The sequence below is a fragment of the Manacus vitellinus genome, unplaced genomic scaffold (genome assembly GCF_001715985.3).
Source record: "Manacus vitellinus isolate BGI_N305 unplaced genomic scaffold, ASM171598v3 scaffold_75_pilon, whole genome shotgun sequence".
Lineage (NCBI taxonomy): Eukaryota > Metazoa > Chordata > Aves > Passeriformes > Pipridae > Manacus > Manacus vitellinus.
Genome location: NW_021940789.1, coordinates 2118865 through 2190953, shown reverse-complemented (window position 1 = coordinate 2190953; position 72089 = coordinate 2118865). Strand labels below are relative to the sequence as shown.

Below are 72089 nucleotides of genomic sequence, written 5' to 3'. Positions count from 1 at the left end.
ACCACAGCAGAGAATTTCCCACATGACCAGATAAAGTCAGGTTCTGGTATGTTACCCTCAGCCAGTCACTCTGTAATAATGTTTTGCAGGCTCTGGGATGTGTAGGTCTATCTATGTGCGAGGAAGGAAAGTCCACATTGGCTCCCACAGGATGTGGTTTCATGGGAGCAGAACAGTGAGCTGGCAGTTGAAGCTGGCTTTGCGCCGGGTTTTCCTGCACCCAACACTGCCAAAACATCTCCTGGGATAGTATCTCCTTTTTGGGGGAGCCACATCCACGCCACATCCACATTGCCCCAGCTGCAGTATTTGTCTGCACAAGATCCAGAGCAATTCCCATTCCACCAGCCAGCTTAGACAGGCGGGCAACACCTGCAAAAGTTGTCTGAGAGGATGAGGAGACTGTTGGCAGTATGTCACAGGGCCTCCCCTGCCATGTGGCATCTTCTCAGGTCTCTCTGTCCATCCCTGACTGTTCCCACTTGTGTGATGGCTGGTTCCACACTGGGACAGTCCAGCCTCTCTTTCTCCTGATCACTTCATGTAGAGCAGCCTTTGCGAGCTGCATCCCTCAATTGTCCTGCTTTCCTTCAGCACCACAGCTTACTTTTGCAGGCCCAGGCAGCTTAGATGAGAGACCCCAGTACCTATAATGCTGCATCCAGCTCTGGGGCCCCCAACACAAGAAAGACATGGACCTGATGGACAAGTCCAGAGGAGACCACTAAGGTGCTCCAAGGGTTGGAGCACCTCTGCTAGGGAGATAGAATCAAAGAATCTCAGAGTCATAGAATCGGACAATAGTTTGTTTTGGAAGGAACCTTAAAGATCATATAGTTCCACTGCCCTGTCATGAGCAGGGACACCTTTCCCTAGGCCATGTTGCTCAGAGTTCTGTTCAGCCAGGCCCCTTGATGGGGCATCAACAACTTCTCTGGGCAACCTGTACCAGGGCCTCACCATTCTCACAGCAAAGAATTTCCTCCTAATATCTAATCTAAAGCTACTCTCTTTTACTTTGAATCCATTCCCACTTGCCCTGTCACTACATGCTCTTTTAAGTAGTCTCTGCCCATGTTTCTTGTAGCTTCTTCAGGTACTGAAAGGCTGCAATTAGGTCACTGCAAGCTCTCTCTTTCCCAAGCTGGACAGTCCAAATTCTCTCAGCCTTTCTTTGTGGGAGAGGTGCTCCAGCCCTCAAATCAACTTGGTGCCTCCTCTGGACTCGCTCCAACAGGTCAGTGTCCTTCCTGTGCTGAGGACCCCAGAGCTGGGCAACCCCTGTTGCCCACACTATGGGATCAGCCCAGGGCACGCGGGGTTCCTGGGTGCATTTTGTTGACATTGATCCTGGGTCTGACTGAACCAACAGTCCCTTTCTTGCAGAAAGCTCCAGTTCAGTTTTGTGTAGACTGGGTTTCTTTGTTTTCTTTGGGACAGGTCTAAGCCTTGTCCCAAGTTCACACCCAGCAAATCAACTCAGCTGTTTGAGAACTCTATGAACTACATGTGCTTGGGAGTGATGATGCAAGTGTTTTAAAAAAGCAGTGTGTTAAAGACAAAGAGAACAGGAAGATAAACAAGGTGCTCTGTAATGAGCAGCTGCCCATTTTCCAAAATATAGCTGTAGCACTGACAACTTTTTGTTGTTGCTCTTTTGATTCTGAAATTGTTTGGAGAAATAGCTGCTCCCCACATCTGCTCCCCACACTACTCATCATGGGTGACAACCTATGTGCCTGCCTGTACCGGGTATCAAGACCTTCTCACTGCTCTGACCCTGTAGTACAGAAATTCCCCGAAGTCCTTCTGGATGCTCCACAGGTGCACTCTTTAGTTTGAATTTCCCAACAGAAGAGACCACACTCAGTCTTTCCTATCTCAGGAATTATTCTCAGATAAAACCTACTCTTCTTAAGGTAGGAGAATTGCATCCCAACACAAATTAAGTGAAGGTGATCACTTACCTCAGCAGTTTCAAAAGTCCGATTTGTAATTTTATATTAGAGATTTAAAACTTTCTTACCTTAATTTTAAGAGCTATGACTCCAAATATAACAAAACAAAATGCAAGTAACTGGGTTTAAGTTCTTTTGAGTAGTCTCGTGTGACACTGGTTGTAAATTGTGAGGATCTCTGAAAGGTTTTACAAAACCAACAAAAATGATGGGGCAAAAACAGTCTAGAGAAGAACACAGCTGCCTTCCAAGGAAAGGTTAAAAAGGTTAGCATTCCAGTTTGAAGAAGGGAACACTGAGGAAGGCAGTGTGATCAAGGTTCACAAAATCCTGAAGGCAGGGGACGTGCTGAAAGCTGAGCTGCTCACCCAGTCCCACCCAGTCCCACAACAGAAAGCCCTCAGGAACTCACCAGAGATGGGTGTAAGACAACCATGGAATTATGGATGCAGCAGGTCGGGTCATGGGCTATCCTGGTCTGCCATGGGAGCTGCTGACTGCTGCAGGTCCAGAGAGGAACTGCACAAAATCATGGGAAACAAGTCCCCGACTGGCTGCTGGAGGGTGAGGAAGGGACAACCCTTCCACAGTCCCTCATCTATGGCTGCTTGAGGGGTGAGTGAGGGGTGGTGGAGGTGACCAGGCTCACACATGTCGTGCTGGTGGCATCTGCTACTGGAGACAGCACGCTGGGTTGGGTGAGATGACCAGTGGGACTTTTCCAATGAACTTACATTCGGGGCCTTCGCATCAGTTTCTTTCATTCATTTTCCACCTCTCCATAAAGGGAACATACATTCTTCTTTCGCAGGGCTCTTGGTAGAGACAGCCCTTCCCTCTCAGCCTCAGTCACAGGCTTTGCGCCTCCTGGACTCTGCAGGTCAGAAACACCTTCACTGGGCAGTGGAGGTGTCATTCCAGGAACATTGTAGTTGGCAGCAACACCAGTGCAACACTGCCTCTGCTTGGTTGCTCCACAAATCCATATAAAAAATAACCATATTCAATAACCAAAATCCAAATTAAAAAGAAATCCCTCAGCGTTGCACAACTGGACTACCCCAGCATTGCAGAAAAGGCAGTGTGGTCACGTGGGTGAATGACTGAGATGGAAAAGCTACTTAAAAATTGACCAATTGAGTGCTTATGAAATTAGGCTTTAAAAATACTATTTATTGAATATGCTTATCATTTATAATTAGGGCAATTAAATTTTATATTTTACATACTATCTCACTAATTAAATTTAATATGCAGATGAATCCTCAGGTCAGAAGACAAACAGGGAAAGTTTTTGGTGCAAAAATTTTATAAAGGAAAATATTCAACATTTGCTTAGGAAAACCAGCTTCATGTAAAAATTGACCTAGTGTCCAATGCAAGTAATTAAAGTGAAAGAGCTAAATAACCCCAGAATATAAAGCTGAACATTTCAAAGACATTTCAAAGAATCACAGAATATGCTGACTTGGAAGGCACCCACAAGGATCATAGAGTCCAGCCCTTAGCCCTGCACAGGACCATCCCCAAGAATCCCACCATGTGCCTGAAAGTATCCAAATGCTTCTTGAACTCTGTCAGCCTTAGGGCTGTGCCCACTGCCCTGGGAAGCCTGGTCAGTGCCCAACCACCCTCTGGGGGAAGAACCTTTTCCTGAGATCCAACCTGAGCCTGCCCTGACACAGCTCCAGCTCTTCCCTTGGTGCTGTCCCTGGTTCCCCCCAGAGCAGAGCTCAGTCCCCGCTCCTCTTCTGCCCCTGCCCAGGCAGCTGGAACTGCAGTGAGGTCTCCCCTCAGTCTCCTCTGCTCCAGCTGAACACACAAGTGCCCTCAGTGTCCTCCCACGGCTTCAAATCCAGGTCCTTCCCCATCTTGATTGCCCTCCTTCAGACACTCTCTAATGGCTTAATGTCTTCCTTATATTGCAGAAACCAAAGTTGCCCCAATGTTGCAGGTGAGGCTGCCCCAGGGCAGAGCAGAGCAGGATAATCCCCTCCCTGGCCCAGCCAGTGATGCTGGGCCTGATGCCCCCAGGACAGGATTGGCCCTCCTGGGTGCCAGGGCACTGTTGACTCAGGGCCAACTGGCCACTGAGCAGGACCCCCAGGGCCCTTTCCAGCATCTCATTCCCCAGTCTTCACGTACACCCAGGGTTGCCTCCTCCCAGCTGCAGCACTATGGCTTGAGAAAAATAACCCAGGTTTACTCAAAAGTTTAAAATATTCTTAAAATTTCTTCTTGACTCTCATCAGGGTTAAATTTTCAGTCAGATGCTTGGACTGACCACACAGTCAAAAAAATGTTCCTTTGTGTGATGAGATCTGGGTAATGGTGACTCATAGCGGGTGATGCAGGGTTCGATGTAGACACATTTTGGGGAATGATTGTGTTGGCTCTTCTGTCTTGTGCAATGCAGTCATTGTGGGAACTAAGACATTACCATGTGTCTAGGATGTCTGGAGAAGGGATGACTCTGTAGCACAGCCTAAATTTGTCACAGTGGGTATGTGAGCACATACAGAAAAAGCAGTTGACACACATGACACATTTAGGTTTTCTATACATGGAATGGGTGAACTTTCCTATCTGTGCACGCAAATATAGACGCAAATGCTGCATCACAGGGCTTACCTCTGCTAGAAACCTGCTCTGAAAGACTCAACTGACATGCAGGAGTTAAGCAGCAAGACTTTCAATGGCAAAAGTATCACTTGGAGCCTGGCAGGCTTCAGCAGTCCTGCAGAGCTACCAGTTGCTAAAACTTCTAGGGTAACTCTATAAGACTAGACAAGTGTTTTCTTGGTAGAATAAGGTAAAACAACTGAAGAAGACACAAGCAGAAAAGGATCGTATGAAGAGAAGAACCGGATGGAAAGGATACTTGCAGTTCTGGAGACTGTGGAATCCTGGAGCACTTTTACCTTGAACAGCTCAGGGAGCTGTTATCAGCTAACTCTGTTGGGTTTTCCTTGGACCTGGCTGAAGACTGACCTGCCATCCAAACCTGGGTGAAACTCTTTTGTGACTATTCAGGGAATGACATCTAAGCTGTCACAAAGGTCGGAATTGTTGCTCCCTTCCTATGCAAAGCACCATTCACCTGATCCACAGGGCTCTCTGAAAGCCAGCGGATGTCCTGTTTAGCCACTTACTGCCTTCATCAGCAAATTCTTATATTCCCTCCTGGCACCAGAGACACACTCCTACTCTTTGCAGGCAAATCTTCCTATTCATATCTTCATTAAGTCAATGTATTGCAGTTGATGCTCAGAAAATAGGATGGTTGGAGGACTAATGATGTCCAAGGTGGTCCTGTTCTTTTCTTTCTTGGAACTTTATAACCACACTCAGAGAAGTTCTCAAATGGCTTCCAGGGGTGATATCATGGATTTCCTAGGGAAAGATTTATCATCCAGAACATTTTAATAATAAGTCACAAATTGCTATTTAGTCTGAAGATTGTAGGGTCAAAAATCACTTATTTGTCTTAGATATGTGAAAGGTTTTCCTCTGTCATTTGAGTGAGTGGCCACATAGATGAATTAGCCTGTCAAGAGGTTCCAACTGGAAAAAGTCCCAAGCAAAGCATTACAACTGGTCCCTTCTAGCTCCTTCCATCTTGTGACTACATGATCTATTAAACAGTCCTTTACAGTTTGTGGAATAAACTGACAGACATTTTTGTTAGAATTTCAAATGTAATCCTGAATTTTCAGCAGCCATATTCTCATTATAGCCAGCTCAATGAGTGCTTTGGGTGGGTATTTGCATCAGTAAAACAGGAACACTGAAAACTCACAAGGAGAAAATAGAAAATGGCACAAAATGCAAAACACAAGTGCTCAACTGAGAATGTGCTGTTTTCATCTAAAGTAGCACTCAGAACCTGTCTTACTCAGCATTTTCCACCCAAATGAACCAGTGCCACCCAGTCAGCATTTCTGGAACTCTTCCTGCTCATTCTTGAAGCACTGTTTGAGGCATCCTGTTCCTTGGACTAAAGGTGTGATGTGATGCTTCGAGCAGGCCACCTAAACTTCATGCCACCACCAAAGATGCTACCTCTCTCTTTGCATCGACACAGGTGTCAGTCTTCTTCTGCCATGAGGCAGGGAAGGAGGCCAGCCTTTCAGTCTGCCCGCTCAGCTGCCCACCCTGACTTCCCAAGGATTGGAGAGCAGCAGTGATGGTTGGCTACTGTGGTTTAGGAATGGTATTCTCCAACTGAGTACTCTGGCTAAAACCACTGCTTCCTTTCCCCTCCCCACCCCTCCACCTGGAGGCACAAAAGGCAAAGATGACAGGTTGGGATAAGAACAATTCACTAGAAACAGCAATGAGATAAGAAAAGGAACAGTAACAGCAACCACATTAATAACAAAAGGTATAAGAAAAGAAAAGATTCACACAGAAACCCTGCAACAATAAGCAATACCGGACAGACACACATGCCCCCTCCACCACCCCGCCACATTTTCTTGACCTTCTCCCCTGAGGAGAGTCTTCCCACCCACCCCCTGGCCCCAGCAATGATCTGAGGTGGTATAAAATAACCTCTGGGTCCTGGCCATGCCCCCTCCCAGCTACTGCAGAAATTAACCCTGTCCTGGCTGGAACCGGGACACACTACTGGAGCACATCCCAGCACGGAGCGACAGGAGGTGAAAACAGCAGTTGAATTTAATTGGCTGTGGATGTAGCAGTGACAATTCTGAAGATTCACAACAGTGAGAAATTGCTTACTCACATGTAGTTTCTGGGGGCAGTTTTGTGAAAAAAGGAGCTTTGTGCTTACCTACAGTTCAAAATCAGATTATGGAACTGCGAGTAGAAAAACAGAGAACAAAAAGCAAGTGGTAACACAGGTGTCACCACCTCTTGTGTGCGCACACCTATGCTGGGTGGAGTTCTGGTACTTCTATTTCAAGTGACTACAAGGTCTCTGAAAGGAAGGACAAAAGATAAGCATGGGAATAGTTTTGTGGTGAAAGGAGAATAAACAGACCAGGAGCCACCAGGCTGGAAGGATGAATAGAAACCATGGATGCAGAGGAGATGGTAGGGAAACAATTACTTACCTTCTCACAGTTCAAAGACTAGAGGCCTTCCCCTAAAGTTACTCTGTAATGGACTTAAAACCAAAACCAGGGACACTTGGTCAATTTAATTATAAAACTTTCTGCTCCGGAAAAACAATGTTAAATTTCAAAGGAAAAAAATCCATTAGATGAAAATAAATTCTGTAGCTGAATTTGGTCCCTTGTTCAGGGTGTTCTCAAAGCATGGACTTCCAGAAGCTTCAAAAGGACATATGGGATGAAATTACCCTCTCTGTACCATGTTTCTTGTATTGTTCACTCAAATAAATGGTGCCTGCCTTGGTCAAAGAGCTTATTAGCTAGTGGTCCTTAATGCTGTTTTCATCTTCTCACATGCAGCCTCTTTCTGGTTTAGGCCTCTCTGGGCACTAAAACAACACCTGACTCCTTCCTGGTCTGGAAGAAAGGTTGGGTGGAAGCCAAACACCTGGCACCCAGTTTGTGTGCTCTTGTGCATCCCAACAAGCAGACAGGCAGCGATTCTCATATGCCAAAGCAGATGGGTTCCTTAACCTTCCCAGGGCTGCTTTCCTCCCTAAGGAGATGATGGAGATACTAACTCTCCCCCTGGCAAGGAAATACTCCTGATGTGTTCAAGAAAGTAACCCAAGTAGGCAAAAAAGGAGTGATGGGAAAACTCCTTTGCTGGTGAAGGAGTCAGAGGAAGACCCCAGTGTAAAGCCAGGTGCTTACACTCAGGGAGCTGCACAAACCTACGAGCTGATAAATCATTTGTCCACCCTGGATCACAAATTACGGTCATATTTAAATGTGATTCCAGTCCACAGTGTTCTTAGAAAATCCTGTACAAGGAGACTGTCTGGGTAGCAGGGTGAGAACCCTCCTCTCTGAAGTCTCTTAATGAAGGCTAGTGAGCAGCTCCACACTAACCACAGGTCCACAACCATGCTTGGTTTTTCCTTTGACAGTGGGCCACAAGCTGAGACAACAGGACATTTTGCTGACTTTGCTGCCAAGCGAAAATAAATTGTCACTACTTTTTTTTGGTCATGAAGTCTGTGAATCGCAGAGACCTTGAATAGAGTCAGCTCTTGGGGCTCAGTCTCTCAAGGTGGATTTCTTGAGAAATGCATGATTGATTTTCCATGTCCTGCTGTGCAGTATCAGGGTAAGAGCAAGGTATTGACTGAAGGCTGGGAAATGCTAGAAAGGTGATTATAACAAATCAGTCTTGGCAAGTCACTTCAAGAAGTTCTAAAGACAAACTAACTATCAGCTAGTCATTATGCATTATCTTCTTCCAGTCTGGCACAGAACAAGTAGTTCTGTGAATGAACTGGCAGCATCACACAGTGCATTAGGAGCAGGTTCTGGAGAGTTTTATTTCATCTGACAGCATCACTAACACAGGTTCTCACCTCTGTTTATGGAGCCAAGGCTTTCGGATGAAAGATTGGGCACTTCTGTCCTTAAAATCCATCCAGCTGGCAATCTGTAAGGAAATAGATTCAATAACTTATATATGATTCTTCCACATACAAGAATGGACTAGTCTCTTCCTCCGACAGGAAATTAAAGAGAACATTTTGAGACAGGAAGATGAAGGCCAGACCATAAGCAAGATTGAAAACGAGATGAAACCACGAATGATGCGTGTAGCAGTGCCAGAGGGAAGAACAATGACGTGCAACAGTTAGGAAACAGCAGCCACTGCTGTGTTTCTCCTGTGCTTCAAAAAAGCCCTGGGAATAATGGTGGCCCAGAAAGGGAGAGAGCAGCAATTGGATCATGTTTTCGGGTACATCAGGTGGATAAGAAGAGAAAGGCTCAGCTACCTTACCCAAAGGCAAAGATGACTCAAAACCCATGGGTTGAGGCTCATGGGTTTAAGCTCAAAACTCATGTGTTAGTAGCTCATAATTAGATTTACACTAGGAAGAAATGTGCCCTGCATGAGATCAGTGAGTGCCCAGAACTGCCTCATTGCAGGGCAGACAGGAATAAACAGCACAGCTGATTCAAGGGTTTGATGAAGAGGAGGATACTTACTGTCATCTCTGAGTTCTGGGGTTGAATGACTGATCCTGGAGATCTCTTTCAGCTTCATTTCTTCTGACGAGAAGTGTGACAGACCAGATTTGAAAACTACCCTCAAAAGAACTGTCCACCACCAGCAGTCACTGCTTTGGAAATTTCTGCTGGATCTTATTTCTTGTGTAGCATCCTTGATATCACCTCCAGGCCAGTGAACAACTCTTGTCAAAAGTAATGGATGGTCAGAATCTGTGTGTTTCCAGGACCAGAAGTGGGCAAAAGTTTTATGTGTTCAAATTGTGTTAAAAATATTTGAAAGAACTGATAGACATTTTCCAGTACCCTGACTAAAACCTGTATCTATTTTCTGTAGTTCAAGTATATTTAAGCAGTACCCTTTTCCTACACCTCTAGCTTGATGTAAATCATTTTAACTGCAGAAAAAATACTGATTTCCCTTAGCTATTCACCCAGTACGCATTGTTAAACTATGCCCAGTGATGGACAGCTTTAGCTACCTGTAGGACCCACAGATCAAAAAATTACTCAAAGTTTCTTTTCACCTTCTTGGCTCCCTGGGAAGCCAAAATCAAATGAAGTGTTATTGCAAGAACTGTAACAAAGCATATACAATAAGTGGTTTTTTTGTTTGCAAAGTTTTTTTTATTGTTGGTAAACAGGGAGCATGAACCCAAAATAATCTCTAGACTGCTGATGAGTGCAGGAGGCACCACAAACTGCCTAGTGGGAAGAAAGTTCATTCATTCATATTCAAATTACTCAGGATTTCTATTATCTCTGCAGAAAGTTCACTTAGGTGTTTAAATCTAGTTATTGTTTCAATGTAGTTTATTTAGAATATGATTTGAACAAAGCAATTTGAAAAAAAGAAGAAATTGTAATTTGCAGAAGTTTGTCTTGATACAGGCACCTATCATTTGAGCTAACAGAGTGTGGCATCTACATGAGTTTTCTGCTCCTGTTTCCAGCATCCAAGACAGGCACTTCACCAGATTTCATAGTTCTGGGCTTCCTGCTTGCTGCAGGATTTGGAGAAGATGCTGCTCCGAGGGCCAATGTGCAGAGGGTGATCCCAGCACAGGTCATGCCCTCACTGACAGGATCTTAGCACAGTGGGCAGGGTTGGCTGCTGGTAATGGGGTCCTTCGTGACAGACATGGCAAGTGGTGAACGTTGTCCAAGGTCCATCCCTGGAGTCCAGGTCACGAACAAAAGGAGATGGAGCCAGAGACAGAGCTGGTGTCCCAGGAGCTGGATGCTTCAAGCAGGGCTTGGACGAAGAAGTAGGTCACTAAGGACCCAGTCAAGTTCTGAACACCCCCCTTGATGGAGCCCGCACAGCCTCTGTAGGCTTCTGCCCTTGTGTTTAGCCACTCCAAGTAAGTCTATTTTTGGTTCTGCCTGTTCAGGTTTTGCCTTTCTGCACTTGTGCCCATTGCCTTTGGCTGCTGTTCAGTCAGAGCAGCCCGTGTGTGGAAACACTACCTAGTGAAGCAAGGAGCGGTGAGAGGCTCAAGTAGATTGGAGAGGATGAAATTTTCTCCCAGAGTCACCACTTTGCATGATACAAAACTTTTCCTGACTGAACTTCCTGGCTCTTTACCAAGATGTGGGATGCCAGAGTTCTTCCGGGAAAAGATTGGAAGAACTTACTGCAAAAAAAAATATTTTTCTGTATTGCTGGAAATTGCTGTGGAATATATTCAAGCTATAGAGACCAACTTGAAATAAACAAGATTATGCAAGGCATATGGAGCACACAATATTTTAGAAAAGGATCAGCGTGAGGATTACATGAGATATATACAGCTTTAACGTGGGATAAGAAAAATAAAGTTCCTAGTGCAGGTAACTTGAATTTTCCAATAATATCATGTTGACAGCTTAGATCTGGAAGTTGAGCTTGGAAGCTTGAGTATGGATAAGAAAAGCCCTACCCAAGTTGTTGTTCCTGGAGTTGTCTTCGTTGCTATCTTTGAGCAAAAGAATTAGGTCAACCTGTCAAACTCAGACACCCACAGTAAGCACTTAGAGTTATGACCTCATTTCTTACAGTGGAACAGACATAATTCCAGATCGTCCACAGAAAGTGAGCTTGCTCAGCCTACTAATAACTTCCTAGAAACCTGGAGGAACTATAATTCTACAAATCTATAGATTCTAGGATTCTATGAACTCGTCTGCAATTTTTATGAAATAGTCAGATCCTGAGTTGCACCACTTGCTAGAACTCTTGAATGTTCTGACAAGGGTCCTAAAACTTCCTCAGCAAAGGGTTCAAAAGAATTTGAAAACTGTTTTTCTTTCATCCTCACAGTTCATCAGATGCAGGGTGGATTTTTAGTGGTAACTTAGTGCTAAATTACTTCTAACACTTATATACCCTAAATTAGCACATGAGCCTGTAGGTTTGCATCACTCTAACCACTTACATGCCCACTGCCAGGCATACACTACCTCCCAGCCCCTGCAGTGATACACATGCAGCACCTTTTTTATGTCACAGTCTTGACAGGATTTACAAAACAGACTTCCGTCCCATCTCATCTTTGGGACATAATCTGTCAGATTTTGAATTAAAAAATAAGAACAGCAAACTCCACCATGTGTGGCTCCCATTCCCCGTTCACTCTGTCCCCCTTCCTGTGAGGCTACTGTCCCTATGAAGCCTGCCCTCTGCTCAGGGAGCCCAAAAGGTTGGATTTAGGGATAACAAACACTCTGAAATGAAAGAAGGTGAAGCCTGGCATAAGGGATTTCAGCCTTTGTTACTGCCCAGCTCAAGCATGAGGCAGAAGATGGTGGAGTAAAGCTGACAATTACACTGACAATCTCACTCGAGCTATTAAAATTTACTACTTGCTTTTGGTTGCTGAATCTGCCAAGCAGAAGAGGAGCATGTACTGGTGCAACCAGAGCAGCCATCCTATGAAGAGTCCTTGCTATTTGAGAAGCTTGTCACCAAATTCTGACGAGGTGGGCTGGGAAGGATAACCCTATGTTCTTCAGTAAGTGGTTGAGGCTTTCCATGCGTAATGGAGAGTATTTTGTATTTTACAGATTGTGTAGCAACCTGCATCTCCTGCAACATACTGATGTCATCAGTAGGCACGGAACTCTAGTGTTTCCTGACAGATGTCTGATTTATGAAGAGGGGTTACAACAATGCTTAGTTGAATAGGCCAGTATTAAAAATTCAGCCTACCTCTCCTCTGTGAGAAAGCGATTGGTTTTCTTATCTCCTTCCCCAAAGGTACTTGCTGAAATACACTCCCAGGATGCCCTGCAAGATTGTAGAGGTGCTCCTGATTGTAGAGGTTGCTGACCAATAAGGTCTGGGAGCTCAGGAAAATTTCTGTTAGCAGAAGATAAATGGAAAATTACTCTTTCAAAGAGGAATGAGAAATATGGAAATCACTTCTGCGGGTAGAGTAAGGGTACTCTGCCTTTTCTGAGATGGAAAAATATTTACATCCTCCCATGAACGAAGGGAGACCACAGCCTGTCCTGAAGGCTTGGACTATTAAGCATTTGTAGGAACACAGCTGATCACTGATTTTTAATTAGTTACAAATACTTCAAAGGCAAATGCTTTATTTCAGATCAAGTGGAATATTTTTTGAATGCTCAGAGTCCGCTTCACTATTCCATGTTTTTATCATCGTTTTACATCAACTTCTTCGGTGACTTTCTGCCACTCCAAAGCTTGCAGATTTGCCAAAGGAAATATAAACAGAGAAACATAAATCTGTTGAGCTCTAATTTCAATTTAGTGATCTAAGTTTGTATTTTTAAGTAATTTGAAACACCAAGCAGTGTTCCCATCATAGACTATGTCCCTACATCATTTCTACTGGCAACGAAGACATCTCAAGGAATATTGTCCTCTGTAAGACTTTTAGGACCTTTTTATTGCTTGCTTTTGGAGTTGCAGTGACCCTGGTTAGCTTTTTAGATTGGCACTGATGAAAAGTATATCAAAAAAGACAGGAAAAGAAAACTGGAGCCCTCAAATGGAGCCAGACAGCCTTACTGACTGTAAGACTCATTCATTAGTAACTAAAAACAGTCTTGTGAGCACAGAGAGTCCAAAATGCTTTCTCACAGGTGGGCGAATCTCATGATGTGCTGTGAAGAGAGCTAATCCCTTGTTCTCCCTGCTGAGAAAGCAGAGGCATATGGGGCCAAATCCAAAGCACACTGCAGTGCTGGTGCCAGGAGACATGTTGGATGAGTCAAGGCTCCCTTCTGGCTCCCTGAGCATTATCAGGAACATGGCCTGCCATGCCTTGTTTCTGCCCTGTGCCTTTGGCTAAGGTAACTAGGAGAGAGCACTTTCCCTTGGAAACCTTCCTAGCCAGGAAAGTCCTCTAAATATATCAGAAGACTGAGCATCTCACCCACATCTCAGTGCAAGGACCCTCCTTACTCCCTTAAGGTGCTGCTTCTTCTAAATAACCTTGTGACCTTTGTGTCAGGCTTTCCCACCCCATTATCAATAGGAGAAACCCCTGGCACAGCATCACCCCCAACATGATCCCACCCAGCACTCAGACCAAGGGGGACACAATGACACTTCCAGAGGATCACTAATGAAGAAGGAGAATGATGGGCTTGGAGGCACTGACAGAAGTCAGGGGTCTGGGTTGGAGTGGGGTTCTCAGTGTCTGCTGAGTGGTGGTATGGGGGACTAGGGGTGCAGAGGGGCTAAGGACCACACACTGCGGGGGGAGGTTTAGGCCTCAGTGCATGCAGCCAGGGTGCCCTTGGACACTGGCAGCAGTCTGATGGGTGGCACGGGCAGACACCCCATGGCAGGTGAGGGGAGACCCCATGACAGCTGGGGGCCCTGTAGGTAGACCAAACTCCTGAGCGTGGATGCAGGAGGAAGGGAAGTGGTGGTAGGAAAGAGGGGAGAGAGCTCAGGGACATCTGACCACCAAGATTTTCCAGGTATGTGAGAAGGATGAAGACAACCCCCCAGGAACCCCTTCTCCACTGCCTCTTGGCCAGGAACCTCCACTAACAAGGAAGAAGGGCAGTGGCTGTCGTTTTCCTTTGTGGTCCCTGCCCTTCTTTCCCTGCATCCTCCTGCCACCTTAGGAGACAATAATGTGTCCTGAGGTCCAGGCAGTGATGTCCCTTACTGTCTCTACCGGTGTTAAGTGGGCTTGGTGTTCAGCTGTCTCTGAAGATTGACTTGGACAAGGAGGACTGTTAAGGGAGACTGATTTTGGAAAGGCATTTCCCTCCCCTCCATTCTACCTGCCCGTGTCAGAGAAGCCTCACATGTGCTCAGGGCAGGATTGGCACTTTGCAAGGAAAAAGCAACTTGTGGAGGGCTAAAGGGTGAAATTTCACAGGGATTCACAGATGGGTTTTTGGAACTGTGTGCTGGAAATTAAAAAGGGAGAAACCACTCCTCTGGCGCTGCCACCAGTGCCAAAAGGGTTGTGGGGGCTGATGAGAGAGAACAGATAATTGCACTTGGAGGAAAGGAGAGACGAGATCGTAGGAAAAAGAACTGCATGAGAAGCTAGGGTGGTGTAATCATGGAATATCTCAGGTTGGAAGGAACCCATAAGGATCAATGTATCTCCCCTTTTAAGATGCAAACAATAAGCCTCCTCTGTAGAGAAGAGGAGAGAGAAAGTGAAGGCAAAAATGGCCAAGTAAGGTCAAGCAAGAGTGGATGGAGGGGTTCCTGCTTTTCCTTCTGTCTCTGAAGCCTTTTTGTGTGCAGTTGACTGAGAAGTCAGAGAGGTCCCAGGTGTCTTGGCAGAAAGGCGGGCTCCTCTGCTCCCCAGTGTTGACAGGGCAGCTGTGAGTGCTTGGCTACCACCATGTCCTGTCCAGTACAAGGCCTGGGAGACACTTGAGTACGTCAGCAGAAGAGACAGTGACCAAGATAACAGGGGTGGTTCCTGCAGCCACAGTCATGAAAATGATGTTGGTACACTGTGATAGGATCCGTTTCCCTCTGGACATCAGTGGTGGATGTTCCTGATGTAGCCAGTAGGCCCAGCTCCCAAGGAAGCAGGTAGAAGGCAGTGCTATCCAATCTCCTGTGCTCACCATTCATGCAGACATCCCCAGCAGCTCCATTTCATCTCTCAGTAACCTCAGGAGAAAGTCCAGAATGAGGTTTCTCTGCTCCTTCCCATACCAGCTCCCACCTGCTGCTCATCTGCTGCCATCTGAACTCAGCTGAACTTGATGCTTCCACCATTTGATTTTATGGAAAATATCGTCCATATGGACTTCACTAAAATTCTTGTTGAAGTAGAACTAAATAACAAAGCCAGAAAAGACAGGGGTTTTTAATGGAAATGCAGACTGGGTGAGGAGCTCACCCACAGGGACTCGGTGAAGGCAGAAGTGGAGATGACAGTTTGGGCGTATCTGCCCAGTGCAGGTGTTCAAAGGTCAATTCACATATCTGTGAATCCCTCTGATATTTCACTCTTTTTGCCACAAGTTGCTCTTTCCTTGCAAAATGTGTATCCTGCCCTGAACAAGTCTCCTTTGCTACACTCCTCTGCAGCATTCCCCTTCAGTGCCTGCCAGTGCACAGCCTTCAGAGGGGTTCTTCTGCATGGGACTTGCCCAAGGTGGGAATGTGAAGATGGAGAAGGAGGAATCCAAGGGCACTATGGAGGGGGCCAGATAGGGGCACTGCCTGAGAGCCAAAGGGCGTTCTTAGGAAATTCTGATGGCCTCTGCCTCAGCCAGCTACATTTAGCCATTGGCTCCTCCTCAGACTAGGTGCATTTGATTAATGTCTTCCTCCTAAATGGGACTATCTATCTGAATCACAAGCAAAACTTGACCTTGGAAAGGCATCAAAGCAGATCTTGAGTCACACAGGTCTGTGGAGGGCACATAATGGAGAACAATGAACGTTGTGCTGCAGGAAAAGAATGCAGTGTAGGTATGCAGCACAGGCAGAGGGCTGGATTGTTCACTCCTCTGCTCCCGTTAGCATATACATTCTGCCCATCTGTTAACACCTTATTGTGCTGTCTTGTTCCATTACAATCTTTTGCAGCCACTCTTTCTGCGCTGTAGAGGATGTGCCACCACCAGAGAACATCAAATGCCTCTCCTAACGCTCATTTCTTTTAAAGCCAAAGGGACTGAACTGATGAAGAACCCTCCTTTTATCAGAGCACCTTGGCAAACTGCCTTATCCACCCCAATTTGGGCACTAGATGCCACATGGGTGGGTGTCCTGACTAGTCTTTTTGTCTTACACCGAGTACCTCTCCACAAGGCCCACTCAGATATCAGGGAGATCCATAGGGTTAGGTTAATGGTCATTACAATTGTGCACCTCACAGAGTTTCAACTCTGTCCCACTGAGGATAAAAACAAAAAGTGTGCATGAAAAATCTTGTTACTTCATTTCAGGACTCCTGATCCCTGCCAAACTGAGTCATGCTATGCTCCTTGTTTTCACTCCTGCAGTTATTGCCTGCCACCATGACAGAATGGAATGGTTGATACCATATATATATGGATGATTTTGGATTTAATAAGGAACCAGTTGTATGTCTGGATTTCCCATGCCTAAGATATTAGGATCTCCTAGTAGAATCACAAACAGATTCAGGCTGGCAAGGACCTCTGAATGTTACCGTGTACAACCTTCTGCTCCAAGCAGGACTAACTTCGGAGCCAGAGCAGATCTAGCAGGGTTTTCTCCAGTCAGATTTTGGAAATCTCCAAGGATACAAATCTCTACCAGCTTTGGGCACCTCCTCCAGTGTCTGATGTCCTCTTGGTTAACAATTTTTTTCTGATGTGCAATCACAGTTCCTCTCACTGCAATCTGTGTGAGATGCCTCTTGTCCTTGTGCTGTGCACCTGCAAGATAAGTCTGGTCCAATCTTCATTATGACCCTTCTTTCAGGTAGTTGAAGAGAGAAGTTTGATCATCCCTAATACCTCTTCACTTCAGCTTCTTGTACATTGTGTGTTCTTGTTCCCAATCATCTTATTGTCTCTCCATCAGATTCTTCAGTTTGTCAGATCTCCCTTGCCCTGGGGAGCCTCAAAGTGGGCACAGTGCTGAGGTGTGTCTCAGAGGTGCCAAGTCAAGGGGATTAATCACTTCCCCAGACCTCTGGCTCTTTTCTCACCAATACTCAGTATGTGCCTGGCCCTATTCACTACATGGATGCTGTGATTCAGGCTCCTGTGTGGTTGTTGTGCAGCAGGTCTTTTTAGGGAGCTGACCCCCAAGTAGTTGTCCCCTACCTGTCCTGGTTGCATGGGGTTATTCATAGCATGGGTAAGAGCAGACATTTTCCTGTGTTGAACTTCATAAGATCTCTACTGACCCATTCCTACAGCTTACTGAGAACCTCTAAATGGAAGCTGTCTTTCCCAGGGCTGACTGCACCACTTCTGACACACTCCTGAACTGCTGGCATGGCTTCTCAGATTTAAGTCCGTATTAACATAGGAGTTGATGGTAGAAAGCACCAAGAGTTGTTTAACAAATCATAGCTCATTTGTTTAACAGTATATGGTTGTGAGGTTTTGGAGAAATGCAGAGAGGGTGTGCTTTGGCAAGAAATTCTGAGGGGGTGGGATGGTGATGTCCCTGCAATGGGTACAGGAGGAGGCCCAACCCAAGGTGGAGTACAAGACTGGGCACAGGGGAACCCATGGAACAAAAGAGCAAAACCACTGAAGCCCTGAGCTTCAAGGGAGCTCTCCCTTCTCCCAGCACTCATTTCTGCTATTCCCATTCCCTTGTGTATAAATACTCTCTCTCCCAATCTCCCAATCCCAATATCTCAAGGCAGTAGACATCCACTTTTCCTCCTTCATGAGCATCCAGTCCTTGGCCAGAAGGAAAGAGGCACCAGGGAGGACGACTCCTCCCTCCCTGTGTCTTGGTTCAGGTGAGCTCTTCAGCTTATACCTTGATTTTGCTGTTTTTCAGAGACTTGGCAGTGGTGTGATGAGGTCAAACAGGACCAACCAATGAGGGCTATGAAGATGGTGAAGAGTCTGGAGGGGCCATATGAGAAACAGCTGAGGTCACTTGTTTTGTTCAGCCTGGAGAAAAGGAGGCCTCATCAGGGCCTGCAGCTTCCTCATGAGGGGCAGAGGAGGGGCAGCTCCGACCTCTGCTCTCTCTGAGCAGGGACAGGACCTAAGGGAACGGCTGGAGCTGTGTCAGGGGAGGGTCAGGTTGGATCTCAGGAGAAGGTTCTTCCCCCAGAGGCTGGTTGGGCACTGCCCAGGCTCCCCAGGGCAGTGGGCACAGCCCCAAGGCTGCCAGAGCTCCAGGAGGGTTTGGACAACGCTCTGAGGGCCAGGGTGGGATTGTTGGGATGTCCTGTGCAGGGTCAGGAGCTGGACTCTATGATCCTTGTGGGTCCCCTCCAGCTCAGGATGTTCTGTGATTCTGTAATTCTAACCTGGAGATTAATCCAGGGAAGCTAGATGTGGAGGTGCTGTTGAACCCTCTGCACTTCCCTGCTGGGAATTCGCTTCTCTCCATTTCAGATTTACAGATTAAAATTCAAACCACCAGCAATTCAGTGTGGGAGCCCTGAACCTGATTTTGTAGGGCCATGGCATTATTACAAAGTGTGGAGTTTTAATGGCATCTAGCTGGTTGGGGGAAAACTCAGTGCCTGCTACTGTGTTATAGTGATAAAACTGTGTCTTGCCATAAAAACCTTTCTTCTACTATCTTTTAATACATCACAATCATTAATGAAATGCAGAGGCAAATAATTAAATTGTGCATTACTCTGTTTCTAAGGATGAGAAAGGCTTAGAAAAATCAATACTCTTTCTGCTTGTTCTTTCTGCTCGCTCTTTCATTACAAATTCTGGCCCTGTGCATGCAGCTTCTCCTGGAAGATGCGAAGGTCAACTGGAGAGCTGGTCAGAGATTTCATGCAGATCAATCACAAAAGCACCCTCAACAGATCTTTTTTGTCTATAAGTTTTAAATATAATGAACTGAATCTTGTTTTCAAATAAGGAAAATTTTCTTAAGTATTGTGCTATTACTGCCTCTGCATTGTTGCTTCTGTCCTTTGGTGTTGAAAAATCTATATCTAATTTTGTACATCCTGTGATTTTTCTGAGCAATCAGAGAGACCAAAGGACATAACACACAAAGACACTCTGCAACAATGGCCAGAAGGGCATATTTTAAACTTCCTTTCTTAGGGTACTGCAGTTATTGTCCAGAGACCTTGCTTGGTCCATTCGAGTGTGATTTAAGAGGAACTGCAGGACCAGAACCAAGGAATACCACCAAGATATGTTCCCTGCACTGGTTACATCTGAGAGCGGAGACACTGACCATGGCATGAGCCCCCTGTTCAGCCCCAAAGATTCCCAACCTGGGGAGAGCACAGAAGGATGTAAAAATATGCTTTGTCAGACTGTTTTTATTCTGTCCTGGATTTTATTGTCCGGGATGACATAACGTGTCTGTGCTTCAGCATGTTCAACTCAATATTTCAACAGGCCCCAAGAACCCCTGTGGTGGCAGAGACGATGCAGCAGTGTCATGGGCAGCACTGGTGCTGCTGCACCCCAGCCCACCAAGGGAGAGCCTACACTGTGGCACAGGCAGCTCAGGAGGGCAAGGGGTGATGAGCTCGGCTGTGGCATTTGTTCGCTCCAATGGCAGGAGCAGGTTAGAGGAAGGACATCATTCGTTCTCGGTTCATGGCTGGGAAGTCATGGCAGGCTGTTGGTGTTGGAGGACTGGGGGCAAACACACTTCATCTCAGGCAGCAAGAGGTGAGGTACAGGGTGGATGCGGTCTCTGGGTTTGTTGCCTGAAATCGGCTCTTAAAAGGCTCAATTTGTGAGTTTTAGAAGCCAGGCTTTCTTTGTCACGGCGCACTGGAATGATTTTAGCATGCCTGGTGCCCTGGGAATCAGTTCACCAAAGTGTACCCCGTGACATTTCAGTCACAGCTTATATGTCTGCATTACATGATTGTTCATTTTTGTTCCTCACATTCCTGTTACATGTTTATGACATTTCCCAACACTTATTAGCATATATACATATCCTTATAAGGTCTCTGAGGGGCTTCACCAAGGGTCTTTGGCGGTCATCTGTGTCTGGAGCCCCCAAAGTTCTTAGTGACTGCCTTATGAACTTCTTTAAGACAGTACTCCTGCTTATATGTCAACCCAGCATTGCCTGCTCAGTTGCTTCAGCTCCCTTCTTCATTGTTTTGTCACCTTGCTTGGCTGATTTCATTACATTGAGGCATAATCATTTTCTATGGTACATTCTGCTACAAAAACTATTAGTTCTTGTGACATCTCAAAACTAAGATATCAGGTGGAGAAAGGGCAGTACAAGGCAACTCGCAAGAAGGGGAAATCCTCCTGCAGTGCTGTGACCCTCACTATCCCCTCACCTCATCACTGTTCCTGTCAGAGACTCTGTGAAGCCCTGGCCAGGCCCCATATCCCAGAGGCCAATGTAGGCAGCTCTGTCCAGCTACTCCTGCACACCTCTGGTGCTAGTGCTCAGCCCCCTTCATCTCCAGAAATCTGCAGGGAGCTGTGCCCTGTCACACAGCCAACTACTGCCCCCAGCCCAGATTCTGCACTTAACCTTTGTCCTTCCTACTCTGTCCTTTGCCTGGCAGGATCCTTTGGGGTTTTTCACATTGAAGGTGGAAACTTTAGTCCCTGCACCTCAGAAACACCCTGAATCACTTTTGTCTGGCTGTGCAGGGCCCTGTGAGGTGCAGGTGGCAGGCTGGCTCCTCAAGGAGCTCCAGTGAACCACCCACCGTGACCATGCACTTGTTTGGTCTCCAAACAGTCCTTTGGAAGTGCCTACTAGAATTGAACTATGTGTGCCACAAGAGCATCCCCTGACCTTTGCCACCTACTATAACCTCCCTGCAGGTAGCCCAGGTCTTCTCCCTTCCCCACTGCTCTCTCTGCAGTCCTGTGGAGCTAAATAACATTAGCTCAGCTGTAACATTTCACACAACCATAACTGCAGCAACAGGGCTGTGACTTGTCTGTCTCCTGCTAATGACAGGGGCAGCCCCATCCTCAGGGACTTGGCCACAGCAGGCAGCTACAGCCACCTCCTGCATGGCTGGAGGCCAGGGCTGCACATGGCAGATGGGTCTGGTTGCAGCAGTGTCAGGAGTTTCCTGCCACCTTCTGGGTGCCAGAGGCATGAATATGCCAAAGTGTTTTCTGTAACGTGCAGCAAGGTCAGCATGTGGCAGGAACCAAGTGACCCTCTGCTTGCAGGACGGTCAGCTGGACTTAGCAAATCAACCAGGTTCTTCCTTGTGCTCCAGTAAAGACACCACCGTCCTCACCACCAGGCAATAACAGATCTTCACATCTCAGCACATGCTGCCAGTCTGTGGCTGGAAGCAGTCCCATCCCATACATGGGATGATGGTTTAGGCATCTTTCCCAGTCTGCAGGAAAGCTTGAGTTGAACCTCCATTAGGAACGGCTGCAGTGAGTCTAACACCATTAATCGCTATAGTTAGTTTTTACCAAGAGAATGAGGATAAATTCATAGTGCCATGAGCCCCACGGCCATGCAGGGGTACCACAGCCACCCAGCTGTGTGGAGAGGACAACAGGGCTGATGCAGTACCTGGGAAGTGCTGGGTGCTGCCTCCCTCTGGGTCTGATAGGGCTGGTCAGGAGGTCAGTGTGGATCAGACATTTATTTTCCTGCTTGTTTTGGGAAAAATATATATCTGTGACTTAAATACACCTTAAACTGCCTGTGAGTTTAACCCAAACCTGCCAGCACTGCCCTTGAGCTGAGCTGGGTTACTTAAGCAGGGAGAACAGCATCCACCTGGGATGTTCCCTGCCCTTTCTGCCCACAGGATCTGACCTTCCAGGTGTCCCTCAGGCACAAGCTGTCTCAATACTTCTGCTGTGCTGCTCTTTTCAGTGTTGCCTCTCTTTAATTTTATTTGCCAGTCATCAAAAGAAGGGCTCAGTGCTTCACCCCACTGAATTCACATGTGATGCCTGCTCTAGAAGCTGCACCCACTGGCCCCATTGCTGCTGCACATGTTTGGATCTCCACATTGCTTCCAGCCAGCACATGTCCCCTTCCAGGACTAGACTGTGAGAGGTAATCACCCTTTCTCTCTTTTTACCAGGGTTTTTCATTTATATATCTTCTGTCTTTGCTACTCAGACAGTTGCCCACTGTCCAGCCCAGTGCCACAGACCCCAGCCAGGTGGGGTGCTCCTGGGCAGAGGCTGTCTCGGCCTCTTTGGGATGCTGAGTCAGGAGGTAGAGGGCAGGGTTCTAGAGCATCCCTTTCTCTCCCATGGGTGCACCCATGCATTTCAAGCCAAGGGGTTTTTCCCCTCACTGTGTACCAGACACAGTCATGTATTCTGCCCTCATAGTGGTTACAGCTGCCTTGGGCACAGTTTTTCTCTGGGGGAAAAGGGGGGTGTGAAGAACAATAATTTCTACACATAAGAAGAGATAGGTCCTTGGACTCCAAAGCTCACTGCGGTTCAGGATGTGATGCCTGGTCTTCTCCACACCATGGTCCCCTCTCTCCTCCACAAACCCTCGAGCCATGCAGCTCCCACTGACCTTCCCCATTGCCAACTCACAGACCACAGACTGGAGCACATGGGGACTGAGTGAGTGGTCCAAACTCTCCAGGCTCAGATTTGGCTTGGGGACGCCAAAACCAGCACGGTTTGTGAAGCAGACCCTGGGACAAGCCCACCAAAACTGCTGCAGTCTGTGGGACTCAAATGTCCCAGCACAGCCTTGGGATGAAGGGGATGAAGATGTGAGCACTAGAAGGGGAGTGGTGCTCTTTACACTTTAGCCATGTTTACTTTGAGCAGATTGAGACAGAGCTAACTCATTTGGGGCTTAAATGAGCTCTCCTCATCACTTCTCCATCACTTCTTCACTGTAGGCCCAGAGGGGCAGCATCACATCTGGTCCTGTTTTAGGGGCGGTCAGACACCGGGCAGCACCTGCAGCAGCTGAACATCACAACATGAAATCGCTCGAGTGGAAAACCAGAGTGAGCTTCTTCAGCAGCCAAACTACTGAATGTTTCATTTGTTTCCAAGGCCCAAGGTTCCCTCTAGGGATGCCTCGAGTACTGAGAGCCCATACCTGCCTGGAATCTTCTGGACCTTCTTATTCCCTGTTACACTTGAGCATCACCAGAGGCAAGGCTTTCCTAGCCAAACAGTCCCAGGTAATCAGAGGCAGGATGAGAAAGACAAGGGTCCTCATCCCTAAAAATAAATCCTTGCTTAATTAGTCACATGAGTCCAAAGAACTTGCTGTGACAAAACACCCCCCACAGGGCTTGTGTTTGCAGGTGTAATTCTGTATTTGCCTTGCTCCCTTCTCTCAGGATGTTAAACTCCATGGCCTTACGATTGCTGCTGCTGTTTGTAAAGGCTGATCTCCACCAGCTCTTCTTTGTCTCTGAATGACAGAGCCACCAGTGCATCCCTGGTTTCACTTGCTTCCTTTCCTCGATCTGTGTGGGTCCATCCCCTGGGCCTCACTAACCAGCTCTTACTGGCCCATCACCTGTCCCCAAGCACAGGGTGCTCTCTCCCCTCTGCTGTGCACAGAGCACCCACATCCTCCCCCCGTCCCTCCCAAACTGCCCACACGCAGCCATGAGAGCCATCTCACCCATAGCACTGTTGTCTCTCCTGAAAAGTCCTTATTCCTCTGACTCAGTAAACGCATGTTAAAATGGACTGGATATTATATTTGAATGAAACAAACTGAAGTGTTGCATGCTTTGCAAACTTCATGGAATTGGTGTCACTGTGCTTGAAATGGTGCTTTGCCAGCAGCAAACCCTGATTTTGAGGGATTGAGATGTGCACTGAGAAGGACTTCTAAGAGGAAGAATACTGGAGTCCTTTAGCCCAGGAGCTGTGACCAGGATTAGTTAACTCAGTGAGGACGTGATGGATCCAACTATCCACCCCCTCCTTTCCCCTTCACCACCTGGACTGAGGAAGCACCCTCAGGCCTCCAGCCACAGCCCTCACCCCAGAGCCATGGGATCCCAGGCATGCTGAGGGGCTCCCTGGGCCATGTTCTTGTGGGCATGTCAGCTGCCTGCTGGGTGCTCCTGGATTCCCTCCTGGTTGCAAAGGAAGATGATTTTGTGCCTGCCATTTCCACATCAGCATGACCCAGCTGTTTTAGCTGTACCTGGAGGTCTACAACAAATCTATGCTTCCCATCAGGCTGCTCCCCAGATCGATGTTTCCTATGCTGTCTTTATGCGCTGATTATTCCAGTGATGGGAAGATAACAGGCAGCATGTCTACCAAAGAGCATTCTGTTGCTTTCAGATAGATCTCCAGTTTGTCCACTTGAGCTAGAACTTTAACCTTGTCTTTACAGTGTGTCATAATGTCTTTTTCAAATTTCTGCCTGCTCCATATTCCATTTTCCACAATGGCACTAGTTATTAATGGGAGTGGATGAGGCATGAATCCTTCCAGGTTGCCCTTTCCCATGCACCCTTCTGCTCTGGCAGTGAGTATCCACCCTTGGGACACAGCTTTCCCACTAAGAGCCTGGCCAAGGGCTGTAACAACTGCATCAACTGACCCTGCTAGTGTAGGGACTGGGATGGCTGAACCGACCAAACCACCTGGTTGCTCATTCCTAAGGTGGAGCTCTTGGACCCTGCCCCTTTTCATCTCAATGCCTCCTCCAGAAGCTTGCAAGACCCTGAGGTGGTAACACAAACCTTCAAGGATGGAGATGTGATGGGAGCAGACCTGCTGCTCTGTGAGAATGGCAGTGTCCACCTGACACCCTGCAAGTGACAGCTCCTGGGCTCCAGGTCAACACTGAACACTGAGGGCATGACAAAAGCCTGTATCGATCCCAAGAAAGTCAGACACACTGGCTATGCCACGGCACTTTCTATTTCTAGGAGTAATGTTACTTTCATCAATAATTTAACTCAATGCCTGTTCCCTCATAAGAACCCAAGACATTATGTTGAAAAATTACACAATAATCTTATTTTTAATGCAGAAAGAAATCAACAGTGATTATACACAGGGAAAAAAGACATTAAAGTACCAGTAACTCTAAGAAATTCCCATGAAACAATAGCATCTGAGTTACACGGAGAGGAAGAGGGTCAGAGGATATGCCACAGATAAGAAAGCAATCAGGAACTAGTGCACACAAACATTTTAAAAATTAACTTCCATGCTGTCCATATGCTGCATTATTTAACATGGTGTGGTTACAATACACTTTCCTTTACCCACGTTGTCATGTTAGAACCAACTTCCTATGGCTCTGGAGACATCCGGGACAGAGGAACATTGTGGAAAACATCCAGTTAAAGATGCTATTTGAGGGACTGAGATATGAGAATTGGAGTGTCCTCTGGGTAAGAAGTAGGTTCAAACACAAGGCACAGTCTCTGCAGCCTGGCAATAACACACCTCGGGTAGCACTTCCAGAAGTGAGTCGGGTACTGCAGGGCTGGTTCTAACCAGGCACCTAGCAGGGCACAGCCTGAAAATACCCTCATACACTTACACTAAGTGGTGTCTCAGCTGCCTGAGGATCCCTCTGAGCCAATGTCTCACCCAAAGTGTCAGGTCACAGAATTAAAGCAGTGCTGTAGTAGGAACCCTTGGAGGTCTCCAGTCCACCCTCCCATGTAGAGTAGGACTATCCCCCAAACCAGCTCAGGTTGGCCACGGCTTTGTCTAATCCAGCTCTTGATGAGGGTTGGAGATGCCTCACCCCTCTGGTGACCTGGCCTGGGGTTGCACTCCCTGGGGAAGAAGTTTTTCTTCTCCCAGTCCTTACTGCACATTTAGTCATCTTGCCCCACCACATGCTGGGCTGTGGTTCCCCTAATCACAGAGAAGAGCATGATCCACTTCCCTCCAAGGCAACCTTCCCCCAGCACACAGGCTACTTGGGAGACCTCCCTCTCAGATGCTGTCTTGACCTCCTCCATCAGCTGGAACTGGAGGCAGCTGGAGGAGCTCCAGGTCTCTCACCTGGCTCATGGCTGCACAGGGCCCTTCTTCCACTACCACTGGCCACAGTCAGCTTCCAAGGCACAATGTTCTCATGGGATGATGTGGGTCACAGCATCCTCTACCTCTGTGAAGCAGCCCAGGTGGCCTGTATCATGCAGGCAGCACTCAGTGATGCTTTCCCAGACAACCCATCCCTCTGCAACCCATCTGGGGCTCGGGCTCATGAGCTGTAATAGGGTTCTCTTCTCAGATGAGTTTCCGAGAACATGTGAGCCCTCACCCTTTGAACCACCACAACCAACCATGTCTATGTGCCTCACTGTGTGCCAAGGGGAGAAGGGACTAGTTGTGTTTTGGTTAACATCCACCACTTTCTTATGACGTCCCCAGCTCTTATTCTGAAAGAGGTAAATAGGATATTTGAGCCCTCCAATCTATATGGGATAATCCTGAACACACTTCTTAGGCATCTTATGTGCAATTTGAGCTGTCCTGTTCTGTTGAGTCACTTCTCTGGCACAAGTTATTCCATAATTTCTGTTATCTTTGCTGCTCCTCTCTGAACTCCTCCCTGTCAGTTTACCTTCTTCAGGGGTGCTGTAGGTTGCATCACTATACAGACAGGCCAGGGATTTAAAGACATGCAAACACATCTTGTATTCTTATTAAGCACTTTTCCAATAGTTTCTAGCATTTTACTCCAATTTAGAGCCTCTGCAGTCTGGGCAAAATCACGATCACTTTTTTTACACTGATGGCTTCTCACTTCCAATAGCTCTCTCAGCCTTGCTGAGTAGCCAAGAAGGTATAAGACTCCGCTATTTTATCTTCAAACAGGCTTCACACCTTCTGCAAGTATTGTACCCTTTGGTTTGTTCTTTTATTACATCTTTAACAGGACTTTTTATTTTTACTTGTCATCAAACACTACTGCAGATTATTTTGTCAATTTAGTGTCCCTGCACAATATCATATTAAATACAGGTGAATCAAACGCTGTGCTCAACCAGGCCATGTCAAAAGTCACTTCTCTTGTGCGTTACCTGTTCTCTGCTCCTCATGTGTGGTGTCCCTAAAGTCGGTTTCAGCATCACATCCAGTCCCTGCTGAGAAATTGAAATCTCCTCTGCGACCTCCTTTCCTGCTTTCAGCCTTTCCAACGTCCCTCTGTGTCCTGAGCCAGCTCCCACTGTTCCGTTAGCTTTTAGGCCTGTAACTTCATTCCAGAAGGGCCTTGTGTTATTGTTGAGCCACTTATTTTACTAATGTTTTCTCAGTACATGGCACCACACGACATTGACACTGGAGGTGGGTTACATTCTGTGCATCTCAGCATCAGAGTGACTTCCTCGCACCAGGTGGCTGATGCAACGTGCTTTTTTAGTGTCCTCATTTAAAACTAGGCTTTCGGCCCTTTTCTTCTGGCATCTGTGAGGAAGAATGAGGCACTTTGGAGGCTACTGGGCCTTAAATGTGAAGCATCACAGCTCCTTGTTAACTTGGGATTCTGCTACCCAAGAGCCTCCCAGCACTCTACTGGCCATCAGAGAGGCACTGGCTCCTAAATCAAATACGCTTTTTAAATCCCAGCAGCTGACTTTGAACTACAGCCACGTAAGCTTGTCCTCAGTGTTCTGATCCCTCACACTCGGCTCTGCCCAAAGCAGGAATGGACACGAGTGCCATGTGAGGGGCATGGGCCGAGTCAGCCCCATGGCCACATGTGTGCTGGTGGCCCAGCAGCAGCACATGTATCAGAGGGCTCTGGAGGGCTGCGTGTGTGATATTTGCACACTCCATCCTGGCCCTTCCTTGTGTTCTGATTCTCCTTGTATGTCAACCTGGATCCAAGTGCAGCTTCCAAGTGAGTTTGTCTCCTCTCCCGTACAGAAGCCTCTTCCTCTGGATGTAGCAGAATCCTGTGCTATCTGATGCCTCACTTGGGGACACCTCTCAGCCCAGTCCAGGAACTGCTGGAAGGTGTCCACAGTGGCAGCTTGGTCATTGTCCTCCCATCAGATCCCTGAATGTACCAGAGCCAGGATTCCCCCGATCCCTGTTGGAATTGCCAGGCAGCAGAGCACTCCAGACCCAACCATACCTGACCCACTGGGAGACAGCCCATGGGAAGAGATCTCTACACCTGGCAAGAGACAGACTCTTGCTCAAAGCAGAAAGCCAGTCCGGAGTCCTGAAGCCCACGGTCAGAACAATGACTGAGAACAAACAATGAGCTGGCCTGGATGGGACTAGCAGAGGTGATGGGAACACCCGAGTAGTCCAAGACAGTGACAGCAAAGGTCTCCTTTGCCTAAGTGCACCTGGCACTTGCTTCTCGAGGCCCACAGCAGCTACAGAACCAGTAATGGTTTCTTCATGTTTCATCTGCAGCTGATCCTGCCAGTTCTTGCTTTGCACATCAATTTCCTTTTCTGCAGCTTGCCAGCTGTCATCTCAGGAGTAGCACATGGCAGGGCATGGCTCCATGGGACTGGCTTCCTCAGCCTTCCTGTGCAACTCAGGCACCCCCTTGGCCATGGTCCCAGTTTGGTCCCACTGCAGATACTGCTCAGGCAGAGCCTTCCCGATGCTGCTGCTGATTTAACATCGACCACCCAAACCTTCGTGTGAGCTCCTCAAAAGGCTCACAAGTCTATGTAAACATTAGATCAGGCAGATAGGCCTGTACAAAGATGGCTTTAGCAGGAGCCTCATGGGCAAATGCATTTTATAATAGTTTTCAGAAGTGCCTCTTTGGAAGGTGTCACATCCCAGACCCAGAATGGTGTAAAATCTCCCCATGAAGGGACCGTCCTTTCCTCTCACTCAACACATTTGCATTTGTCCCACTTCTATTTCTGTAGTCCTCAAAATCATCAAATTCCCCCTCTCTGATATGCAGTCTCCTCTGTACCACCCTCCCCAGGATGCTACACCACAGCATTTGATCAGAATACACCAGGACTACACAGAAAATATTTTAAGAGCCTACCCTGCGTCAGGAACTCCCCCAAACTCAAGTTCTGATTTCGCTTCACCCCAAATCACCTTGGACAGAGCCAGGAGAAGAGACAAAATATGAACATGAGAAAATACCTGTTTTATTTTATGTCTTCTCTGTACAATTAAAACAAACAAAGGAAAAATTATACTAAAAAGCTAAACCCTGCCTGTGATAAGTACTGACCGGTTGGTGCTGCTTGCAGCTGGCACAGACCAGCTGACTGCACCCCGGTTGTGTTCTGCCTCACCCCTGGTCTGTATTTACCATGACACTTCAGAAACTTGTAACTAAGAGCAAAAAGCTGCAGCCAGGTGACCCTTGCTGTGCTGAACTCCACAACTCTGAAGCAGAGGAACAGGTGGGACAATGACTGCCACAAGCCGGGAGGACCCAGGGGCTCTTGCAGGAAGAAGCCTGAAAGCCACCAAGAGCACGATGGCTAGTTGTGTCCTGTCCCCTGCCTCCACGGTAGAAATAAGACAGGGCTTATGTCTTCCCCAGGACAGCCTCTAGTCAGTGGTTTAGTAGTGCAAGGGCAGTCCTGGGTCACTTCCTGCAGCTCCTCACAGCAGCCACCATCCGTGCTGCCAGGATGCCTCACCCTGCAGGCCACAGACACTTTTCTGCATGTCCGCCCCAGAGAGTTTGCAAAGTCATTCACCTCACTAGGGGCAATCACTGAAGATTTTTAACCAGCCAAGATGGGTGGATTTCTGTAGCCCCACTGTCTTGGATGAATGATGTTTGTTATATTTGGGTAACATCTACAACGTGCAATGGCTGCAACAGTCCTGCGCAGTTCTTACAGGGATAACGAGCACGGGCTGCAAGTCCAGCCTGCTCTATTACTCCCCTCCTCACAGAAGTGTTTGGTGGGAAGTGCCTGGGCAAGCAGCACCAACCCCAGCTGCTGCCGACTGAGCACTGCTAGGACATGTTGCCATTGCACACAAACCTCCCAAAGTAGGAGTGTGGCTTCCTCCAAACCTGTAACCAAAAAGACTAGGGCAGCACAGGTGATGAGCTCCTCTGCCTTTGACAGCCAGGAGACTGGGAGCAGAGGTCTTGTACTCATATGCCAGGGAGATGCCAAGGCCACATTTCAATGAAACAGTACCTCCGAGCGAACAGAGATCCTGCATTAACCCCTTCTATTCAGAGGTTTCCAAATGTGCCAAACAGTCAGATCCCATATGGAAAAACCTCCCCACTTGGTTCTCTTCAGCAGCTCTCAGCCCAGCTGAAGGACACGAAGTCATGTCCTGGCCTCCAGCCATGCACTGGAGTTGTGAGCTCAGGTCACAGCATCTCCATTGCACATATATCCCTGGAAACAGCATCCTCACTGCACGTGTTATAGCCAGCAATTCCCTCCTGCCAGGATGCTGCTGCTCAGGAGGCACCCACAGCCCAAAGGCATTCCTGTAGCCGTGAGCCCTCATGCAGTCACATCTGTGCATAGGGATACACCTCCCTTTGGGTTATCCAAAAGGAAGGGAGAAGAGGAAAAAGGGAAGAGACTCCTCTGAGCGCCTGCATTTTGGAACAGCTGCCCCCAGCCTGACCTCTGAGGGAGGTTGGCCATTGGGGAAGAGGTCTAGCAGGGTATTCACAGGCTGCATTTGGACCAGCAACTGCAGGGATACCCCTGCTTAGGAGGTGACAGTTGGGTCTTGTTTATCCTGAGGGAACGCAGTATGTCCCATACTTCTACAAATTCTAGGACACCCGGACCATACAGCCCATTGAGTAAAAGAAAACTACATCACATTTGAAAGGGAAGAGCATTCGGAGAGGGGGTCCTTGCCTACAGGGCCTGGCTTAGCCAGTTCTCCAGGTACAGCCACCACTTGGGCTTTGCCTGGAACAGGAGTCTTTCTGAGTTTAGCACGTCCATATCAGATCTAAATATGAATATATTTATCTCTGTCTAGACAGATCCCACAGCAGCCACTCTGCCTGCTGCAGCCAGGGGCTGTACTTTCCACACACCAGGAAAACACTTATTTTTGCTAATAAAGAGGAACACCAGAGCATTGGCCCCAGCACAGGTTTACCCTGAGGCTGGAGTGGGTCTCACCAGTGCTGTTCTCAAGGGAGCCCAGCCAGAGTCCCGGATGAGGCACTGGGGAGCAGCCCCACAGCATCTCACCTGCTGCAGCACTGGGTACAGGCACACAGGATGCATGAAATCATTCCCATGTTGCACAGGGAAGATGAGGGCAATTGCATATGTAAATCATGAATCCCCAAAAATTTTAATGCGTTTCAGGGGCCTTAGGATCTCTAATCTGATGGGAGACACTCACTGCCCTGCAGGAGACAGCTCCAGTTTGCACTGGGGTGCAAAGAGCCAAGGAACCCCCAGACTGGAGGTTCCCGATGCAAAAGGCAGGCAGAGCCACAGGGTTCCAGCCGAGGCAGCCAGGGCACAAAAAGTACCAGATTTCACAGAATTTCAGTGTGAAGACCTTCTCCCTTGAAAGCTTTGATGTAGGAGGGAGATGGGTGGCAGAACTCAGACGTGGGAGGCAATGACAGCAGCTGTGGCAGACAGATAATAAGACAGATCATCCCAGCAGACAATACTCAGGTAGAGGAGCTGTCACGTGGATGTGGGTGGTTTCATAGAGGAGATGATGGGAGTTCACTGAAGTTCAGGACCAAGTGTGCTCTGATTTCCAACCAGGACTGGCAGACAATCATGCACACACCCCCAGCCACCTCTCTGCACCTACAGTTATTTTGCTACCAGCTTTTGGATATTATCAATGATCAGTTTCCAGTTAATTGTGGAGGTTACTCCAACAACAAACTTTGTATTTGGGGTGCAATAAAGAACAATGGAACTGTCTGTTGTGGAGTAAACTTAGAAACATAGAATATCCTCAGTTGGAAGGGATCCACAAGGATCATCGAGTCTAGCTCTTGGCCCTGCACATGACAGCTCTAAAGCTTGAAGCTTGACCCCCAACATGAAGCTATTTAGGAATTACAGGAAGGATGATACACCTCAAGCAGGCCCACAGGAGGACAGGTACTTCGCACCACGGTAGGGCTACGTGCACCTCCACAACACTAAAATTCAACTCAATGCAGTGGAAAAAAAGAAATGGCTTATATCCAGTTTAGCTGCTTTATGATGGACAAGGAAAGACTAGAAGGTTATTTCTCAATAACCCTAACCTCTTTTAGCCCCTTGAGGCCCACTGCCCAGCAGCACCTGTACCAAGATGCCAAAGAAACCACCACAACACAGGTCCTACACCGATCTCTCTCTCCACTGTTCCCTTTGTCTCTCAGGAGGCATCATGCAGGGCCAACCCCACGTGGCTGCAGTTTCCAAAAGCACAAAACATAAGTCAACCACAGGTGGTGGTTCTGCATGGACTGAACCACCTGAACTGCCACCTGAGGACAGACAGGCACCTGGAGATCTCCTGCCCCCACTCTTGGCTCTTTGCTGCAGCTGCACGGAAGCACAACAGTGAACGTCTGCAGTCCCCGGGGCCATGTGTGAGGGGCTCTGCAGAGGCAACTCCCAACGTTTCACCTGCAGTCCCCATCCCTCCACATCAGCCCAAAGGCAGTAGGATGGAGCCAGCCTGTGTCCTGCAGCTGGGTCCAGCACTGTGGCACTGCTCTGGAAGCAGAGCCCAACAGTTCCTGCATGGCTGACTGCTCCAGGGGGAACACTTCAAACTCCTACTTTGAAAAAGTGTATTAATTGTAATGTGTATTAATTAATTAATTAATCTCTTTTTTCACAGTTCAAAGCTCCCTCCCTACAATCTTTCCTCAGTCCCAGCAAGGTATTTATCAAGGCAGTGCCTTGCTGGGCAGAGAAAGCATCCAGCCCTGCACCACACCCGAGCAGTGCCCAGCGACACTCAGCTCCAGCATCTCTTTTCCAGGTAAGGGAAGTGTGGGAGGGGTGTAGGCTGTGTGCTAGGGCAGGGCAATACCCTGGAAAGCAGATGTGCTCCCAGTTCTCACCCTGCATCACAGCATGTGCCCCAGGCTGCCACATGCCTGACTTTGCTGCTTTATGCATTTACTTTAAAATGCACAACACACTCCAAAGCTCCAAAAGCCTTCCTCATCCATGAGAGCCCTGGAGGCCCTGCACCACATCACAGAATCACAGAATGGTTTGGGTTGGAAGGGACCTTAAAGATTATCCAGTTTCACCCCCTGCCATGGGCAGGGACACCTTCACTAGCCCAGGTTGCTCCAAGCCCCGTCCAACCTGGCCTTGGACACTTCCAGGGATGGGGTAGCCACAGCTTCTCTGGGCAACCTGTGCCAGGGCCTCCCCACCCTCACAGGGAAGAACTTCTTCCCAATATCCCATCTAACCCTGCCCTCTGGCACTGGGAAGCCAGTCCCCCCTTGTCACTCCAGACCCTTGTCCCCAGTCCCTCTCCAGCTCTCCTGGAGCCACTTAAGACCCTGGAAGGGGCTCTCAGCTCTCCCTGGAGCCTTCTCTTCTCCAGGTGAACCCCCCCAGCTCTCCCAGCCTGGCTCCAGAGCAGAGGGGCTCCAGCCCTCAGGGCATCTCTGCAGCCTCCTATGGACTCCCTCCAACAGCATCACGTTCTCCTTATGCTGGGGACATCAGAGCTGGATACAACTTACACACAAGATTAATTTCCAATTCACAGGTCCCTTTACAAAAAGTCGGAATTCACACAATTGAACATAAACATAAAACAAGTTTATTCAAGGTCTGGTGGATTTGCAGGGCAGGGGATGGTTCCTCACCTGCAGCTGAAGATTCCCTCAAGGCCAGTCCTAGTTGAAGTGCATCTCCCCTTTCCCCATGAAAGCACTCTGCTTGGTTATTCACAGGATGCTAAACCCAAACTTAAAACTTTTGCCATAACAGGAGACATTCTGAATTTTGATTGAATGCAACATCACACCATCCTGTTCCCAGGGAGCAAGCTGCATGCCAGCAGGTCACACCAGTGAGGAGCTGGAAGCTGCACTCAGGGACTGCACACACAGCACTGACACTGCAATGTGTCAGATCAAGGTGTTCAAGAAGGTTTTGTTTGTTTGAGGAGGGTTAGAGCTGAGTCAAATCTTAGAACTTTTGGATTTTGTTTAAATTGCCAAGTATGTTTGTTAAACTCTAATCCTGTTTTCTTGGCCAAGACTCCAAAATAATCTCATGCCAACTTCTGAATTTACACTTCTGTAGTAGCTATTGTTAGGAACTGTCCATTCCTGCTGTTTAGCAAGACTAGTACACATGTAAATGCCACATGTAAAAAGGATTAAACATGGGGAAAAAGAGTGTCTTTTGTGGGGATTCTGGTAATGTCTGCCCAGCTGAACTAAAAAACAGTGTCCAGTTGAACTCCAGGACATGCCAGAACACTGCTATAGAAGAAAGGGATTTTGAAGTAAATACACACATGCACATACGCACAGATTTTCACCTCCTGAAAACAGATCTGTGCAGGCACACAGGCCACCTTCCCTCCTCCCTGGAAACAACTGAAGGGAGGAATATTGCAAACACAGGGAAGTGCTGCACATTAAAGACCACTGGGTGCATTCTGCTCTTTTCTCAGTCCTCCTTTGAAACAAAAACTAACAAACTAGGATGAAGCCAAACCCTTGGTATTCATGTAAGTGCAAGGTAGCTGAACTTCATATGGCTGAAGTGGGACAGGACCCAAGATCACAACTTCCCATTTGTTTCACCATCATTTCCCAAACAAACATTCGGAATTAATTTTTCTTCATGAGAAGCTTCTTCCATTTTGCTTACAGTGGTTTTCTGTCTGATCTGAAGCATCAGGACATTCCAAGAAAATACTCAGAGAAGCTACCAGCAAAGGTCTTGCATGGATCTGGCAGCTTCAAATAAAGTTTCTACTCAAAGGAAGCAATCACAAGTTTCTCTTCTCTTTCCTACATGATCCAAAGAACACATCACAAGGATGTAACTAAAATATGGGAACACTCATACCCTTGGAAATCAGCCACAAAGCAAAGACTTCTAAAGATGTTTATTAGGAAAAGTGGACATTACAAGAGGACCAAACAGATTGTACAAGGCACGTGCAATTTCTGGTACAATGCAGAGAACTAGAAAAGACTTTAAATACAGGTAACACACCCACCTGAACTGCTACTGTGGGCACGTCACTGCTCAGGTCTCTTGCCATGACAGGCGGGTGCCAGGGCTCTTCAGGCAGCCAGCCAATCCCTGGGATGTTTCACATTCCTGCAGAAGTACAGATTGCACACAGAACTTTAATGATGGTTAAAACAAAATTCATATCCAGGATTGTCTACATCATTCTCCAAGTTGGGGCATTAAGATATTTCATTCAAGGTAATTTAGGTTTCACGCCCTTGTGGTACATTTTTCCCCAGGGATAATAAAACCTTGCTGTCTACACATGGTTCTGCCTAGCAAAGCATATCTGAGACTGTTTGCTTGGTTACCTAAGGAAGAAACCCAGACTTAATTACCCGTCAAAACAAGGTGACCCACGTGCATTCCCAGGCAAGTCCTTTATAACCCAAACCAGAGAATCAAGATATATAGTAGGTAATGTTTTTATTGGGCTTCAGAACAAACACGACCTAAATTTGACCTCACCCAGGAATTCTTGTCTTTAGAGTACAGCTAACAGCAACCAGCACTCCCCCATCACAGAGAGGAGAGCATGAGCTCACAGCAGGAGAGCACAAGTTCACCACAGAGAAAAATGAGCATGACCAGCTCAATGGTTTCTAGCAACAAGCGCTACACTAACAGTAATTCTCAATCAAGAAAATGAACAGGAAAAATATCTCACTGAACAGAATGGTGACTTTGCATCTGTCTACATCTTGAAGGATAAATAAATACTTCAGGAACAGTTAAAAATCTAATTCTCAAATTGATTGTTTTTGTAATGGTTTCAGCAGCTGTCTGATCAATTTGACAGCTGTCCATAAAACTTTAAGGATTGTATCATAAAAAACCCCAGAAAAGATTAACTATCCAGAGCTTGGCCGTCAACTCATTCCTCCCCTGGCCCCCACCTGTCAACTTACCTTCTCTGTTGCAACACAGCTCTTGGATATGCTATAAATAAAGACAAACATTTCAATCAACACTAAAATTAATAAAATTAATAAATGGAGAAAACCACAGTTAAGACACACAAGCGCCTAAGCCTTCCCCAGGTATGTCAGACCACCAGGACCAGACAGGAGTACCTGCCAGAGTGCACACTGCAAGTCCGTGCTTTAGTGCCCATCGCAGTGTCTATCCTTCATCATCTAAAAACAGACCAGAAATAATGGCATTTCAAACAGGAGAAAGTTATTACAACAGAGTACAGGCCCTCCAATCCTACCCCATGGAAAAGGGGGAGCTGGCATTCAGCAGATACAAAAGCAGCAAAAGTGAACAAAACAGAATTTACAATCTCAGAAAAGGCTCTTCATTAATGTGGTGATTAATTTGAGATTGCTAGTTAGTAATATTAACATGTAAATATTAATACAGTCCTGTAGTGAGTCTGAGCAGGTGTTAAACTGTCCTTCTGCCTCTGTAAAGCCAAAGATAAGTGAAATAAAGTCAACTATTTCACATGTCACCAAATATCCTGAATTACTGAGGTAGACTTGGAAAGATCCTCATAGTTTTTTTCAAAATAAGCTATGAGTCTTTGCATCTCTATAGTTATCTATAAAAACACAGGATTGAATCTGGAAACAAGAATGCAGATGATGCTCACCTGAGCTCCTGCTTCAGTTCACTAAAAGAAATGTGATGTACTGCCAGAGCTGATTTCAGCTGTTTCTACACCTCAGTCTTTTAATACCAGTTTGGAGGGTTGGTCCGTGCTAAGTAATAAATATCCAAGTTTCTTGACTTTAGCAGGAAATCTTTCTTCTTTTTAACTCTGTTCCTCCTGCCATGTGTTGGATGCTTCTCTTGAGAATGCAGAATAAAAAGAAATCCCAGCTACTCTGGAACAGATCATTAATTTTTCCAAACTGCCCATTAAGGAGAGAGAAACTGTTCAAAGATGGATCGACCTGAACATTCTGCAGATGAAATAAAACACAACAGTCACTTAGGCATTTCATAATGTTGTGGAGCAGTGACATTAACTGGCATTTACTCACACTTTTTTAAAGACAAATCCACTAGGAACAGGCAAGGATTTAAATTCCTAAATGACTGATGTACTCACATGAATGACAAACAGGCAAGCTGCAAGATTTTGTGTTGCCTATGCAAGTATAAGTGATGATACCTGTGAAGATGTCACCAACAAGGTGCCATTGCAGGAGGCAGTGCTCTCCCTGAGAGCATCTTCTAAGACTAATGGTCAAAAGCCATGAATACAAACCCCCACCAATTTCAGAGAATCTACAGATTTTAAGATTCAGGAGTAGTGATCACAACATCCTATTTCCCTAAAATAGGAATGAAACCAAAGAAATCTTCATTTCCTGAACCCTAAAGAGATCAAGAGACATAAGCTAAGCCAGGTTCATGGTCCAGCACAGGCCAGAGACCAGAGATCAAAGAACCCAGAAGAAAATCACTTGCCTCAAATGGATGTGACCAACTGTTCCAAGAAGCAGTGATGGTTGATGGGATCCTCCTGTCAGTGTGCAGATCTAAATCTCTAAAACTCACTCAAACCAAGCTGACCTCTGGACCCAAAACTCTTGGGCCACAAGAAGTGACATTTCTATTAGACAGGACTCAGGCAATAGAGCAAACCCTCGAAGCCAGAAAAGGCTTGATCTCATCCTTTCTGCTACTGCTGGTACTGCTCTAGAAGCTGGAAACTCTTCCAAGCTGGCTCTCAGCAGTGCTAGGAAGGCAGCACTACACAGACGGAAGATCTCAACAGAACAGGAAGGTATTCAGAGTCAATGAAGCAGCATCACCTCAAACAGCAACACCTCAAATGTCACCTACTACTGCCCCATCACAGATATTATCCAAGACTCTGAGTGATGTCAGGAGGTTCTATTCATGGACAAAAACCACCGAGTGAACAAATGAAACAAAAATATTTTATTTATTATAAACATAAGGCGGGTAGGAGGCTGGAAGACCAAGTTCCGAGGAGTCATCATGAAAAGGGGAAAAGATCCTAGCCCAAAGGGGAAAGGGTCACACACAAAGTAGAAGTACCAAGAGACAAACATAGACCTCTGTGGCAAAACATATGTAAGCTGAAAAGCTACAGGAAAAACTACACTTTTTGTTGGGTTTTGGCAAGACCAGAAGCCTCCCTGTCACCAGGCTCTTGAGAGAAACTGGAAAAGACACAGGTGTACGAGGCCTGACACCTTGTGACCAAAGCAGGAGAGGTTGCAGGCACAGGTCAAGGACAAGATGAGTATGACTGTGCTGCTTTCAAAGTGACAGCCACTCTGCAAACAGCTGCGACACTTCATGAACATCCTGACCTAACAAGCCCTGAGATGTGACAATCCAGCACTGTCACCTCAACTCAGGAAGCTCAATGGCTCCACACAGGCTCCTCAGGGGCCCCATTCCAGCTCCCCACCACGTCCACAGTAACAGCTTTAGTGAAAAAATTCCATCTTCTCATGAACTTGTATGTCGTGGGTGCTGGGGGCTTTTGGGGGTGGTTGTTGTTAAGGACATGCTAATACATCCCATCTCGTCAGCCCTGTAAGGCCATCCATCTAAGAGAAGGTCACTCTAAACAAACCTACGTCCTGAGGACCTCGCTGCCACTGTCCGAGCTCGCTTGGCCCCAGCAGTTGAACCTTAGGATTAAAGGGTGGGCTCAGTTCAGCGCACGCTGTGTCTCACCTAAAAAATCCATTGCACAGGCTCAAAAGGTAAAAGACCTTTCCCAAATCTTCGTTCGCGAAGACTGGCCATACATACAACACATCCCATCTGTAATACTGGCAAAGCATCAGAAAAAACAAGCTAGAAAAGCAAAACTTTGATCATTGCCAGATGCATTAAGGCTAGCAAGGAAAAGGTGTACCAGCGCCTTACCTCTCTCCGGTTCCCAAGGGCGCCCTCCTTCAGCCAGGAGATGCAGTGCTGTGCTGCTCTTCACCAGGCATCAATGAACAAAACACCACAACTGTTCAATTCTTCTCCCAACCCAAATCACAAGCAAAAAAAGCAGGCACTGAGCACCACTTCTGAGAACACAACTGATTTTCATCCTGCTCTGCCTCTCTTGTCATGTACTGAGTGTCACAAAAATTGCATGTCAAGTCTCAGCACTGAGTCAGGTGACACCCAAAAAGGTATTTTCAGGCAAATATAATGGGCAGTTACACAAACAGTTCGCTATCTCACCTCCACTAAAAGCTCATTAAGACCCAGCTTCCTAAACGCTTCAATTTAGAATACAGAAATGCAGGACAAAGTGAAATACCATTTTGCTTTGTTTGGTTTTTTTTCCTTTTTAAATGTTTGCAAGGAGAATCAATTCTAAACTGTGAGGTAAATATGAGCCAAGCCTTCTGATAGTGCTGACTGCGTTCGTGATGAACTAGAAGAGATTGAGAGGGACAGAGTCTAAGTCCAGGACACCTAGAAAAGGAAAAATATTCAAAAAATATAACAATAAATATTGAAAAGACACTAGAGAGACCTATAATCTTCTGTCCCACTTCTCTACTTGTCAGTTATTTTTTCTTTTCTTTTTTTTTTTTTATTTTTCCCCCAGTGTAGGTTACAAAGGGGCACTGAAGAGCCACCTACTGGAATGCCCAAATTTCTTCAGTCTGGATACAGCTGAAATTTGTGTGCAAAACTCTAAGATACCATTATAAATATTTCGAAAACAAGTTTCTGCCTGAGCAATTTCAATTCAAAAACCACTGGACTAAAATTAAGCTTGATTTAAGTAGTGGAGTATAGCTTGATTATACCAGGTATTATTCCAGCAAGTTTAAGAGCATGGTACCCAGTACAAGAACCCAGGATGTGACTGATATTTGTGCTCTAGTAATCCCTTTCCACCCATTTACTACTCTGCCAGACATCAGCTGGCAGCTGCATCAGTCAGGAGATGAAGAGCAGCTCTGCCCTGCAGGCCACGACCCGCAGCACTGCCACAGTCTGGGAGTCACCCTAAAGGAAACAGTAATTTTGCAAGTTTTTTTCTAAGTTTAAAAGCATATCCAGGCTCCAGTTCACTTGACATTGGGACACAGCTTTTGAATCCGTGTGCATGTGTGCAGAGGCTGTAACACCAGATGGCACAAATGAAGTGGTAGGAATCCTTCCTGAGATCCCTTCAGGAAAGCCAGCAAACTTCTCCACAGGTACAAAGACACATAACTTACCAGTTCAATTCATACGGCACCTGGAATGTTCTTCGGGGTTATTATGAGAGATGAGAACGGAAGCTAAAACATCATCAGTAAATAAAAGGGTCCAGGCATTTGTGTACTGAAGATCTCAAATAACAATGAGTTTTAACTTTTTCAGAGCCTAATTTTTGATTGCTGTTAGTCAACTACAGTTTCTAAAATAACTTTTTTGATTTAGACAACTAACTGATAAAAAGAAAGGCATTCTACATGCTATAGGCTTTTGCTTCTCCTTTCATTCTGTCATCAGCCATCATCTTCCAGGCAGCAGTAAGACATCTGCAGTGGCTGAACTGTTGTAATGACAGGATTGAACCATGAGTGTAACAACCAAATGAACATTTAATCATGCATTACATCTCAATTTTCATCAAGCATTCCTATCTCTCTAAGTAACTACAATCGTTCCCAGGCTCTTAGTATTAAAGTCTGACTGTGGCTTTTTTTTCCTCACTAAAGATTTTGTGGTCTCAGTTTGGAACAGAGAAGAATTTTTGCTAACACAAGTGAAGGGTCTGTGTATCAAAAAGAAGTTTATCTTTGCTTCAGATCCACCTGGCTTTGCTAATCCCACACTTCCTCCTCCTGAGGGTCCTCTTACATATTTATACACAGCAGACCCTCAGTGCCCAGACAATTCATCAATTCAGGCATCATCATTTAATTCTTACCTACCAACACACTAACTGACAATAGAGAATCAATGTGAATTATGTACCCCAACATTTCTGTTACATGAAGAGCAAAGTTCACAGTCTTTATGGTCAGATCCAGCTCAATATCTGAAAAATATGCATTAAGTTACACAAAACATCCTTGTGGTCTGTCTTGCATTAATTTACACGTTACTAGAGGCTTTGTAAGAAATACGTGATGGTTAAAAATATGTAAAACACACAACTTCTTTGCATTCCAAGCTTGTAGAAGCTCAACCTGAAACACCCACCGAAGACAGCACAGATATCATTTAGTGTTAGTACTTGCTACTCCACTCCTGGTTACTCAGCCTACAAGCAATTTACTACTTTGGATTTGTATTTCATGCTAAGAAAAAGCTGTTCCATTGCTGCTGTGATTTTTCACCATACACTTGTAGAGCAGTTTTACCCTGTATCCTTACTCCAAAGGGTGCACTCCTAATGGGACTAACTGAGCTGAGAGGAAGAGATGAAAAGCACAAGATACAGTACACTGGAAGCATTCTAGTAACAAAAAACCACAAGCTTATGCTACTTTTTTTTAAAAACCACCATCAATTTTATGAGGCTTTCTTCTCCCTATCCAAATACTGCTGCTACCTTGTCACCAGTTATCAGATTTAGAAAAATTTAAGACCTACAAACACAGAAGACCAGACTACATCATCTGACTACATCAGATTTCTTTTAATGCAACTTTGGTATGACTGCAAGTGGTTCTTTGACTGCCCATGAAAAATTACCCTGGAAACTTATACTGCAATTCATGGTTTTCAGACTTCACATGCATTTTGCTTCAAAAATCTGAGATGACTTTACCTGCCTGACATGCACACCTCAGAAGCACTCTAATAAACTCTACTGGTCTGTGATGGGCACACTTTTAGAAAAGCAAGATGACTCATTCCAGCAGCACAGTCCAAATGTGTTCCTTAGAGATATTACAGGGAGACTGAAGTCAAACAGCAAGCTCCTCCAGCATGCTGCCTGCCAGCTCACTCCATAGCACACTTAGACAGAGCAGTCTAAGTCCTTCAACAAGATCCTGTAATGCACAAGAGATGCCACATCTTTCCCGTCTCTGGATGGAATTCCCCCGTTCACTCACACATATCTGTGTCACTTGCTACAGCTGGAGAAACAGCAGTCGCTCTCTGCATCCCACATGCATCACTCCTTTCTTCTAGCCTTGTACACAGGCATTATCACCAGACTGTTTTATCTTTTAACTGAAAGGAAAACCTACAAATAACTCAACAGCAGTTGTCCTCAGCTGAGGAACAGTCCATTATTACCTGCGTGCACCTTAAACTGGACACCTGAAACCATTTCACCTACTTCACTGTCTTGGCCTTCCTACTCAATTCCTGGAAACTTCTTTATGGCTCCTTTGATGTAGCAACTCATTGTGCCTCGGGATGGCTGCCTGCCTGACATGGAAACATGGTTACATGCAACGTCAAGGAGACGTAACCAACACGCTCCCAGTAAAATCAGACTAGCAGAAGTGTTTCCCACTTGGAAAGTCACACTGTAAATGATGGGATCCACCACACTCAGCCTTCTCGTATGGTTCATTCTCCTACAGCATCCACCTAGAGCACACAAAAAGCAGCATCCTGGTCCTTCCCCAGGTCTTATTCCCAACTCTACACAAAACCTGCACTGCAGCCAAACCAGAAACCAGAGTGTTGGTGTGATCCTAGAGGAGTTCCCCAATGCAGACCACAGCACTAGCAGAGAAACACCTGCATTAGAAAGGACTGACAAACTCAAATGTCTGTAAAACTACACCACCAGATACTAACCCATAAAGGATGATAAGAAATGGAAGAGTTCAGATGAGAAAACAGGAAAAAATAAAACCAAGATCATTTCCTAAATTTAATAAAAATTCCCAATATTTGACCCTTGAAATTTCTTCAGATAAACAGGTCTCTGACTACATCACATCTGTATGAAGCTCCCCAATATGACCAGCAGGAAGGAAGGACTTGTATGACTATATGGAATAATCCAGAATTAACATACTGTACTAAACAAAGAATATTAGGAGAATATGGTTCTTTTATCAACTCTAGTAAGCCTGTTTGTATATTTTACACCATTTCAGGCACACTATCTTCAGTTTCTTTTCCTGGTAAACTTGGTACAGCAAGTGTGTTCTCTGAGCTGTAACTTTAATTCTGGTTAATCCACACACATGTATGGTGTTAGCAAGGGCAGAATATATATCAGTTGTAGAGGCTTTATTCCAGTGGCTAAAGTATACATCTGAGTGCATCTTAAAAACTAAAATGGGAAGACATAGAAGTAGGGAGAAAACAAGTCTATTCATGGGAGAAAATGGCTGGGTGTCGAAGATCAATAAACATTGCTGCTCACTGCATTCTCTTTGAAAGGAAACAGGTGGTTAAAGACATGGAAAAGTGTTCCAGAAGTACTCCAAAGTACGGTTTAACTCAGTTTAGAAACTACTGTTGTGTCTGCATTTTAATAGACAGGGATTCTTACAGACTACACATTTCACAGGTCAATGCACACTGCTTTCACAGCAGTCCCTTCAGTGACACCACCAACAGAACTGGCAGATGCTTCAATTAACCGCATTCCTACCTTGGCGGATCAGGGAAGGGTTTAATCACAAATTGAGAGTTTCCTGAGAGTTACTCAAAGTCCACTTTGTGTCAGACAGGTGTGCATCAGGATGAAAAAAGTGTCACAACAGGAGTGGGAGGACCCCAGGTCTCTGTCACTGTCCTCCCCTGGGAGGTCTCTGGAGCTCCCCAGTTGCAGCTCTCTGGAGCACACCCTACACACCAGCAGATCCCCACAGAATGGAGTTGGAGCCTAGAGATAATAAGCCAGAAGGGCTGGAAACTATTCTCATTATTTTGCATATTTAAGTATTGCTGCCACTTTCAAAGTAATGGGAAGAGCCTCCCACTGTGAGAGTGACCTCAATTTTGTTCCCAAGGAACTCAAACACAAAATACTTGTTCCAGCCAGCTCAAACAAGTTACAGACCTCTGAGAAAAACTCCACTCTTCACTGCTAAGAGACCTTCAGAAGGGAGGATAAACTCCATTAGTGAAGATGACTGGCTAACTAGTCTAACGTACAACTGTTTTCCTGAATGTCTGATGTCCCCTTTTTCCACAGATCTGTCATTCTGTAGAAGTATGAAGTAGAAAACTTTCCAAGTTAATTCACTTCAACTCTTCACTCTCATAAAAATGGCACTGAAAGAAGCCTAATTCAGTACGAAATCTTTATGTTCAGAAGACCAATTTTCTTCAGACTGCCAAAAATATCTACCTTGCAAAAAAAAAATCTTCATAGAAAGCCAGGTTATCACACCTCAGCCTCAAGAATTCAAATATATGGCCTTTATATAACTAGAGAACAGAAAACACAGAATTAATATAAAAAGTTCAAACGAGTGACAATTACTGAAGGTAAAGGAATAAACATTTCAAGTGTTGCTTCTGAGAAGAAGGATGATGATTCCCACTGCAGAATTGAACTCTCAACCCCCACATGCTAGACTCTAGACTTTCTGCTATAACAAAAGAACACTTTTTTTATTTATGTCTTAATTCAAATTTCCATTATTACTTATTCCTCAGTGAAAGGGGGGGTGGAGCTAATCACAGCAATTAAGAGTTGAACAACTGCACTGGTTTTCTTCTGTGTGTATAAACACAAACATGCTGCCAATCCACACTGCGCACATCTCATCTCAGAAAAATCACTCTGAGTTACTCAAATTATTGCACATTTATATCTCATTTCAGCAACTTCTACTGATGCAACCACACATTTGATGTTCTTTAGCTGCTTCTATTTTAAACCTCAGTTCAGCTGCTAAAAGGATTTTTGAAGCTATTTTCAATGGAAGAGGAAAGATGACCTACATTGGCAGAGCTGCCTCTCTGGCCGCACAGCCTCCCGCAGTGGGGATGGTGCAGCCCTCACTGCAAGGACCCCACTTTGGCCCAGTGAAACAGATTTAATTTGTGACCTTTAGATTTTACATGCTACACTGCACACCTTTACGTGCTAAGGCATGCAGCTGAAAACATCTATCTGACATGAAAGAAAAGGCTAAAACTGTACAACCAAGAGTCAGTCAAACGAAAAAGGAGAGGGGAAAAAAGCACATTTATTTTCTGTGAACAGTCATTAGAGAAACATGGAAAAGATTTAATGTCTACTAGAAACATTAAAGAAAATGCATATTCTAATGCTTTGCAGACATGAGAAATAATGAATGTTTCTTTGCATAAAGTGGGCAAATTTAATGCAAATTAGCTCATAAGTGCATGCCTACATTGCTGTGCAACATCTATCATCTAAAAATGATAGAAATCTAGAAAATTAGTTCAAGATCTCATACTTTGTGTATAAGGAATAATATCAAAGAAATTTGAAGAATCCTGCAGTATTTTTACCTTTACATACCACATCAAAAAGTCATTTGAAAAACAGCAAGGTCCACTCAAAAAAATCTCAAACCTTGCAACTGGGCTTGCACCTGCAGCTTGCTGGGCTTGCTGATTGTACAGATCCAAGACACTGCAGGGAACACTTCTCTATCTCTGCAAAAGAAGACATATAGAGGTGTACAGCCAACGGAAGAGTTGAAGAGAGAAGCTACTGTTAAGGCTTTAAGCATCCTCATTTCTCAGGAACCTTAAATTCAATGTCTCTACTAGTATCAGAGTAGCAAGAACTGCTCAAAAAGAGTAACCTCATTGTAACAGTGCTGATCGTTGAAGATTGGTTTGAATCTGAATGAGAAGGAACTGAGAAATCCTGCTGGCAAATTAACTGGGAAACACTGCTATGTGTTTGCAACCTGAAATTTAGTTTTGCCTCTGACCTACATGCAATACTCTACCAAAAAGCCTACAGACTGCTTATTAGATGTAATGCAATGTATTAGCATCCTGCAAAGGTACAGCAATTCAAAAAATCAAAGCTACAAAAATTCAAAAAAACACATATGGCATAAAGACTGACTAGCTGATCACCAGTAGGGGGTTTGTAGTGAACCCCTAAATAATAGCTGAAAAAAAAATTGGTGGGGCAGAAAAACAAATCTGACAGAAATGCTTATGAATAAGAGGTGTCTTTAAAGTTGTGTCCATCAAAACTTTTAAGTTGAATCTAGAACTGTTTGGAAACAAGAGAGTTGGTTGCTCAACTTCTGGGAGTAAACATGACACGGTAAGTATGACCATGCTTTATTATGAGCTTACTGGTCAGCTATCTGGCTATCAAAGGGTCCTTGTGACACACTCTCCCTAGTTTTCGACCCTCTTGAACATGACTCGCAATCCTCAGGAATGCCAGTGCGTTTTTCATTCTCCTGGCTTAATTTTTAGCACTGTACAAGATCTCTGGACTCCCAGCAGAGTTCAATGAACACCTCACGACAGCCCCTCCAACTCTGACCTTCCATGAAGGACACTTCCCAGGTGGTAAGAGAGCGCTGACTGCAGCACAAACAGATTTATCAAATACCTGAAAAGTGGCCACACCCAGCAAAAATGGAAAGCAAAAAGAATTCAGTTCTTTTCTTCTTCCTGGAGCAGCACACAGCAAACTTTGGCAAGAGTCCCCAAACCTCATGCTGGATTAGAGCTATCCTTGCCAGTAACTCACATTTAATAAAAAATGATTCAGCTGTTCCTGAACTGGCGCATTAGTGGGGTGCTCCCCAAACCTGCCCAGCTACCACCTACCTGCAGGACCACTACTGCAATCCCTCTGCCCTTCCAAGGTGCAGAAGGAAAAGATGCCCAGTCTGCAGGGTGCTGTGGGCATGGTCATGCTGGCTTTCCTTCTTTAGGGCCTTGGGTTTGTTGTAGCGTTGTTTGCTTGCGTTTGGGTTTTTTTGAAAACTTTAAGCACTAAATGTTAATTTAACTAAGTGGAAAAATAATCCATGACCGTTCCAGGTCTGAGGGCATCAACTATAACTTAAGAGATCTGACCCAACTTCATAAGTTGTTTCAAATGAGACAAGGAAGTTTCAACTAGCAAACAACTACATTTTTAAACTGGAAAAGCCCTGAAAAAGGGTTTGACTAGAAACAGACTTTTATATACTATCAGGTACTGATAAAATTCAGGGTCTGATTCTTCCCAATGGTCTGCTCTCTTCTCTCACCCCAAGGAAGATCTGTTTTTATAAGTTGCAAGAATTTTGTTTCACACAGCCCTCTTTCTGAAGGCACTAAAACTCCAAGTAGCCAGTTTTGGGTACTCATCATATGAATGGAAAGATTATTGCATAGAAACTGTGCAGATTAACTAAACTGGGTTATATGCCTTTAGCTTTTTATGGAAGTACTTAAAATAAAGCTTATTTGGAGGAGAAAAAGCCTTTTGCCTACCCATATAAATTTTTTCTAACAAAATAGTTTTAAGATGCCATTGTTACTGCTCCACCAACAAACTTAAGTAACTGGTTACCCAGTGCTTTAAGGAAGGAATTTCTATACACAAGAATGTAAATTATTTAAGTGACTCTATAAATAAGGCTAAATTTGCCTCTTGCCTGTCTGGAGATTCCCCCAGTTAGTCTAACCTAACTTTTTTAGGTAGCTCCTTGGTATGTGTGTCTGTACACCCCAACACACCAAGTCACTGCTCTATTTCAAAAGTGTTCCTGATGGAAGCTCAGTAACCTTTCAAAAGCTGGCAGACAAGAACTCATCCTCTATCATGCAGACAGAACATAACTCACAGCCAGGGAACAAGCCACCATGTCTGGGTGCAAGATACTCAGTGCACAGCTTTCTTCTCCTCAACACACCAATCACAACAGAGCAATAGGTAAGTAAGTTGTGGGCAAGTGCAGCAGGATAAAAACTAGTTTCAAAAAAACTTGAGACTATTTTAATTCACTGCAATTCACCACAGACGGAATATCAGTCAGAACACACACAGCCCTTTAAAGACATCAGAGCTGAAGTGTCTATGCAATATTACCTGGCTGTAGCCAAAAGCTCTCTTACTTTGTCAAAAAACTTCTTGTATTTTCAAAGGAAAAACCAATCTTGTTGCAAAAGTTAACCCATACGTTTAGCTATGGATTAGTGTACTCCAAAGATGTTAAAGCCCCTCCTGTACAAATGATCCACTGACACGGAGCACTTGCATCAGACAACTCAGTTGAGTTCTGGAAGATGCGTGCAGCTGGCTGGGAGGCTTAGCCTGGCTCACAGACATCTCACCACACTATTTGTATTTGATGCACAGTATCTAGAACCTGCCTAAAGATACCAACAGGAAGAGTCTGCTTCACACTGAAAAAAAAGAAATCTGCCTTAGGAGCCTCTCAGTATCAGTTTCCAAGGCACTTCCCACTTGGAGCAAGCTCACAGCACAACTCTACAACAAAGACTGGTGAGAAGTGCCAGATGAGCTCAAGCTCTTCAATATGAACTTTATCAGAAGAGGAGGCAGCAAGAGGAACTTTTTCTTCTAACTAGATGCAGGATCCCTCACAGCTGCTGCTGCTTCTGGGCTGCAGGCTGGGACTTGCTCAGCTATATGCTTTTCTACCTCTTTCCAACACCTGCAAGAGAAAAAATAAGCAGAACATATTTGTTCCTACTCCTCCAACTGGAAGCAACTGACTGCACAGTAACAGCCAGCAAAAACGAAGAAAACAAGAAACACGGGGAAGATGGGAATGAATATTCCATACCCTAAGAACAGCTACTACTGCTGGGTGTTCAAGGGGAAAATCAAGTGATAAATGAAGTATTAACTAACAGGCTTGACCTGCTGTCTTACAGGAAGAATAATTTATGCTCTAGGTTTACCTCAGTAAGTAGAGGCATCAATGACTGATAATTGAATTAACAGCAATACCAACCTATTTTGTGAAGCTGCTGAGATTGTCTTCAGCTGCTTGTAACTTCTTCCCATGTCTGAAGCAGAACACTGCATGCTCAATGTCTGACCTCAGCCAGACTCTCTAGGAGAATTGTATCAACTGAGATGGTCTGGATGCTAAGATCAGTACCATTTTAATATAACTGTGTATTAAATTCTTGCAGATAAATTGCACACTGGTTCTGTAACTGAGCAGAAGTCATTCAGCAAAGATTTGCATGACAATAAAGCTCTCTGCAATGGTTCTTCCAAGCACCTACAACCTCCTGGATGCATGATACCGAGAGCAGGAAGAATTCTTCTCCTGTGATCTCAGCATTGCTACTGCTAGTGCTGAGCAGAACAAAAAGGAGGAAAAAGGTCCCTCAGAACAATGGAGAGAAAAATCTGTAACTGCAATTGGGTTTGACTGAAAAAACACAGGGATGAGTTAAAGATCTCTGATTTTGATAAAACAGACTTCAACTTAAAACGAGGTGTTCTTATCCTTTTCGGTGTTTGTTCTATAGATACTACCAGCAAAAAGTTACACTAATTCTCTGTCCCACTGGTTCAATATACTGAATTTTAAAATCTGATTACTTATAGTAATGGCACTGTAGAACATGCTTCAAAGAATTCTTTCAGAAAGCAGTCTGCATCCAGGAACTGTGCAAAAAAAGAGTATTAGACAAGTCAAATTCCTGCCTGTACAACATGCATTCAGTCTCCTGAGTACATCTGTTACGATACCATCTTCCATTAGGCACTTGAACTACTTTTAACCACAGGACTTTTAGCCTGTGCAGCATTTCACTTCTCTTTCTCTGAAGCAGTTAAAGCAGCACAGCAGGGAACTTCAGAACACAAAGGAGCTTCCATTGCTAAAACAGCTGAATGCTCTCCAGAATTAGATTTCCTTTCCTATCATGAAATTAATGCTTATACCACATCCCCTCTGAAATCCCAGTTGTGAATGAACCTTCTGCACACCAAATTTGAAATGCCTGAAGGTATGGCAGAAAGAATACTGTCAGGTGAACAGGTGCTGATGCAATGGACGCTCATTCCTTGAATTAAAATGGAAATACAACCACCTCTCACAGGCTTAAACACAGAGAGAGAAAAAACTGTGTATTCTACACTTCCACAAGGTCTGCAGAAAGTTCAACAGGAAAATCCAATGAGAAGACTGCACATTCACTGGTGCTAAGGAAGGAAAAAAGCGAAACTGTGCCTGAAGCAAGGAGGGTAGGACTAGTTTGGTGTGCTTTTCATTTTTTCTTTTTTTTTTTTTTCATGTAATGTACTTTGGCAGCTTATAATCAGATAAAAATATATTGTGTTTTAAATTCATAAACTTCACCGATAAGCGAAGAATGTTTGTTTTATGAAAGGAGCATGGCCCACTCCATTTATCTCCAAATTCCACATGTGAAAAAGCCAACCTCAGAGGGCTTTTTTCTCCTGTAACGACTTTGCCATCTGCTTCCTTTTCCAGAGACAGGCCACCTGAGCATGTGCAACTACACTCACTATCAGTAGCTCCATGGCAGATTGGAGAATCCAGAATTAAAAGAAATCCTCTTTTTTGTGTTTAAGATCTTTCAAGTGAAGATGCGTTGACGACCCTGTGTGATTGTGGTAGCCTGAGCAAAGTTTATCTGGAATTAAACAAATACTTCATATCGGAAAAATCCTTACAAAATACCTGTACTCACCAGGTACATTTCTTCTGCAGCTGGTGTCAGAACTGGCATGCTATTCAGTCCCACGATAAACCGTGACTGACCCTGGAATGCTCCTCTAGCCTAGTAAGCTTTTCCGATTCCTCTGCTCCTTTCCAAGTACTGCATGAATGTACAATCAGGAAAAGAAAAGTCTGCTGGCTGAGGAAAGGCACAAGATGAGCAGGTGCCATGAAGGATTCAACATGTCCAAGTATTTTAAGTTTGATTTGCAAATCTTTCTTCAGCTTTTGCTACTTGTTTGTCTAGAATCAACATATCATGCCCTCCCCAAAAGCAAAGATGATTACTAAAATCCAGTGGGATTTTTTAGTGGAATCAACTACAACTGTCCCTTCGTTCAAAAGCAATTTTCTCTCAATTAGTGCCTTCTAAGCATTATCACATTCAATACACAAATGATTCAAATTATTCAAAATGTTCTGTTGTTATTTCCAAGACAAAATTTTATTATTTTCCAGAGATCTACCTGGACACATTTCTTAACAGAATTCTTAGGCTTTGAAGAAGTGTGCTGCAAATTCTTTGCTTTTGCATAGTTGGGATAAAAAAAAATCCGACCCAAACCTGGATTTAATTACAGAAGAAAAATTTAAATGTTCAAATTGTTTTATGCTTCCAGCATCCCTAAAATACCATCCAGCTTTCTTCTGAAGTGCAAGTCATCTTTATTTTCAAATTAATTTCAATTGGAAGAACCTATGCCATGCCTCTCTTGAACATGGACAAATTTAAACTTAGCCTTTACCTTAAACACTTGGAATCTCTCCACGGTAATGGTAGATTTTGAAATCTATTCCAGTGCTCAAGTCTCATGAGTGGAGCTCATCTCCTCCCCCCTCCCACCCCAGCCCTTTCATCTTACTGAAGAAATGAGAAAGAAAGTTGTCTTACCGATAACTCCAAGGTTAATGTCCCCTGCGAACCCCACCTAGCAAGTCGACATCATGACATGTCAGGTCAGCCTCAATCACGCTTCCCTGATAGTCAGGTAAAAGGAAGGAGTTAAAATACAAAATTGACACTTGCAGATTTCTGGACATCAGAAAATGTGATGCAATATATTCTGAACTGTCTTTCAGAGCTTCTGGTAACCTCTAAGTTGTTAAAACATGTCTTCGGAGATATTCTCCTGTTCTAAAATTTCAGAAGTTCGTGATCAATAACCAAGTATCACAGATCCACCTTGACTATTTTGTTTCAATGAGACCAAAAGCGTAAGGTTTCCCTTTAACACAAACAATTTCCCCCCCCCACCCCCCCCATTTTATCAGTTAATATACGCTAAACATAACCCCTCTGGGTTTCAAAAGACAATTTAAGCAAACAGACTACAACAGCTTCATTCAAATTCTAAGTTAACAGAAGCTCTAATTTCTTTTTGTTGTTTTTTTTAGAAAAAACTCAGAACACAACTGGGTATATCTATAAGGCTCTGAGCTACTCACGTTGTTCACGTGAATGTCACAATTCCACTGAACAACCTCCATTGTACAAGTAATCTTTAATCACACACACTCCACCTCAAGTCATGCATGATCAAAGATTGCTGATGACAGACTTATAGGACAGGTCCTTACTGTTCTATGGATGGGCCACCAGTATTCTGGATAACAAGACTTGCTGAAAATTACATACATCTACAGGAGGGTCTACATGTCTGAGAGGTTTAAGACTTTTTGCTCAATACCTCAAACTTACTTCCCTGCTAGCCTTATAATAAGAGTGCCCTCTGTATTTTTTTTTCTGTGTAGTTCAAAATACAGAAATGGGCTTCATGTCCAAATATAGAGGGGGCAAAAAGTGGTCAGGTTTTTATACAGAGTCACCAAAATCATGCGGTGATCTTCTACTTTGAGTTTATTTTGGAAAGTTTTAAGCAATGCAGTTGTCATTCTTTAATAATCACACTACAGAAGCTGAGACCTGAAAATAAACAATTGCTAAAAAAAAAATTAAACCTTTAATTAGTAAAATCATAAGTTGAATTTAGTAAACTGATTTTGTTAATAAAGTGAAATTAAGTCTATAATAACACAATAGCTATAAAAATACTTTGCTCAAGTTTTGGAACTGCTAGGAATCTGATAACCTACTTCTTAAGTCAAACACCTTATCAATACAGACATTTAAACAACTGCTATAAATGAGTGATCAAATGATTATTAAAATCCCATTTCATGGTTCCTCCTCCAATGCCAGCAGGACACTCATAAAAGCCGAATATTGGTGTGCAGGTTGAAATCCATTTTCAACATATTATAAAGGATTTTTGTTAAGATATACTGAAGAAACAATCACAACAGATGCACAAGAGCAAATTTAATTTTTTTTTTTTTTTTTTTTTTACTGTATATCAAAATTGTGCTGAGAAATTCTTCCCTGGAGTCAGGCATAGTAGTTTTCCACTGTGCTACAGTATCTTTGCTCCGTAATTTTTTTCAATAATTTCATTAAGTTCTTCAACTTCAGCACACACCACTACTTGAGTTAGCTGTAGCACACATTATCTTTAATGATTCGTTAAAGTACTGCTGCAAATTTAAATGGTGAATATGAGTAGCCATAAACCGTGAAAATCAAAGAATTTGGTGAATCTTCTAAATATAAACTTTTACTGACCTTAATTCTTATAATTTTCAACTATAAAATGTATAGCTCGCTACTCATATTTAACAAAACTATTAGTATAAATGGTGAGCTGGGCCATTATACAAGAAGTAAATACAAGATGCAGCTTTACAGTTCTCAAGGAAGACAATTTTACATTTTTGTTTTTCAGCTGTTTTGTAAGCACTAAAACTGAAGTGTGTTGCTTCCTCCCCACTCCCCCCACACCATGTACGGGCATCTCACCTCTCCTAGACTAACATGTGCAGTACAGGAACACTACCCTTCTTCCAGGTTGGAGAGTGATTTAAACGTGATTCCAATTAAGCTCCCTTGTACTAGATTCCCTTTAAAATGAATGCTGAAAAGCCAGTACTTATTGGGACTACAAGGTTCTAATCAGCACACCACAACAGCTGTTTAACTACCAGAAAGTCATACTGATAGGGCAGCAAAACTCTGTGTTAAAACAAAATTATAAGCCAGATCCTTATAACAAGCTAATGCCTGAAGTCCAGGCAATAGCACTCTGAGTTCACTGCTCAGGTAGGGAACAGAGAGGACAGGATTTGGCCCTCAAAAAACAAACAAATGAAAAAACCCCAACAACATACTAAATACTGATTTTTTAAAAGTACTTTTGAGTTCTTTATGACCAATTCTATTAACTGGAAGAGCCTGACACAGGGGCAAACCCTTTTTTGAGAGGCAGATAGACATCTTTGATTCAGGTCAGAACTCAAACCCTGCAATCCCATTCCAGATCCACAGCGGTGTGGGGAGGCTCATCTTACTGAGTACACTCTGACCTAACACACTTGAGACACCAGACAGGAACAGAAGACAAAGGGAGGAGTATGACCACTGAAGTTTAACTTCCTCAATAGTCTGTGTTTGGAATGCTGTAAATCAAGTACGAGCAATGTATTGGATTTGGATATTTAGAGGTCCAGCAATAGTTTTCTTTAGAGAAAGTACAAATCCGTTTGTTTCTCTCTTTTCTTGAGAAGCAAATGTTCTTCATTGGGGTACAGAATGGCTCAGATGCAACACAAGAGTAATGTCATGACTTGCCAGTTAAAATTGACATCTGGGAGTGTCCAAGACAAGGGTCAAAGCAACACAATATAATGTAGCTAGCAATGCCCCCAAAATATACTTTTTTTTTTAAACAGCCTTTATTAGAAGGCAGGAGAATTCTAAGGCAAATTGTTCATCATGGCAGAACATCAAATTAAAATGTCAAGACAGAAATAAGTAGAATCTGAAGAGTATTTTTGTGTTATCCATAGCAAGAAGCTAGTTTACTGTGCCATAGCACCCAAGTTGTAATTCTCATTCCTAGTCAAAGATTATTTTAAATTAGACTAAGATGCTTGAGATCAAAATCATTTCCCTGTGTGTTTGTACGCTGAATAATACAGTAAGGCTGGATCCTACCAGAACAGCCTCCACAGGACATAATCAAAGGAACAAAATTAACACCATTGTAGGCTCTGCTTCCTTCTCCACGTTACATTAGAAGACTAGATTTAAATTAGATCTCTGTGAATGCTTAGATACAATTCAACACTTTCAAAAAGGAAAAAAAAGTTTTAAAATTAGATGCTGGTAAATTATTGAACAGCAATTAAACAAAGAGTGTCTTTTGGGCTGTCTGCATTTTCTCCTAGTTTTCAGTCTGATGTCCACAGTGCTACATGTTGGAAAGCACAGGAAATTTTGCGTGAATTTGATCACTCACATAGGCAGTTATACTTTGAAAACAATGTTTTTCACAAGAATTACCAATGAAATAATGTTTTAGGACACAATTGAATTTGAAATAGGTAATGTTTTGAATAGATTTTTGAGTTTTATTGAAATCTTACATGAACAAGAAATTGGAAATACAATCACATCAAGGAACAAATTGCCACGGCTTTGACGTTTTAAGCCAAACAAATTTTGTAGGGCAGATTTTCAAAAAGGTGTGAAGTTATAACAATTTAAAAACACAGTTAACCTACTTCTAGGAATGCAAAACATACAATCATGTTATTTTCAATACAAGAAAACTTAATTTGTTGTAATTTCTTAAAACTACTAAGACAAAGCACTAGCTTTTACTTTTATGTACAGCATACTCCTATGTAGTCTATCCCAAATCCAAAAAAAAAAAAAAAAAAAAAAAAGAAACTGTCCAAAACCAGAGGTTCTGCAAAATCATGATTGAACAGTGTGCCATTCCTGCTTTTAAACTGCTAAAATGAAGCCTAAAATGATAAAAGCACTGAAATCCCATATGGAGTTCAGGAATTCTGCAAGCCCAGTAATGTCCAAGTGCGTTTATGAAAAAAGAAAACTAAGAGACTCGAGTATATACACAATAGAGTGATTCTTCAGCCCAATACAAATGGCAGCCAATCGCTACTTAAGGATGAAACATTTAGCCAATTTTGTTTTGAAGGATGTAGAGCTATAGCCAATTCTATGTTTCCAATATTCTCAATCCCTCCTCACTTGTCTACTTCCACTGTTGCCCATAAGTATCCTGATAAAATTCCTGGTTGTCATTATTGTAACCATAGTTACCGGCATAGTCACCACCTTGCTGGAGCGGCTGCTGAGCGATGGGTTGGGAGCCCCAGTTCTGCTGGTTGTTGGTCTGACGGCGCTTGGAATCGGGCTGGTTGTACCCGTCTGCCTTTCTCTTGCCTCCTACGTTGCCCCCACGGTTGCCCCTGGCTCCACGAGCACCGCGTCCTCTCTGCTGCTGTGCGGGACCCCCTCTCCCCCCCCTGGCTCCTCTCGGCGGTCCCATGGGTGCCCCCCTCTGTGAGTAGCCAGCTCTACCTCTTGGTGGTGGTGCTCCCCGCCCCCTAGGTGGTGGAGGGGCACCTCTCCCACCCCTTCCTCCTCCTCCTCTTCCTCTTATAGCATAGCCATCATCATAGCCGTAATAGGGATCTTCATAGCCACCACGGTAGTCATGATAGTCATAACCATAGTAATCATCGTAATAATCTTCATAGCCATAGTAATCTGGGGGATAGCCATATCCACCTCTCCCTCCACGGCCTCTGCCTCTAATAGGAGGTGGCATGCGAGGCGGAGGGTAGTAATAATAGTCTTCGTACCTAGTAAGAAAAAGAAACACATAGTTATTTATCCCCAAAAGCCTCCCAAAATAAAGTATACATTTGCCCTTTTTGATTAATAAGACACAACACAGAGAAAAATTAAGTCAAATCACTCTAAACCAGCCCATGTTTTATAGCAGAACTTCACTCTGCAGTGTTACCACAGTGCCAGGGTGACACTCACGCAGTGCTCCGGGAGGCCTGTCTGGCAGCCTGACGTTCTTTCCTTTTCTTATCCGGTGGCTTTGCTAACACTATTTCAATTTCTTCCCCTTCTATTTCTTTCCCATTCATTTCATTCATAGCCTGTACAAAAATAGAAGAGAAATAACTAAAAATTTGTTTCCATTCAAAATGAAACTAAAACTTACTGAAACCAGAGGGCTGGGCTTCTCCAAGTTGAGCTGTTGCCATGTGCTTTGCTTCTGTGCTGCACAAACAGAATGCTACACATCACTCTTATGTCTCAATTACAGTGAAGCAGCATTTTTTAAAAATGCTCTCTCTTCATATCATAAGGTAAAAAAATGGGATTAAAACATATTAAACATAATTTTAAAAAGGTCAGACGTAACACCATTACATATGTTCCTATATCCCCTAAAAACCTCAAAATACACAGGTTCTCACTATTCACACTGAGGCATTCACTGTACTTGAAAGCCTGTTAGAGCACATGCATGCAAGAGAAAGGATTGCTGCATTTGGGATTCCCAGCTAGCTGAATGTGAGTGAAGTGCCTCTGAGAAAAATCAAGTATTTCTGAGAGGACACACACCTGAGGCGGGGGAAAAAAAAATTACTGAAACTTGGGATCTCATCAAGCAAGCCACAAATCCTCCAGAATATTAATGTGCAATTTTTAACTATCAAATGCACCCGCAAAGAGAACTTAATACATAGAGACAAAGTACAATTAGGACTACACCCTCCAATTCTTCACCTGGAATTATCTGCTTTGCATTGAATGTTTTTGGGTATTCATATTTGCATTAATGAAGACTTTATAGGTCTTTACAGCTACGTGCCTCAAAAACATTAGAAATTATGGCAATTTATTTCCAAGAAGGTGAAAATCAGTAGACAGTGGAACCAATGAGCCAATTTCATGCATTCCACACATGAATATCTTAACATCTCATTAAAAAACAAACCACACCAGTACACACAAAAATATCTCATAAAATTCATAAACCAATTTTAGTGGCCATGACGCAGTCACATAGGGCAGGTGTGGTAGTTTTCAGCTTGTCTCAGAGCAGATGAGCATTAGCGATGTATTTGATCTGTCTTTTCTCATCTGCTACAAGTTTCTGGTTGCTGAAATCTAATGGAGTATTTAGCAGGAATGTGTAGTGGGAAGGGGTTGGAGAGTGTTTATAGACACACTACAAAAAACCATGTCCAGAGGTGCTACTGACTTACCCCTTCTGTCAACAATTTCTTGTCCTCACTTGGACATGGTCTAAACCTATTCAAGCCAACCTCAACCTTGTTAAATACAAGTGACATTCATCCTAAAGCCAAACTCTAAAACCTAATCTCATGGGTAGGAAAACTGTAAGCAATTAAATGGTTATAAAAATTATTAACAAGGTCAAGTACAGAGCCTTTGAACTGTCCATGTAGCCACATATGTCACATACAATATACCTGCTTCACAACTCCCAGGTGCACTTCCTCCCCTCCTTCTTCCCCCCATAAACCATGGATTTAAAAACCAGATGGAGTAATTTCTATTGAATTCAGTACACTGAAGTACAAACACCAGATACAAATAACCTTCTCAACAGCTTGTGAACACAAAGGAAGAGAACCTTGAAGCTTACAGTAATGACCTTCGGTATTTAATAAGTCATTAAGAAACTGTCTCAGGTACATGTAGAGTTAAAAAGAGGTAATGCATTATGGGAGTTGCCAGCACCATTCTCCTCCACTTCATAAGGCATTTTTTCATTACCTTGCAATTTTTATTTGATACTTGTGTCACTCCAAAGCTACACACAGCCTTTAAATAGAGGTCTTCGAGAGACAACTGATACCTTCTGCCAGTGTTTCCTCAGAAAAATTGTCTAGGTTGATCTTTTTATTTTCCTCTTCTCTAGACTCTCCTGCATTGCTCTACACCTCTTTTCCAGTCTACTTGTTAACTTGCTACAGTTTTGTCCTTTCAAGTTTCACATCCTCCTAGCTACTGAAATCACAGGAACAAAATTATTAGCGTTAAAATTCTCACAATGGGAACTTTATTAACTGGGCTCTACAGTTTGTCTTATTGAGGTAATTACTGTAAAGAAATTTCTTAAAAACCACTTGTACAAAAGAAACTGCTCACATCAACTCAGCTAGGAAAGAATTATCAACCCACCTTCACTGCTGCACCTCTGTCCTCAAAATGAACAAAAGCATAATCCTTCAACTTCTTTACTCTTTCCAGCTTTCCAAATTCGGAAAAAGATTTCTCAAGAATTTCTTCTGTCACAGTAGTGGCCAAGTTTCTTACGAATAAAACTTTTACCTGGTGAAAAAATGAGAATAAAAGCTGTAATCTTTAAAAGTCAAACCTCAAAGGAAACTACCAACTAGCAAGATATTATTCCCTTCCTTGTTGCATTAAGAAATTTGAGTATTAACTCTGTAACTCTTTTTAAAAAGTGCCTTGTAGTTACCTGAATGAAGTTTCTACAACTTTTCTCCTTCCACTATTCCTTCCATGACCAGAAGAATATCCCACTTTGATTTTCTGCTTCTGGGATGCTACAACTCCCAGTAAAATTTTAGTAATAGACCTCAAGGACAGTAAAGAGTTACTCCAAAACACTAGGATAAGAAGCACGTAATTTCCCACACTCAACTTCACCTTCTTGTCATTCTGAAAAACAGTTTTATGCAATACCCACCTGGCATTTGTTAAAGCCAGAGCAGATAATGCACAGTTTGATGTGTCAATCCAGCAGGATAACCCTGTACACTACTAGTTTAGATGTTAACAGCATGTTCTAAATGTCTTCCCATGGCAACTCAGCAACAGTGCTCAGGTTGTGCCATTTGCTCAGCTTACTGTGAAAATGCCCTCATTACTTTTTGTGCCTCAAATCTCACATTGCTCATCTGGAACAAATCTTCATCACTGTGGCATAAAGAAATAATCCTCCCAAAACACCAGAGCATCCAGTGGAGTCTTTACTGACCTTTGCCATGACTTCTGGATCAGGTTCCTCTACTGGATCAGCCCATTCCACTGTCACAACATTTCCCCAGACTTTTACTTTCCCACTCATCAGGCGTCGGCGAGCTTGTGCTGCTGACTTGTGATCCTCATATTCCAAGAAGCAGAATCCTCGATTCTTCTTTTTATCATCAGGTTGATGATACAAGATTACATCCACCAAACCCTCTGAAAAACAGGTCTTTAGTATTGAGCTTTGAAAGGAAAGAGAAAAGTCTAGTCTACCCAAAAATGCCTTCTTTTGTGTTTCGTAATTAATTTGATTTTAACACCTGAAAACACGAGAAAAGCAAAATGAATAAGAAATCCATCCAATTTACCCAGAAACAGGTCACCTAGCAGGTGAAGTTCTCCAGAACAAACCTCACAATTAGGTCCTGCAAAACATCAACCTAAGCAGTTCACACAGTGTAAGTTTTCTGTACTTTGTTTTACCATTTTTACATCTTTGAAAAGCAGCCAGCACTGCCACACATGGCCTCTCCCCTGCCTCCTGGGGGACCTGGAAGGAATTTCTTCCACATCTCTCCAAAGAGGAGAAAGAAGTAAATGAATATTCACCTTCTGTTTTCACCACTTCCCTGAAGTACTAATAAATTGCAATCCTAAAAAAGAAGCAGGAGGTTAAAACTCTCCTATTGGAGCAAGAACAAATGACTCAATCTCTTATCTAAAGCAGAAGCACCCTTCCAGTGATGAGCTGATTTCTTCCTACTTGCTGCACATACTGGGGAACAATGCTGAAAAACTGGGACAAAGTTAGGCTGTCATAGTCCCTCTAAACCGATTCAGTATTCCCTCCTCCCCATCACTGCTCAGCAACGCATTTCTTTCAGGTTCCCCAAAAAACTTCTCAGTGTTGACAGCAGAACCTCCTGTAGATCCAGTAACAGGAAGCTGCTGAAGAACAGGTAACAGAAAAAATGAAGGTCTTGAATCTGAGTTCATTTGTGCCATTTCCATCTCAAATTGTAAACTTACAGCATCATTCACTTAACCATCAGTTAAAGAAACACAATTCCTTTTACATTCCACCATAAGATATATTTCATACACAACATTTCTAACAAAACCAAACTTGGAATCCAATTTGGAAAGAGTTTAAATGATACCTGAACACATCTGTCAAAGACCTAGACCGACAAAATGGAGAGACTGAATGGTATTCTGAGAACACATGGAAAAGTCATTAAGTCTTACCTGTGACTTTACCAAACTCTTCCAGTATGTTTTCCTTAGTCTTGTTCTTTGGAATTGACCCAACAAATAACCTGTTGTTTGCCACAGAGATGCATACCCCAAGGTGCTTTCCAGGACGGATTTCATAGTTGTCACACTGAAAAAAGAAAAAGCCATTAATTTGCTTTATCCACAATACTAGGCATGAAAATATCCCCAAATCATAAAATCAGGTATTTTCTTCATCATCTGCTACTTTTATACATAGCATGTTGAATCGGCATTGCAGGAAAATTACTAGAAGAGCTGTTTTTGTGTCAGCATTTGCTTGGAAGAACAGTGCCAAGTTTAGGATTTTCAGAACTTCAGAAGTTCTGCTGAATGGAAAGCTACAAAAAACAACTGTACAAAGAAAGATGCACAGAGAAACACATAACATATACAAATTGCATGGGGTAAATTCATTCACCTACTGTTTATCTCAGACTTGAAAGATCTTTCTATATAACTGGTGACTACTTCCTGTGCTGGGAGTCACTGTCATTGCTGCTGTTACCAATAAGCAAATACACGGCATTACAGATACTGTGAGTTCTTCCTCTTTCCTTGGATAGCTTTGAACACTGTGAGCATGTTTGCAGAGATAATCAAAAGTCTAAATCAGCATGTTACCTTGTTTCCCTCCCTAACCCCAACAGTAGGTATTTTTTGACCTTGTACATGTTAGGATTAAAAAACTTTACCATCAAGTTTCAAAACTTCCCATTAAAAAAAAACTTAGCCCACTGCTTCAAGCTTGTAATCCACAGCTGGATTACCCTGAATACCAAGACTCCCAATAGGTCTTTCAAGGTACAAGAGTTCAATCTTTTCTTTTTTAAATTCTAGATAGACATCATCTTTGTTTTAGGTAGAATTTTCAAACAGAGCAGAAGAGGATGGATGTCTGATCATCAGCTCACTTCTGAAAATCTCATCCAATTCTATAAAAGCAGGTTTTCAGCCATTCTAGTCCTAGTTGAGACGAAGCCCTATAGCTGATATAAATACCTTCAGGAACCTTCTTCATATTCCAGAGGAACTAAAACAAATGTTAACACTGGCACATCGCTTGCTACAACTCCCATCACTTTAGTGTCTCCCCTTTCATCTCCCTCCATCAGTGAATATTTAAAGCAACCACTGTGAGCACCTTCAACTCGGTCAAAAGAAGAAAAAAGTTTCAAAACAATTTTTCCTTCATAAATGACAGTAACTCATATCCACTGATTTCAAACACTGAAACCCAGAAGCAATTACTTGCAGAAACGTATTTTGTGCATCTCCTTCAGGAAACATCCGAGTAGGTTCTAGAAAGAAAAAAACCAGCCTAAGCAGGGACAAGCGATCCCTAGTCTGTAACATAACAACTGCAACTATTTCTAAATACATTCAAATATCTGAAGGAACAAATGCTGCCACATTTAAAGCAATGACTCCTGAAGTCCTTACAGCACAACAGAATTGCTTTAAGTTTTCCCTGCTCCCACCAGCTTAACTAAGGTATTTAGATTTTACCTCTCTTCTTCATGCAGGATCAGCTGAATTCTGCTAAGGCAAACGAAATTAAGCATTTCACTTGTTTTGGTTCAAAGTACACACAATACTCCACAGCCATATCCAAAACCTTGGGAGATGCACATTGATCTGCCTAGTTCTACTTCCTTCTCCCAGGCAGAGGCAAGGCCCCAGCCAGACTGCTGTCTCTCCCTTTAACTCCCTCGGGATTGCTCCGTGTCCTTTCCCAAGCTGCACAGCTGCAGGCCAGCCAGACTTCCAAACACTGAGCAGACTGCACGACTGCCACAGGAGAGAACAAAAGGCCACTGGGAACCACCAAAGGAACAAAGTCAGAGACCTCCTTTATGGCAGCAACAGCTAAACAAGGCAGGTCCAATTAGCTCGTTACAGTAAAGGGTGATGAATCTTAAACACCGTGAATCTTAAAGAATATATTTTCCAGCTGGAATCAAGTACGCTCTTGCCATAATCACCCAAGTGTTCTGGCAGGCTGCAGCAGGCTACAGCAGTAACAGTCCTAAATATCTGTATATACTAAATAAAATCAGGAGGCAATTTTTAAGAGAGTAAAATTGAGTTCGTCAATGGATGCTTTAAGGAAACACTTCAAAGACTTCGTTACCTAAGAGGCTACCAATATGTTTGTTGTTTACTTTGTCTTGTCCTGTTTGAAAGTAAGTTACTCACCAGTTTGACTGCTTCCTGTGCTGCATCTTTACTACAAAAAGTAATGAAAGCATAGCCTCTGTTTTGACCAGAAAGAGGATCCATCATGAGGCGCAGATCCCAAATTGGACCAGCTTTCTCAAAGAGTGGTACCAATTCATCTTCATAAAGGTCTCGGGGAATCTTACCAACAAAAACCTAAAAAGGAAGAGAACACTTGAAATAAAGCGTTTTCAGAAATCAAACTTATTTTTAATACTTGAAAGTTCCTGGGAAAGTAAGAACAGTGCAGCATAAACCAGCACAGCAGAAACACCACAGTCGTCACAGTGGCCAATGTTATTGTATGTCCCAAGTCTTCTCACCCTCCCCTTGCTTGTACAAAGTTTTACATACAGAAAACAGCATTTTGTTATTTATATTGAAGAGGTTATGAGTTTCCACTACTGAAGAGGTAAACGGTTCTTACTTGGTTTTAATTTTGGCAGTTGAAAACTAAGACCTTACAGACTATCTAGCTGAGCATCCTATGTTAAAGCAGGCCAAGCACTTCCTTGCTCTTGCAGTATTTTCAAATCACTCTAACTTAATCTTCCTTACAAAGTTAGAGACAGAAAAATAAATCTACAAAAATCCCTTTAATTGCCTAATGCACATTATCCACTTTGAATATATATTGTAATCTTGTTTCTTGTCTGTATTTGTTTCAGCTTCCACCAATTGAATGTTTAATATTTGTTTGAGAAAATCTGGAATTCTTGAGATTTTTTTCCTTACAATAATGGGTTAAGTTTTGTTAAGGAGTTTAATCTCTTCAGCTGAGGTCTCTCTAGAAACAGCCCCCCAGGATGTCTAATGACTGCCGCTCTCCTCTGAATTCTCAAAACCTCTGACTTGCTAATACAAGGAAAACATTCCAAACACCCATTAAGATCAAATTTTATTTATTTTAACTTTGAATATTTTTTGTAGTTAAAAAAACAAACAAACAAACAAACAAACAAACCCACAAAAAATGGCATGAGTCAACCTTTTCCTACTCAGCGAGGCATATCTGGCACTAAAGGTATAGCAGAATTTCAGAATTAAAGACACTCAGCATGTCCATGTAAGCACCAATGCAACAAGCCCATGAGGAGAACATGACTTTGATTTGAAAAACAGGGAACACAAATTTTCCTCCAAAGGAAAGACAGAACCTTTAGATGTTTCTTTATGTTATACAGATATTCCCACAGGGTGAGGGAAAGTGAGCAAGCAGCTGTACGGTGCTTGGTTGCCAGTTGGGATTAAACTACAACAATGATAAACTACAATTAGCACAGAGCATGAAGACCTAAGCAGAGCTTGAGAAGTTATAGAAATCAGCTACTATCTTTCAGTTCAAGGACTCAATCAAATTATTTCATACCACCACTAAGGTACTTTTTCTTCTGGGAACATGAATATTCCCTTTAGAAATCATCCTTACTGTGATGCTTCTAAGTATCTTCTTGACAATAACCACAAGAGCTTCAGCATCTCAAAGGATGCAAAACTAATCTGTTCATTGAAAGACATTCAAGAGGTGGACTGTTTTCTTAAATCTAATCTGGTGGTTTACAGAAGAATCTCCAAAACACACACAACACTGTGATTGAGAGTATTCAAAGTGTTTAGCATAAACTACAAAACCAACTGCTAGAGAAATAGGCAAGTGTTTAAGCAAAATGAAGCATGGCAAAAGTCCCTCAGGATAAGCACTTTTTGTTTGCAGATGCAAATGACAAAGTCAGTGTAAGGAGAGAAGGAAATACCCAAGTAACTGTTTGCAGTCTCATTGATAAACACCCCAAACAGGTCTCCAAGTATCAACATCATGTGATCTCACTATAAGCAAAATGCTTTACAGTGAAGCATCAAGTCCTTCAGTAAAACGAACACTCAATATTACTATCAAATCCTATTGCCATTATTTTCTTCTTCAAAAGCTTCTGCACAGCTGTAACTTTGTCTTGATTATAGACTCTTCCAAAACATTCCAAAAAGGTCCAGCTGCTCCTGAAGCTCACCTACTTGAAAAAAATATATGGGACTGCTTCACCCACCTAATCCTTTCAGCCAAGTGTTCACTATGCCAGTCTGTTAACGTTCAACATGCCGAACACTCAGAAGATTATTTAGCAATAATCAGTGCAGCTTTACTGCACAATGCTCAACTACATCTTGAGAACTGAAGCTACAATTAACATGTAACGAAATTCAACTTTATATTTTAAAAAGACAAATTAGTTGGTGTACAAATATTAACAGTAGAAAGACCTGATGCACTTTGGGGGGAGAAGTCTACCTAGTATGCTTCTTCAAATCAGTAATAGTATTTGGGTATACTCAAAAATCAAAAGTTTGCCATTACTGACATCAGTGACAGCTCTGGCATCAACATATCTGAGCTGGCACAAGCTACGAGAGCTTCAGTGTTATTTAAATAAGTTTCAGACCCCAAGAATGCACTGTCACAATCCAAAGTGATACTTTTTTTTTTATTTTTTTATCTCTAACATTAGAAAAGAAGCGTATACACTTCTATATAACCAGAAGTGCTGAAAACAAAAGAGAAGTGGTTCTCAAAAGGGAAAAAAAAGGAAAAAAACCCATGACCAAAAAACAAAACCCCACCCACCTCATTGTGGAGGGGAAAAAAAGCGCCCATAATGATCTCATCACTTGTGTGCAAACATGCTCTGCCTACCACCAGATCCCAGCATCCTGTTTAAGTTGATTACTGTGCCTCAGAGCTCAACAGCAAGAGCTAAAGCCTAAATTTCATACAATTTCAGCAATTTAATAAGTTTAATAAATTTATATTTAATAAGCTTCATAAATTTCACCAGTTTCAGCAAGGTATTCAGCATCTCAGCCTGTCAAAACAAACCGCATGTCTAGGTCAGTAAGTAACCTTTAAATCCCACAAAATGGCAGCAATACATTCATTTAGTAGAGGTCTCATTTCTATAACTAGTTGGCTGGGGTTCACTACAGCTTCTAATGCTGATTCATGGCAGAAGCACTTTTGTTCTTCTAGGAGTTTCCACAAATTACTTGCTCTAGCTTCAGGAAACTTAGAAGTATTAAAACATACTCTTCATAGTATAAAAGTACAGCCAACTTTATGGTTTTCCTGCAACTTCCTAAAGAGCCAAACCATCACAGGACAAGATACTTCAGAGCAGTAGTTAAGGACTTTCAGTCACAAATAAAAGGGTTGGAAGGGACCTACAGCAATCAGCCAGTCCAATGCCTGACCACTTGAGGGCTGCCTAAAAGCTAAAGTGCGTTATGAAGGGCACTGTCCCAATGGGCAGTGCCCCTAAGCCCTGACAGGCCTGGGGCACTGCCCAGCTCTCAGTCTGTTCAGTGTCTGACCAACCTCCCGGTAAAGAGATGCTTCCTTGCGTCAGGGAGCCCTGGTGCAATTAAATGACACTTTATACAGCACATAGGCACTCTGGCAACACCACTAAGTTCATAAACAACCTCTAAGTCACCTTCTAAATGCAGAAATGAAGAAAAAGAAAAACAAACAACCAAAACACCCAATCTACATAGCCTCTTTTTAGTGTGGTAGTTTCACTATCCACCCATGCAATCCTCAAGGATGTTTTCATATAGATTGAAACAAAAGCAAATCAACAAATCTATAATTATTATTAATCTCAGTTGTCCTCTTCAAAACTTTCATTTGAGTATCTTTATACAATACCCGAGTCTTCCATTTTTAGCACACTGCATAAAAGCAAGCTAGCATTGCTTAAATTCAATTTCTTGTAAATAAAGTCAGATACCTCTAAGTCACGTTTACTGACCCATGGACCACAAGCATTAGGATGAACCATGAAGTCTAACAACTTAATGATCTATTTCACATTTTAAGAAATTTTACACAGCCTTTCATAATATATTCCACCTGCTTCTCCCCACTTTAACCTGTTTTCCTGTCTTTTGCAGAATACTGAGAAGTAAGAAAGACTGATTTAGACACATAGAAGAATGCTTTCCTCTACAATATATTAAACTTGTAATACAGTTTATTTTCAATTATTTCCTATTTATAAGTTTGCACAAACATACAAAACAACCATCAGATTAGTCTGTGTATACCAACCTCTGTTCCAATGCCAGGCTGAACACCAGAATATACAGTATCTGGAGGAGGGCCTCCATATTTCCTCTGTCCTGTAGTTACATCCAAAGTGTAACCAGTCCTCTCTAGCAAAGCCTGAAAAAAAAAAAAAAAAAAAAGTCAGACTAGTTCCAGAGGAGAGGGCTGTGGGTTAAAATATACAGAATAAAAAATGCATTCGAAGTTAAGCCTTTATCTGCTCCTTGCCACACTTGATAACAAGGTATATATGGAGACAGAACCTACAAAAACACCTGTTATTTTGTGGGTTTAAAAAAAAAAAAATCATAAACGACAACATTTGTTTTATACTACGAGGTCACTGGAAAGAATTTGTTTGTCTTTTCCCTTATTTCCCATTTTATATGTAGCAACCCAAGAACTCCAGAACACCAGGTAATTCTTGTCGCCCACTCTGTACTCAGGTCACAGCAAAACAGAAGACTTTCCTAATACACTAATACCTTGTTCTTGTTGAAATGGTCAGCCAGTCTCAATGTACTGCATGTGTGTAAAAGCTTTCATATAAAAGGACAAGTAAAACAATTCTTAAGTAGATATCGATATTTTGGCAATTGTGTGATCAGAAAGACCTGCACTTCCAACAAGCACTCTCTCTAGAATCTCTATCATACATACATTTCTTCAAAGTCAAGTGTCAATATACTTATCCAGGTGGTATCGATGCTTTCTGAGTACATCCAAAATTTCTCCAGTCTATGTACAGATAATATTTATCAGGCAGTACAGAACTAGTATCTTCTGTTACCTTAATCTTTGCTTCATCTGGTCCCTTCGTTGATTCCTGTACTTTGCTGCCTTGTTTCTCTCTTTGCCTGTAGGTCTTCATAACTCCACATAAAAATGCACTTTTGTTCTGTAGATACAATTTACAAAACAATTCAATAGTGTGTATGACAAGCCCTGGGAATCCAGTGAGTCTTATACTCCATACCATGAGGTCACTATTTCAAGTCAATGCAATAAATCAAATGTCAAAAGAATCCTTTAGGAAAATCCAACAATTAATTGAATAAACTTGTCAGATTGAAAAAGTCTTCATTTTAACCCATTTTCTCAATTGCACACTCATTTTTATTATCTGCGAGCTTTTGCTTTGTGCTCAAATACCTACACATTTAAGGCACTTTTTAAACACACTTGGGATTTGGGTTTGCAACATAAGAATACAGCAACATCAATGAATTTCTAAATTACAACTCTCCTGCCAGTAGTGCCAGAACACTATTTATACGAATGTGCTCACACTCCTGGAGCTCTCACCTTACCTGTACATGCGACAGGTCACTTTCTTTAAACTGCTGTAATACAGAGAGGGCTCCTTCTTCATTAAATTCCCTAAGAGCATCAATTGCTCTTTCATCAAGATCGACATAAGCTACCAACCCTAAAAGTTAAAGATAAAGAAGTTACAGATTTCTATTGAATTTCATACAAACTAAGATCTATGCAGTTTGCTTTTAAAGTCAAAAAGTTACATTCCATAGCAACAGAGTTATACATTTAATTACATATTCCTACAAAAGTATATGAAAGAACATGAGTACAACAATGAAAAAAAGTTAAATTAAAATGTATATACCTAAGCACTAGCTGATGTGCAAGATTATACCCCGTGTTAAACAGTTTTCTAACATTCAGGAATGCAATCTGCTGCATAAAGCAGTATTACATACCAGGGTCTGAAACAATGAACTTTGGCTCACTTCTAATAATTTGAATTTTGTTTATTTATCTTTCATTTTAAATTCCACACGTCCTTCTCTCGAACTGAGCTGTTCTAGAATAAGCTGAACCGTCAACATTACAGGTATCCTACTGTATGGGAAAAGGGAGCTACCTAACTGATGATCAAATACTTAGGAAGCTGTACTCCACAAAATATTAGGAAGCAAAACGGTTTGTTCAGTCTTTCCTCCAACATCAAAAAAGCAGGAATCAGTGGACTCCATGTAGTGTTTGGGGGGTTTTTTAACTCATTTTGTTGCTCTATGCAGTTCCAAGAGCCAGAATTCAAAAAGGTATTATTTTGAGCCCTGCTATGTACCCAAAAAGGCTAATGTTAATTTTACAGGTACAGACTCCCCCAAGAAACATTGGACCAGTTCTGAAGCATGTTTTTCTTTTTAAGGGTCTTTACAGGTTATTTTTTTCCTTTTGTAATGCACTTGCATAAGCTGTGGAGTGTGAGAAACAGATTTTAAGATTTGTACTTTTTAAATGATACATCCAAATTTAGGACAGATACCAAGAACTCCACACACTTTGCAACAGCTTGATCTCCCAAATACATAGATTATTTCACTGCCACTTGATTTCAAAAGTGCACAGTAGTGCCAAGCCCAAGGACTACATTTCAGAAGTGATCCTGCATATTGGAAGGCACCTGTATCTTCCATAGAAGTCCTAAACAGATTAAAAATCCCTAAATTCAATCCCAAATTTGGCTTGTGTGTCAAAAGTAGTTTGCTTCACTGACAAACCTCTGCACAATACAAACATCTTCCATGCCATTAAAGAAGTGTGAATAAATATTTTCAGGTTACTCATGCAGTGGAATTATACTTGCTAGTCAGGTTCTGGGCTAAAAAGCTTCTAAATTCCTTAAGAACTCCTCACCACACAACCTAACTGCAACACATGTTAGAGCCCCACAAGTTCCTTTGCCCAGGCATTTACACCTTCTCTCAGACCATCAAGTGCACCTCATTGTGACCCACAGTTGGAAAGTGCATCTCTAAAGCCAATAAAAGCTGGTAAAGGCTTGACGAAAGCTCACTGTGAATGACTTCCAAAAGACATCACCCACGTGAGCCAGAGTATCACACTGAGGATTGATAAGGTATTGGTTTTGAACTGCCTTCATTTAATCAGTGGAATTTTAACTCTTTTCAACAAAAACTGACATCTTGCCACCAAGGCATTCAAGATAAGCACGTAGAGCAGTTCTACTGCTTCTTGTAAATCTGTTCACAGAACACACTCTAAAGAGGAAAAGAAAACCTCTGTTATAGGACAAAATAATAGGGTGGTTATAAAAACAAAATAGAAAAACCTCTGTATAGAAAGAAACCTCTCTAGAAGTTGCAGAGACCATTTGCTACCAGCAAGGTATTACTCGACTTGCTAGATAGCTTAGTCCTCAACTTTGTTAAAAAGCAGTTAGTGTCAAGCTGAACATTTCAGTGTAATAACCAACATGGATTAAACTGTCCACTCAGAACTAGAGAGAACAAAAAATCCACAGGCAGACTCAATTCAAATGTAGTCCCAGGCAAGACAAGCTAGTTGCTTCCCTCACTAAGTCACCTATCGAGCCTTTGAGTGTTTTAGAACCACTGTGAGCAGTTGACAGTAGATAAGTAAAAGCAAAATGATGATTCAGATTGAAGAAAAAAAATGTACAGTTTAGTATGTGCAAACATACATCTTCATTTGAAAACGTCTAAGAAACTAGTGCTCTGTGCCCTAAAGCAACTAAGATATCACATACAGCTCTAAAGATCTGTCAAGTAATTAGTCAATGTCAAACCCAATTTGCCTTTAGGGAAGTCAAAGTAGCAAAACATTCAGAGCTACACAGATCAAAAACAATGAATTTTTAAACCTTAATCTATAAAAATTTGAAAATGGTATGCCCTCACTTTCATAACCAATCAGAAACAAGAAATGCATATTATACCTGTCTGAAATATTTCATCAAGTCTCTCTGCCACCTTCTGTGGGAGGCCTGCCTCTATCAGTGTCTTGTAGTGTTCTGTGTGAGTTACACTGGAAGTATCCATTGGTTCTTCCTCTTCTTTTAACTGTACCGCATTACCATTCACCTGATTAGCCATTTTATTATGCTGCTGGAAAAAATTCAGGAGCTATATTACAATAAGCCAGAAATAACTAGTTTGTAGGACAATGCATGATTTATCTAAACTAATTTGTATACATGCTGCAAATCACCTGTATCAAAAGTTTTATTTAATACTTTTTGGATGCAGCTGATCTAAGTTTCAAAAGAAAGTACAACCCTTAATATTGTGGAAAATGTACATGGAAGAACTTACATAACTTTTTAAAAATGTACTTCATGTACATAACGATGTCTAAACTTCATCTGCTGATTGTCGTTAACTGGTTACCATAGCAGCTAGAATGTACGGGGACATGGTAATAACAACCTTCAGCAAAGACTCAGAAGAGCTAGTGCTATTCCATTTCCCATTCCTCTACTTTTAAAACAATTGTTTAAAATGTAATGAACACATAACCCTGCAGGGTAGCTTAAGACATAAAAATGTCAATACTTGTTTGCTTATTTCCACTTTCTTGGCTTGTTGCCATGTCTTCCTTCAAACCCAACATGTTGCACAAGACTACCACACGCTTTCTCACGGTGCTGTCAGAACTTGAGGATAGAAACAGAAAAATTGCACTCTAATGCACATTGTCATTTGAAGCTGCAACATAACAGTTTCCATGCTTTCAGTTTCCCTCCAATTCAAGCTCTACAAATCAGTCCAGCTACTTTTTTAATAACATATACCTTATTGGTTTAAAAGGAAGCCATGACTGCAGCATCTTCAGTTCTTATATTAAAAAGACTCTCTTTCAGAATTAACAAACTGATTGCAAATATGTGCACCGAAGAATGCACAATTATCTTCTCAGACAATTCCAGTGGGCTTTGCCCAATTCATTAAAAACAGTTTCAATTTCTCAATTAGCCAGCCAGCTGATA

The 72089-nt window shown here is 43.3% G+C and overlaps 1 protein-coding gene across 1 annotated transcript; it reads right to left on the bottom strand.

Moving 5' to 3' along the window:
* Window positions 1-55248: 55248 nt before the first annotated feature.
* HNRNPR (heterogeneous nuclear ribonucleoprotein R) lies at window positions 55249-71207 on the bottom strand. Its single transcript, XM_008931394.3, has 10 exons — window positions 71040-71207; window positions 68626-68744; window positions 68106-68213; window positions 67319-67432; window positions 63196-63372; window positions 60970-61105; window positions 59732-59937; window positions 58909-59058; window positions 56725-56846; window positions 55249-56537 (listed from the first exon to the last, which is right to left on the bottom strand). The coding sequence occupies exons 1-10, from the start codon at window positions 71194-71196 to the stop codon at window positions 55925-55927; spliced, it is 1902 nt and encodes a 633-aa protein (XP_008929642.1). The 5' UTR covers window positions 71197-71207; the 3' UTR covers window positions 55249-55924.
* Between the last annotated feature and the right edge of the window lie 882 nt (window positions 71208-72089).

What these genes read in the sequence shown, in the direction of transcription:
- HNRNPR (XM_008931394.3), bottom strand. Translation starts at nt 71,196, where the DNA reads ATGGCTAATCAGGTGAATGGTAATGCGGTACAGTTAAAAGAAGAGGAA. An exon ending in AGAGTTTGGTAAAGTCACAG is followed by an intron (nt 59,938 to 60,969) that starts GTAAGACTTAAT and finishes CCTGTTTTTCAG; the next exon opens with AGGGTTTGGTGGATGTAATC. An exon ending in CAGGCCTCCCGGAGCACTGC is followed by an intron (nt 56,538 to 56,724) that starts GTGAGTGTCACC and finishes TTTTCTTACTAG; the next exon opens with GTACGAAGACTATTATTACT.